Genomic DNA, 72,089 nt, shown 5'->3' on the forward strand with positions numbered 1-72,089 from the left:
AAGTCAAAAGGTTTTGACTCTAAGGCCCTTTTAGACTTGCCCCTGCCGACTCCTTCACTCTGGCCAGACAGAACCATTTGCAGTTTCTCTAAAGGTCTTGTGCTTTCATACCCTTTCAACATGTGCTTTCAACATTCTTGAATGTTCTGTTGCCTCTTCCTGGACTGTTCACTCTTTAATACTTAGCTCAAACATCCTCCCTGACTACCAACCCGAGTCTAAGCTACTGCTCCCCTTTCTCTGCTCTCAGAACACTTTTATCTGAGCTCTACTGAACAGCCTTAAATGGCCCATTTGCTTGTTTCCCCAATAGACTGTATGTTTCTGAGGACAAGGGCCAAGTCACCTTGCATGTTAGGGTCTCAGCACCTACCACAGCAATCCTGATGGGTACTCAATGAACATTTGCTGAACACATGAAAGGAAGAAAGAAAGTCCAATTCTAAGAGTGGAAAGGTGACTGCTTGCCTAGAGAATCAGAAAAACGTTATAGAAGTAAGAATATTAAAGGAAAATAGAAATTCATCAGATTAAAGACAAAATGCACTAAAAAAATAATTCTAACATGATTCCTGGAGATCAAATGCCAGCTCCACCACATAATAGCTGTGTGACGCTGGGCAAGCTTCTTTACCTTTCTTTGCTTCAGTTTCCAAATCTGTAAACTAAGACAACAGCTCCTACATAGGGAGTTGTTGGGAGAAGTTAATGAAATTGCTTATTAAAGCTTAGTATGATGCCTGGCACAGTAAGGGATCAATGTATTTTAGATCGTTGTTTTAAGTTTTTAAAGTTTCTGTCCCCCAAATGACAGTTTATGTGACAGATGTGGAGACAGAGATAATCTGGCGTGGAATTCTGCAAGGCAATCCAGCAGTCAGCATATTATAAATGGAGAAACAAAAGGTTGCTCTTTTTCATCATATACATTCCTCAAAATCATGTTATTCAAAATTGCACAATAAAAACCACAGGGTATATGGGGAAATAGAGTTAGGGGCACGACACTCAAAACTTTCATCAGTGACATAAAGGATCCTAATAAAAACAGTAACAACAGTTCTATACATGCTATTAATAAATGGTTAAGAAATGCATAAACACTACAATACAATAACACTTCACCTTGAAAGAGACTGGAAGTTTGCTTGTGGAAGTGGGTGTCGGAAGGGTTGCAGCTTGTGAGCTATGAAGTGGTGGAATGAGGGCTGTCTGAAATCCCAGGGGAAAGTTTAACGTCAGACAGGGAGGAGCGCTGTTTATGACACACAGTAAATGGAGGTAGCCGGTAGGTATTTGAGATGTGTGTGTGTGTTTTGTGTGTTCCCATTTAGCTTGGGGTATAGTTTTCTGCATTCAGCTAGTATTTCTCACAGACAGAATCACACACAAGCAACAGCAAATTTTGCATTATACCCAAATTGTTACCTAATAATACATCAGTTGCGTTGGGACAAATTTGTGTTTTCATTGTGTTTATAAAATGAATGTTATAGGAGAACTGTGCATTAGGATAAACCACGACACGATAACATTTTTTATAAACTATACCTGAGGCATGAATTAAAGGAAGTAGTTTTGGGGTGATTAGGGTTCAACAACCAAAACTCAAGTCTGAGTTCTGGTTATATGAAGAAGGCCTCCCACACCTTGCAGAGGGTGACCATTCATCCCAGTTTAACCGGTGGTGCAGGCCTAATCATGAGTAGCTCCTCCTTTCACTAGCAGAAGCTTCTCAGTTTGAGCAACAATTTATAGTCATCCAAGCTATAATTAGTGATCCCAGTTATGCAGTGCCTTGGGGTCTGCAAAACAAAGGGTTGCCAAGTAAGAGCAACAGATTCTTAAGTCGACAGGAATGTGCACCTCCAGATTTTGAGAAGCCACAAGCAGCTGTGTCTCTGATATACACCTGCTTCTGGCCCTCACTGCCTCTGGGACTTACCATAGTCTGTTTCTTAAGTTATTAAAGAATTTCAGTTAAAAGCATTTGTGTGTTGTTTCCTCAGATCTTGGCCCTTGATAAACATGAACAATAGTGCTTCAGAAGTAAAAGATCAAAGCTGAATTTTTAAATTCCTGTTAAAATTTCATGGTTTCTTTAAGATCAAAATAGTTTCTTTTAGAACATGTGCCAAGGCTTTGTGTGGCTAGTTGTTGGATTTCTATTTAATTTGGGGGCATTAACATAGAATCTGAAGAACTGTTTGGAAAAGTTTGAGTTCACTGAGATCAAATAATTTAGAGAGATTTTTCACTATCAGTTAATAGCTCTTTGATTAAAAGGAATAGAATTACAAAAAAATCAAATCTATCAATTAGTTACTTTTCAAGGTAAACGATACTATGAATAAAAGTGGTTAGAAATTAAGTTGATATTCTACAAAGTTTTATACCCCTGGGTAACTATTTGAAAATTGCGTTTGATCAAACTCTTTACAAATTAAAAATCAGAAATACAAATGTTTGTTTTGACATAGTTCTAGGTTGAGAATTATGGGAGAAAAAAATGTCAAGACAGGGTAAATAAATTTCAAGAGGTAATAACTATACTTAGAGGTCAATACACAGAAGACTAGTTGCAGTAGTCAGGGCTAAGAACTGGCAGTCTAAACCCAGGGAGCTTAGCTGTCTGACCCCATGTCAGGCTGGGATGAACAATCAACCACCTTAGATACCATATAGCATAGAGAATTGGATCCAAGGAGCCAGAATGGGGTTAAGTTCTAGGGTATCAGTCTTAGGATTCTAGAGAGTATGCAAAAACTTACTTTTCTGAAATCAGTAACTGGGCTGGGGAGCACTGTAACCAGGAATAAAATTGTCTTGACAGACCAGAAACAAGAAAATCAAATATTTAAATGCAGATACAACACGGAAATGAGAACATCTCCAGCTGCCCTATAAGCAGCTATTTTCCTTCCAAGTAAGGAAATATTCGTGTTATTTAATTCCACTGTTATTTTTCATGATGAAATGTCTGCAAAGTTTACTGGATCTTTGGACAAAACAGTGTCTCTGGTCACTGTGACTGTAGCCATGGCAGGACACGGCACACACGCTAACTGCCAAGAGTGCACAAAAATGCAGGGCAGAGAAAAACGGGCTACCTAGACATATCTTTGGATATGCAATGGTCTCTAGAGTATCATAAACTGCTACATTAGCTATTTCAATGAGATCCTTAATGCCTTTAATCTCAAAAAGGTAGGTAGAGGTCCAAACCTGAATGGATTTGTCATGGTAACCAGTCACAAAAAATTATGAGTCTTTTACATGGACCAAATTATCACTACTTTTAATGTCGAAGATTATAGGTGGCTGCTAATGGGTTAAAAATTGAACAATGTCACTTACAGTCCTGCCAGCAGGCACTGCAGCAATGTGGAATAAGTCAGAAATTTAGAGATCAGAAGATATGGGTTAAGGTCTGGCTGGTCTTATCAGTTACTAGTTATGTGACCTTGGGTTCATCATTTGAGTCTGTTGTTAACTCTCTAAAAATAGGAAGGTTAATATTCTCTTTCACAGGGTTATTGAAAGAAAAGAAAACGTGAGTGTTCTGTGTAGCTAAATGGGTAAAACTACCATTTCAAGATTTTGAAACTTATTATTAAAAAGTTAGAAAAGAGAAGCCTTACAATATATTCCTTTCAAAAATTAAGACTATCTGAAGCGTTAATAATCAGCAATAATCCCTTTTGGAGTAATATGTTTTACTCGGAAGACATACTGACTTTTTAAAAATTAAATGACTGTGTTCAACAAATCCTGTGTAACTTAAAAAGAAAAAAAAAAGGAAAAATTAAATGACTGTATAGATGAACTATTTAGCCTCAGTTATATTATGTAGCAGAGACTATCAATGCTCACCAAATATTTACATGTTCTATTTCTTCCAGTCTTATTTGCAGTTAGGCTGTAGGTGGAAGGCATCTTTTTCAGGTCTGGTCCTTAAAAATATCCTGTGCCACCCGCCAGTCTGTTCTTTCTCTGACTTGGCAGTGCTGGGGACCATGTGTTCCAGACAGCACAGCTAAAGATGGAAGATGACTGCCCAGTCCAAACTGGACATTATAAAAGCAAGAGTTAAACTTCTGTATTACACTGCATCTACTCATTGTTTGTTACTGGTAGCATGGCCTGTTCTATACTGATACTATACTCTGTATACTCTATACTCCGTGCAGGGAATCAAGTGAGATAGGGTTGGAAATACACAAAAAGAATCATAAAACAAGGCTCCTTACCTTCTTGAGAAATTTTAGCATTCTAACTCAAATTTATAGCCCATTCATTCCAAGAAATGTGCTATTTGTTTCATCAACATTTTATATTTATCATCAAAAAAGATCATGTACTTAAGTGTTAACCATTATACTAGGTACAAATATATCTGAGTCTTGAATATTGAGGTGAATCTTTACCAGGATCTTTATGCATCATTAGCATTACAGTACTTCCTGAGCCCGCTGAAATTCAGTATTTATAAATAAATTTTAAAAAATCAAGTGAAAAATTTTATATGAATCAAATCATTTTATCAATATCAATTCCACTCTAAGTTACATCCAACGTGCGGGGGAGAAAACCCACTGCATTTTTTAAAAAAAACACTACCGTGTTTCCCCAAAAATAAGACCTACCCATAAAATAAGCCCTAGCAGGATTTCTAAGCATTTGTGCAATATAAGCCCTACCCCAAAAATAAGACCTAGCAGCCTATTTGCACAACCCGTGCATTTTGTGGCAGAGCGGTAAAGAAGTGGAGCAGCCCTACTCATCTGCCCCATCGTGACAGCTACTACCCCAAAGGTGGGGAAAGATGCAGGCAGCCCCACCAACAAGGTTAGGCTCCCCTTGTCAGGTCCCGGCCATCCTGTACGTGCTGCAAGCTGAGGCTTTGAGGGGAAAATAACACATCCCCTGACAATAAGCCCTAGGGAGTCTTCGTGAGGAAAAATAAATATAAGACCTTGTCTTATTTTCGGGGAAACATGGTAGAATCACCCATTTCATTATCCTTACCTGCATGGCCTAAATCTTTGCAAATGCTTTTTCTATTGGATAACACATGTTCATGTGGGGGGAAAATCCTATCCTCCTTTGCAGGTCAACATTTTGATTATAGAAAAGAACAAAAACAAAAAAAACTGAGCAAACAATCTATTACACGGTTACTTCCAACAGAAATAATAACAGGACTCTTAACTGGAAGCCCAGCCAAGTTACTGCTATGAAACGGATGTGGCTTTTGAGAACCACCAGTCCACACGTATCATGAACAGACTGAATGTGTGAATGGCATCTCAACTCAGATTCTCAACAGCAGGGAGTACGCTTATTTGTCCTACTATCCCCAGGGATTGGAAAGTATTAATAGTAATAAGCCTTGACATACAGCAAATAGTTCATAAATGCTCATCAAAAGACTGGAAAAAAGGACAAACATACGAAAAGTATATTTACTAGACTTCCGTTATCTATACTTACTTTAAATACAATCTGGAAGTGAGAACATGATTTATTTACATTAGGGCAATATACTTTGAAGATTTTTACAACAGGACAATCACAGCAAGGTCTCGCTAACTCACAAGTGTTCCAGGCATACACACTGCAAAGCCACTCCTGGGGTCCCAGGAGCTTTCAAATGTTCCCCCAGGGGAGGTCAAGACTAGATTCTAGGGTGCTCTCCTCATCACGCACCACGAAATGTATTTTCCCATAACAACCATGTTATCACAAGCTAGGAACAATTTTGGTTACTAACACCAGAAACACAGAACTGCTCCTAAATAACAATAGTATTTCAATTATATCATTAGATAACAGTTTCTATAGACTGTCCTGTGAATCTAATCATTTAATACATTGCTTCTATACCAAATACGACTTAAGTTAAATAAATTTTAGTCATGATTTTCTGCTATCATTGATTCTTAAGTTCTTCATCATCATAAATTGCTGATGCAAACATTTAAGGGTAGTAAATAAAATTTTATTTCAAATTCTCTTTGCCACTTTTATGCTTTGAAAATTCAAAATGGGACATATGCCATGTGAAAACAAACTTGAGGTACAAATTATTTCAGATTTACATATTGATAAACAAAATGCTTAAGATTATCAGGAGGACTTTCAAACTGAAGTACACTACAGTACCATCATCTAATCATGGCTAAATGTGAGACTGTAACACAGCTGTATTATTAATACGTTGCAAATGCCTAGAAAAAGAAGGGAAACAAAATCCTGGGGGTTTTATATTTGGAGCCAGGAGTTTTCCAACACAGAAACCATTCCAACATTCTGGGAAGGCTAGGGCGACTTGGGAACATTTTGGAGTTGGAATATACCATAAAACAAAAGTGATGTAGTTATGGAAAACATACCACTTCCAGCAGATATCAAAAGTACAACGAACCTGGCTTTCATTTAATTGCTTCTTTCACATCTTAAAGTCTCAAGAAATTTTCTTTTTACTATGAGAGCTCAACCCACTTTAAAATGGAAACACACAACAACAAAAAAAGCTGCTGCTTTCTAGAAATCCACTGTCATGGAATATAGTATTCCCTAAAGTAAGAGATTTACTTTAAAAATTAGAATGCATATTTCTGGCAAAGTACATCATGGAAAATCCTGAGGGTAAAAAAATTCTTGACAAATGTATCATTCATTATATTTAAAATTTCTGATTGCCTTTTTCTTTGATTGCTTAATAGCAAAAGAATAATTATATCCCAGCTAGGTTTCTTCTTTTGGAATATGGTAGTATTTCTGATATTTTGTACCATTTGTAATATTTTAAGCAGTACAGAAGTGACCATGCGTCAAGCTGAAGGTAGTGACTATGTTCAAGAGCTAGCTCTTGGAGACTATAAATATGGTTACTGTGTTATGAGTATATTCATTAATTCTCATCAGATACTCTTAATGACATCCTATCAGTCCTGAAAAATGGCTGCTGCTATGCAACTCCAAAGAGTCACATATAGTGAATGGATGACACAAATAGGCTTTTTGTTTTCTGTAACAACAACAAATTTGAATGCAATAGCCATAAACAGGGGGAGTGTATGTAAGTGGCTGCTAGAAAAGGGGAAGGCAGATGGACCTTAATTACAATACCTACCTAGCCAGGACTGGATCTGTGTAGTTGTCTATGTACAGAGACAAGCAGGGCTAGGCACTTAAAGCTTTGTGATGAAAATCCTGGAAAGAGCCTGGGCCTATATCTAGTAGTAAGTATTATCAATAACAACAACATACTTTTCAGAAGAAACATGCAATCAGAAACATTCTTATAGAGACAAAAAAGAGCCTAAGATTGTTCTGAAAATGAAATGACACAAGTTTGTCCAGAGTATCATAATATCTGACTTATAAAATTCAATGCTTTTACATTGTCATATTTATCATTAGTGGTAAACACCTCATTAAAAAATTATTTAAAAATTATTGGCAATGATACAAAGCCCTGGCTGGTACAGATATTACTGTACTAGTACCCATCTGGTAAGGAAAATATCACCATCTAGATATCTTAAATATCTTCTATCATCCAAATATCTTAAACCAATATTCTTAAATTGTTTTATTTAAAGGTCTTTTGTTGTCCTGCCCTATTACTCTCTATCAATAGTCCTTTCAAAAATTATAATATCCTACATATATAAAATAAAAATCTAATGCTGTAAAAATCTCAAAAATGTATGTTAGTAATATTGACTATCTAAAGAACTAGGTTTCATGGAATAACTTTGAATATTTATTGCCCAGATGGATTTAAAAAATTCATAAATGTAATGTGGCAATGGTCCTAATACATCTGTAAACAGAATACCACCTAAAAAAATTTTATTGGCATGACATACTATACTTATGGTTGTGTGAAACTTTTAAATCTTAAAGCCTCAACATAATCATGTATATCTATATACAAAACATACATAAATTTCACTTTATTTAAAACATATGAAAGAGGTAATTTCAAATCACACTAAACATAATAAATATAGAACTTGCTTTGTTAAAAATCTACAGTATACATTCAAGTAAAGGCTAAACTTCCAATGCCAACTATATTTGAGACAAAAATTAAACATTTACAATAATCAGTTTCCTAAAAGTGCTATTTTAATACCTATAAGAGGAAACTCATTCTAGTGCTTTTGTTTCCATCCAGACATCTATACATTCCTTTATTCACAGAACCAGACGCTTCTGTTACTAAAAATACATATCCAAAGCTTTTATATCCTTTTAAATAGATTTAACATTTCAGCTCTTTGGGGGAAGACAGCTAAGTCCAACAAACAACTCAGACCATCTTAAATTATTAGGAATAATTGACTTTATGACACACCCTGTTTCAACTCAGATGTGAAATTTCATGAACATGTTGATGAAAAGAACTGTAGTCCGCATGTCTAAGGTAAGTCATCTTTTTCTACATGAGAATTTGTGTAGGTCAAAGAGCATCCACCATAGCAACCTTCCTGTGACCCTGGTCTTGATGCCATGCTCCATTTCTGATTTGTACATTCTCTTCCAGCCTGATTTGGTTTAGTTTCTTCAGCAGTAATATTCAGCACATTGATTGAACTGTCGGGAAAATAAGGATAGAACCTAGTAATTATCCCTTCCTTCTTTTGTATGTTAGATATGCCTGAATATCTGAAGTCTCACTGCCTCCATGTCCTGTGCTAAGTAAACTTTGAGGACACAATGATCAAACATTAAAGAAAAGTGTGCTTCAACATGGCCTAATTTATCACTTTATCTTATCTGTCCATCTATTTATCTTATTTATCCCTTTAGTCGACTTTGAAGCATACTGCCCAATTGAAGCTTATGGTAGACAGAGGAAAGTAGGTTTTGAAGGCTAATGCTCCCTCATGTCCTATCTTTCTGCTACTATTTTCTAATCTCTATGGTTTCTTTCTTTACTTGTCCATTTATTCATGTATGCTTTCATCCATCCATCCAGGTATCTAATGAGTACCTATAAAAGTGGTTAAGAGGTATGACGATAACTCTAATGTTATCATATGATAGCTATATGATATATCTATATAACTTTAAAGTCTACGAAGTTGAATAGATGAATAATTTTTTATCAATTGAATATCTTAATAATGTTTTCAGAAAAACTTTTCAAAATGTACATTTCTTATGATTTTTGTTAAATAACATGACCTCATAATGTAGCAATCTTAAAAACCATTAAGTTGCTTTTAACTCTAAAAATCTAAACCAAAAACCTAATTAAAAGCTTTTATACTTATTTACCAATACTTTAAAAAAAGGAAGGAACTTGCTTAAAATAATTTAGTCCTCAGATCCCTGTACCTCAGAGCCATATCAGATGAGATCAATGACTAAAACTAAGTTCTGTAAGTAACTTAGTACAAAAGTTTCTTTGCATGTAAAATTCCATTCTATAGTGAAGGAGCAAATGAGGATGTTGTAGAAATTAGGCTACAAATATTCCTAATTATTTTGCTATAATCTTATTATAAGTTATTCAGGAACAAGAGATCTAAATTTACCAACTAATTTAAAATTTCAAGAACCACATCAAGCTTCTTAATTAGTTACAAAACTCTCTCCTGTTTTATTCTCGGAGGCTAGTAATAATAGCTTAACAGTGATTATTTAAGCTCCAAAATTCTGTTTTCTATGCTACTGATGGTGTTTTAGTGGAGCCCTCAGAATATAAGAAACAGAAAAGCATTTTTATAATACATTTGTTTACATATCTTTCTTTTTTTTTTTTGAGTCAGGGTCTTGCTTTGTCACCCAGGCAAGAGTGCAGTGATTGATCATAGCTCACTGCAATCTCAAACTCCTGGGCTCAAGCAATCTTCCTGGCTCAGCTTCGCAAGTAGCTGGGACTACATGTAGGCACATGCCACTACGCTCAGCTAATTTTTAAAAATGTTCTTGTAGAGATGGGGTCTGGCTACGTTGCCCAGGCTGATCTCGGACTCCTGGTCCCAAGTGACCCTCCCACAGTGTTAGTGCTACAGGCGTGAGCCATTGCACCTGGCCATACATATATTTTTATAGCCTGTCACTAAATGTTTACAATGGACCAGGTACTGTTTTAAGTGCCTTGACATATATTTATGTAGGTACTAAATGTTGGACTTTATTGAACACAAAAATGCCTTCAAGAAATATTCACATGAAATATTTCATAACAAAAAACAATTATCTAAAAAGGTAAAAATTTAAATATATAAAAATAATTGAGACAATTATGTTATGCTGTCTCTTAGATGTATTAATAAAATATATTAAATGGTGAGAGAATTTGTGTCTGTGTCTACATAGATAGTTATGATTGGTCAAATTTGGAAGTTTTAGTAACGTTCTATATAAGAAAATACTCTGAGCTTATACATTATCTTTTGACTCTCAATTAAAAAACTTCACTTCCCATATTCAACCCATCAATCCATTGGCTCTACTTTCAGAATATATCCCAAATCCAAGCATTTCTGTCTTCACATATGACCTTAGTCCAATTACCAACATCTCTCACTTCAACTCCAATAACTTAATCTCCTGGTTTATGTGACTGACTGCTACAATCTGTTTTCCACATTATAAAACAGAGTACTCTTTTAAAACTTAAGATTTTTTTCACTTTCCTGCTTAAAACCCTGAAAGGCTTTTCCTTGCTTGCCCTTAGAACATTATTTGACCTAAGAGACTAAAATATTTTACAAATGAAATCCCAAATGTGTGCTGGGGTAGGAGGTAAGCAGAGTGGGGCTACATGCGAACAGTATTGATCATGATTTTGTAGCTGCTAAACCTGAGTGATGGGTACACAGGAGTTCACGATCTTACTCCCTTTACATGTACATATTTTAACTTCTATCTCTCTCCAACCTCATCTCACACCTCAAGGTCTTGCTCACTAACTACACTGGCCGCGGCAAACATACCATGTATGTCCCGCGCCTCAGTGTCCCAAAATGTCCCTGGAGTGCCCTTACCTAGTTCTTTTGCCCTTAATGCTTAATCGGAGTCCTAACACCCCCATCTTTTAAAAGTTAGCTATAAACTATAGTGTCATGTCCTCCTCCTTTTAAAAACTTCATTTCTGGTTTTAAAATCCATCGATTTAACAATTTTTGGCCCAAGGGCCACCTGGCTTCTTTAACACTTAGTTCCACACCAGTCTCTCATCGATGGCCAAGCTTGCTGCAGCTCTGACTCCTGCTAAGGCCACTGTCTGCTACTTAATTTAAAGCAAAGAGATTTCCACCCCACTTTCCAACTTACCCTTTGATCTTTTCTGCCTCTCTATCTCACTAGAAATGCTCTACCTACTTCCTCTACTTAATTCAAAATTAATCTTGGAAAAGGCTCTGAGCACTGATAATACCTTAGAAAAATGATTTAACAACATGAGACAAAGGAAAATACCAAAATGCAGCAATTAAGAGCAATATGCAGGTTTCCCAGAGGTGGGGAGCAACCTTTTTTCACATTGACATCTTTGGGCACAGATCATCTTTAACACTCAAGATAAACAGTCTTTTTTCAGTTTTTTGCCCTTCACTACCAATAAAATGGGCATACAGGGAGAAACTTTAAAATATGTACTCTCAAAAACTGTAAAAACAATATACTTCTATTTAAGACAATTAAAGTACTTAAAATATTAAGTAACACCTGTGAATAAGACATTTTAAATTGTATTTTAAATGTGAAATAAAAAGACTCACATATGATCTAGCTCCAAGAAGACAGTGGTAAGATCTAGCTCACTCACTACTGTAATCCCAGCACCTAGCACAATGCCTTATATATATACTAGACACCCAATAAGTATTTGTAGAATGAATAAATCAATCTACTAAATTCCTCTCCAAAGCCTCTACTGCTGCTAATACTACAGACATGCCAATTTTTCCTTAGCAGTGCAACTTGAGCAATTTTTACAAACATGTGAAAAGATAATCTATAGACAGATACCTATGTTCGGATACACAGGAACGCATCTGGCAAAAGTCTGAAGTAGAAGGTGAAGCAGGAAGAGATTTAGTAAGTTTAGATGTGCAAACTGGAGACCCATTAGACACACTATGAGGCTTCTTTTGCCGTTGCCTCGAGCGCATGCCAAGATTGTCCTGATCAGAACCTGTTTTAAAAAAAAGGAGAAGAAAAGACAATATGTATGGTGAGTCTAAAATAGTGAAGGTGGCCGGGCGCTGTGGCTCACGCCTGTAATCCTAGCTCTTGGGAGGCCGAGGCGGGCGGATTGCTCAAGGTCAGGAGTTCAAAACCAGCCTGAGCAAGAGCGAGACCCCGTCTCTACTATAAATAGAAAGAAATTAATTGGCCAACTGATATATATATAAAAAATTAGCCGGGCATGGTGGCGCATGCCTGTAGTCCCAGCTACTCGGGAGGCTGAGGCAGGAGGATCGCTTGAGCCCAGGAGTTTGAGGTTGCTGTGAGCTAGGCTGACGCCACGGCACTCACTCTAGCCTGGACAACAAAGTGAGACTCTGTCTCAAAAAAAAAAAAAAAAAAAAAAATAGTGAAGGTAATTAACCAGGATGATTCATTTGCAGCTGTGAGTGAAGTAAAAGAATAAATTAATTTGAATATTGTTATCTTATTTATTGCATATTCTACAAACACTTAAAAGGATCTACTTTTAATATTTTCAGATTGTGAATTTTCAAAAACTTGACATTACACACTTATAACAAAAGTTACTTTTGGTATACTGACTAAATAACATACTAAAATTGATTTTTAGTACCAATTAGAGAGCTCTTATTGGTGATATCCAAAGCTTTATATTAATAATTTGTAGTATTTTATTTACATGCATGTTCAGATTAAAGAGTTTATGAAGTACTCACTTCCTGAGAAGGCACTGAGAAGTTTCACATTTTCTGAGTTCTGGTGGTCAAAGGTAGTCATATTTAAAAACTGTTGCTTTAACCAACTGGCTCTTTCTTCTTCAAATGCCTTTCTCTACCATAACAAACAAACCAAAGAAATAATGATCAGTATTTCAATATCCACGTATTTGTCATTTCACCAGATTTCTCCAGCAATCTGTGTTCACTCTCTGGCTATCTATACATATTTCTTATGTTGAATGAATTAACCCTAAAAAATAAGAACAATTTCATTTAAGAAAATTGTTTTAAAAAATCAAAATCCATCTGTTTCCCATAATAAACCAACAATCACTATTTTCACAATTTTGAATAAATTCAAATGGACAATGCAAAAAAAAAAAAGGGAACAGAACATTAGCATAACTTTTGAACATACACAACATTATAAATATAAAACAACAGACAATAGAAAAAAACCCTACATTGCAAATTAATCACTTAAACAAAAGGACATATGACTTCGTCAAGTATTTCTCTCATCTAGCCATCTACCAGTATTTGTAGCCACCACCACTAAACCACAAGAGGGCATATGCAGGTTACGTCAAACCTCGCCCTGCTTCTGAACAGCTGAGGAATCCTAAACTAAATTCTCACTCACTGCTCAGGGCTCTCATCTTTCCTTCCCCATCCCTCACTGCTCCCACTGTTCCCTGCAACCACAGGCAGAGAGGTTCTCATGCAGGGAAAGGCACAGGCAACTGGCAGTGACATGTGAAGTAGCAAGAGTATCTCTTGGAGTAGTGTGGGGGATGTGGGCTCAGAAACAGAGGTGATTCCATAGATAGGAGACAATGCTGGAGCAAATTGTTCCCTGAGGAAGATAGCTATAGATGGAACAGACTTTCCCAACAGTGGAGGAAATCCATGCCAGCTACTTAAAATAGCCAACACATACTCTTCCATTCATAAATATTAATACAGACTCACACATCACCAGACATTGGAAGAAAACTAATAGTGTAAGAGAAAAAAGGCCAAGATAAATAGACCATGAATAACGGATAATTCAAGAGATGGAAAAAAGCTTTTAAAAAAATTGTAACATGTTATCAGACAGATTATGAAGCATCTGTAAAATAGTATAATGCTATATAAAGAAAATTTAAAAGATAAATTCTGAAATAAAAACTCAGTGGCTAAAGTGAATAATAAAACTGACCCTGAAGACCAGTGTGGTGATCCATAAAATAAAGGTAAGAGAATATCCCAGGATTCAGAACACAAAGTCAACTTAAAGATATATTCAGAAGGCCAAACATCTGTCTCATAGACCTTAAAGGAGGAAACAATAAAGAAGCAGATATCCTTAACACATTAACTGCCATGAGAGCTATATTTAACTCACTACAGTTTTGAGCCTGGGGACTTGTGAAGCAAAACCCTGCAGTTGGTTTGTGAAAATCTTATTTGTTAATGTTCTTATTGTTACGATTAGTACTGACAATTCAATTCTAAAAATGTGGATTGTGTTGCAAATAACTCATGCACAGAATGCAAAAAATAACAAATTAGAAAGGATCAGTTTTAATAAAACACTGTGGCCTCAGGGAAAATTTTTTTCTATGTGGCAGTCAATGTGCTAAACTGAAGAAATATAGAATCTTCAGGCTAAAAGGAATTATCTAGATATATCCTGGGTAAAATTTCAGAACTTTAAGAATAGAAAATACCAAAAGCTTCCAGAGAGGAGGACAAAAAACAAAACACTGGGTTATCTACAAAGTAATGTAGGTTATATTACAAGCAGGCTTCTCATTAGCAAAACCAAATACTAGAAGAAACAGAATAATTCAAAGATTGGAGGGGAAGAGTTAGAATCTAAATTCCATACCCAGCCAAACAAATCAAGCATGAATACATTTTTCAATGTTCCAGGATTCAGAATGTCTATCACTTATGCACTATTCACCAAAAAATTACTCAAGGAGATAACACAGAAAATTGAAAAGAAACCCAAGAAAGATAACACGAGACATAAGAAACATGCCAGCTGATTCTGATTCAGGAAATCACAAAGCAAGCTACAGAGAAAGTCAAAGAATTCACTAGACAGTGATACATCTCTTCTGGTGGCAAAGCCTTTAAAAGTAAAGACTATTTTCTACATGTAAAAACATATTGTTTGATTACTGACAGAATGAATAATATTTAAATAATTATAATGTTATCCAGATTCTTTCCTGGTTTTCAATTTTTAAGTCTCAACTTTAGACGAAGTACTTATACCTGGATTATATGATGGGATAAGTTAAATGTGATAACACTTAAGAAAAAACAATGGTATCAAAAACATAGCAAAGTAGAGAAGCAAGAGAGGTAGAACAGGGTTAACTACAAGAATTTCTTCATCTTTCATTACAGGAATTAACTGATATTGTCTGAAGTTGAACAAACATGAAATAGAAGCATTAAATATATTATTTATTTAAAGTAAAAAAAGGCAATCAGAAAAACAAATGTAACAATATTATGAAGAAATAGATGTAAATAAGGTGTAATAGATGTAAATAAGATGTAAATAAAGCTACATAGGTTATACTATAAAGACACTAAATTCCTTATCTTTCCTACCAGGGAATCGATAAACTGATACCAAGGAAAAAATGTTGGGATATATTAAAGTTAAAATAGTACTTTCCAGAAGAACTAACATAAACTTTTAACATTGGTTACCACTAAGGAATGAATGCAGACAAAAATAGGAGGATATTTTCTCACTTTGTAGCTTTTTGTATGGGTTTTTTTAAAAACCATATTCAGACATCCCTTCTGTAATATTTGAAAGGAAAATATGTAGACAATACACTGCTAAGTAAAATAAGAAAGGTGTAAGAGTGTATATACAACAATCCAAACTGTTAATGCATACATCCCTGGGTGAGGGGCTGGAGATGGAAGAACTTTATTTTTTACTGTATTTCCTTTTTTAAAAAACAGCAAGCATGCTCTTGGTTGCACTGTCTTGTGACATCACACCTACTGACAGTGGATAAATGACATGCCCAAATGAGATCTTGTGTGAAACACTTAACAGTAGAAAGGCAATTTGAAAGGAATAATAAATGTTTATAGATGTTTTTCTTTAAAAAAATTCAATTTCCAAATCTGGTAAGGGGAAAAATGATATAATTCTATATGCTCAGCTTCCATTTCAAGTTATTTATAAGCCCACCGCCAGTAAAATACGTTAGAAAAAAATTAAAGAGAAAGAATAATTAAAAGCAGAATTTAGAAGCATTTAACTGAGGCCTACCAAACCCCCAGCATTTTCAAAGCACTACAATTGTTAAAATACCTCCAATCCTAGGCGAATAGCAGCTTCTGTAAAGCTTCGTCTTTCTCTCTCAAAATTCTTTTTTTGCTCTTTAAAAAGGGACCATTCTTCTTTGAGGCGTTCCTTTTCTTCCAACAAATAACAATCTCGTAACAGTGACGTGGTATCATCATCACAGGCAGTAGCGAGCTGCTGCTATTAAATTTTAAAACATAGTAAGTTTCAGAGGATTCCCTGTAACACCTCAACAAGTTGAAATGAAAGCAAGGGAAGGCAGGTCAAACTTTAGGGCAAAACAGAAATTATGAAGAATCAGAAAGTCAAATGAGGATTCTCATTTCCCAAATGCTACTACCCCAACTAGCAAAGCATGGACTATTTAAGGAATGGCATGCAATGTATCTGTCAGCAGGGAACTTAGTTTAGCCTGGAAAAATGTCAAAGACTATGGACTTTATGAAATAAAAGAATATAAATCTAGTAAGATTCAGTAAAATTCTGGACTTTAACAGAGAACAGCTTTAAAAGGTAATTTGCCTTTACCTGTAAAAGTTGCTGCTGAGTTTTAATCATTTCTTTACATTGCTGAATTTCTAACTCAAGTTTTTCAGTTTCTTGTTCATGGTCTTGTCGTGAGATTACATCTTCATCATTAAATCCTTCTAATTGTACCTTTGAAACTAACAGAAATCCAGTAAGTTGACATAGGTTTTACAGGCATTATTTAGTTTATGGGATTTTGACACATAAATTTAAAAATCAAGGCCCTCAGAACTTCTCTCTTTCTGGAATCTCATAGGTTTTCAAAAAGGTAGTTATTTCCTTTGGCCTTTTAAAATTTCATAAGCTATAATAAAATGAAATGGTTATTATTTTAACACGATGAAAAATGTTTTAAAAGCAAAGCAACTGCAAGGATTCATGACAACTATAAACTTGTATGATTTTAGGGTTAAATGATATGCTTAAAAATAGAGCTCTATTGCCAACTTTTTTTGGTAATATATACTGATTCAAGACTATGCTCTAATTAAAAACAATGTGGCTATATCACATAATAGAAAAATAAATTTATAAACTATGTTCTTGTTGATACTGCTTCAAAGATGAAGTGCTACAAATCTTGCTCTCATATTAAATTCAACAGATATGAAGTCCAAATATACTTGCTGTTTACTAACAATGATGCCTCAAATAAAATCTCATCAACATTGATTTATACTATAATAGTATTGTATTTTACTATAATAATATTAATTTTGCTGGTTGGTCTTTACTATTTAAGACAATGGACTGAGTTGGTAATTTTGAAAATAAAAATAAATTTTCTTTAAACAGACTTCACTTACTAGCAGAAACTTTAATTTTCCTGATTAAAAGCATGAAAACTTTAACTAATATAAAGAATATATTCATTAATGTAGATCTATAAGGACAGAGAATAATGTCTAAAATAATACACTGTTAAGTGAAAAAGCACACTGAAGAAAAATACGTGATATTTAATTTTTGTGTTTTTTTTATTTTTAAATAAACATTTTGCAAATCCACAGAGAAAAATCTAGAAAGATATGTACCAAACTGTTACAGTGTTATGTACAGGGACTAGCGACCTGGATATTCTACTTTATGTACTTTCTAAAAGATATTTTGCATCGAGCAGCTACTATTTTGAAAATATTTTTAAATGAATTATTAGGAACCTAGTAATATATATATTGTGATGAATATTTCTTGACTTTCAAGATTTAGTAAAAGAGACACAGTTATCTTTATTTAATCACGTCCTGCGTTCAGAGCAGATAGATATTTGATGTCCTCTTTTCAAAGAACATACACTTTACTCTGAGAGCAAAGTATATTTTTCTTAGTGAGGTTCAAACCTCATGCTTAAACACAGGCAAAATCTTGTTTTCAAACCACCAAACTAAGCTACAGTACTTCAGGTCTGAGCCCACAATGCGGCTTTCCAAGGACCTGAAAATGAACAGCTTATTAAGTGTCACAACTCACTTCATATGCATTGAAGCAGTAGTTACCTTGGTTATCAAGTTTTTCAACGTGACTTTTCAAAATTCTCCACTGTTTTCTGATGCTATTTGTAAGCTGCTCTCTCACAGTTTCACAGGAAAGGTCCCACATACTCTCTCTGCTCAGTTCCCCGGCATCTTCTTCAACATCAGAGATAACCTACAAAAAATGGTGAGAGTTCAAAAGGAAAGACCAGTATCTTAAAACAGCTTTAGATACTCAGGCAGTACTCATCAGATTGTTTGCCAGACAGAGCCTTACCAAAAGCATTTCTGTGCTACATCTTACACATATATGGCCCAGGAATTAACATAAATAACTTAAGAAAAAGTAATTAATATTGAAGATAGAAACTCCCCAATTCAGGTTTCTCCAAACCTGAATTTGAATCCAATTATATTTAGCAATAACAGTCATGGAGCTGTTTGAAGAAGATATTCACTACCTAATGTTGTATTAGATGCTTTCACGTGTTATTTAATTCTCAAATCACGTTATAATGTGGGAAAACTGAGGCTTAGAGAAGTACAGTATCACACAGCCAAAAGGTAGAACTGAGATGTGAAGTTAGATCAACTTGTTTTAATACTAGGCTGCTTATAGAAATAAACCTGTGAAATAATCTCCAAAGTAAAAGCAACTGCTAATCCTATTTTCCTCATATAAATTTTTATACAACCAGAGATATTTTTGTTTGTATTCTACTGACATGAAGTCACAGAAAAATGCAGCAAACTTTATTGCTACATAATCATACAGAATCAAAGCAGGATAAGGAACATGGGGAAACAATACTAAAACATATATGTGTCCTAATAACCTGCATCAATATAAAATATTCCTAATTTGTTATTAACATCCAGGAAGGTAGAGAAAGATACTTTCCTAATTTGAACAATAAAAAATCTTGCTGGGGAAAAAAGGAAGAAAAGACAGAAGATGAAAAGAAAGGAGGGCTGATTAGACTGCTTTCACATGCAGATGCAGCATTGCTGGTAACTAGCATTTTCTATCAACGTTGTTATATTATTTTCAGATTGTAATCACTAATGTGAACTTGCTGAAACCCAGATTTTAAACTTACATGTAAAGCAATGAAGTAAAATGAACTTTTTATTATTATGTAACTTTTTTCAGACTTCTACATGTATCACTCTTGCTGCATCAAATGCTTCCCCATGTTTTCTACCTCAAAACAGCTATTTTTATAGAACTACCCCAAATGTCACTTTCTCTCTGATGCCTTCCTTGATTGCCATAACTGTTCAATTATATTTTACACATCATACCATCCTATTACAGCACCTAACATGTGTAACAATTACTTCTTCACATGTCTTGTCTCTCCAAAAAAGAGCTTCTTGAGGGAAAAAGTCAAAATCTTTTTAGCTTTTTCTTTCCAGGGACTAGAACATAATGAACATAATAAATTTATGGACTGAATGACTATTTGGTTCCCAAAGTTAACAAAGTTTCACTCTCTAAAAAGTAGAGCACACAATACCTTTGAAAGGAAGTCTGCCACAGTGGTTACAACCACGAGCTCTGGAGTGAACAGACAGTTCTGTCACGTGTGATACTGGGCTACTAACTCTTGTGCCTCAGTTTCCCCTGCTATAAAATGGGGTAATTATGATATCTAAATCATCAAATATTTGAAATAACTTCTCATATATTATAAAAATATTATGAAATGAGACAATGCTTACAAAGCATTTATTATAATACATGGCACAGAATAAGTTCCTGGAAAATCGTCTCCATCATTTCCCAGAGCATGTCTGAAAACACACGGGGACATATTTCTGGTTGTCACAGTGACTGGGGGTAGCAAAGGAGTGACCCTCCTGTTCACATACCAGTAGTGTCCCCATTGAGAATACCTATCTAGTGTTTTAGCTGTTCTAATTAGCAATCTGAAGACTACATTAAAGGGCAAAGAGCTACTTACAGTTCCTGCACTATCATCGGCTCTTTCTCTAGGTTTCTTCTTTTGGGGGGAAAGAAGAGAAATCATTTCCTTTTTCATTTGCTGAAGAACCTTCTTAAGTTCAGCATTTTCCATTAGGATTTGTTTCTGACGATATTCATAATCATTCAAGAGAATTTTATACATTTCATCTTCATTTCTAGAAAGAGACTGTCAGTATGAAAATGCAGAATAGAAAGAAAAGTCTGATCAAATTTGTCAATGTAAACAGGACTTTACCTGGCTTCAGTTTTACCAGTCCTCCAGGAGCCTCTTTTTCCATCAGCTCTTCCCACATAATTTAAAACGTCCATAGCTGCAAACACACAAATACACAAAACAAAACCAATTTTTACCATACATGTTTAAGTGCTTAAAATTCTAATACACTCTACACACATGAGGGACATTGGTGAGCCTGGTATACAGGTTAGGATTTCAAGCTCTAGTTGCACCACTTGTAAGCACTGAGATCTTGTCTTGGCAAGTTATCTAACTGCTAAGCCTATTTATTCACTGATACAACAGGAATAATGAAATGAAAGAGTCGTGAAGACTGAAGGAAATGTTAAAGCACTTAACATAGCAGAGATGAACCCTGTGTCTGGCACATAGTAAGTACTTAAATGTTACTTTATCATTATTAATTTCGTTATCAGTGGTTGGCAAACTATGGCATGCAGACCAGCTGCCTGATTTTGTAAATAAAGCTTAACTGGAACACAGCCACACTCATTTGTTTACATATTGTCTATAGCTACTTTTTCCATACTATGGCAGAGAGAAGTAGGTGCCACAAGACTTATAGATCCTACAAAGCCAAAATATTTAGCATATGCATGCACCTTTATGAAAAAAATTTGTCAAACCCTGTTAACATTAACATCATCATCATCATCTAAAGAGTCAAAACCCTTGACAATAGTAATGTCTCTTCTGACCCAGGTGGAGATGCAAGCATTTGGCATAAGAAGGAAATAAGATGAGAGGTAAGTTATTATAATTTTAGAGTTAATAAAATCATTATGAAACTGTCACTTCCAATTGGGTTTGGACCAGAAAATAGCAAAACCCCTATAATGTAAAGGCTCTGTTCCCAGAGTTAAATCCTTAATAAACTTCTCTAACTAAAGGCTACATCTATACTTCCAGCATTTCATCCTGTTTTTAAATTTTTCTCTCCTTCATGAATATGAGGCTAACCAACTTTAAAAACCAATGATTATCCAAATGAGTAAGATTTATTATCTTAGGAAACCAAGATTTCCAACCTTGTCTTAATTGCCTATTACTGCACATTTTCAATTTTCCAATAATTTTTTAAATATTCAAAAACCTGCAATAGCTCTGCTGTACAGAATGACAGTGATGTAGTCAACACTGAACTGCTTGCTGACAGAAGGCAGAGCCCACCATGTGACAGCGTGAAACATATGTTCACCAGCCATTTTTGAAGTCCAGGTTCAATTTGGGAGAGATAGTTCCGGAGTATCACTGTATGATATAGTTTAAAGGACTGCCTATAAACCACTTGGAAACCACTATTCAATAAACACAGACTTTTGTTCCCTGAATTAGACCAGGCCATCAAAACTATACCGTATAGCTCTACTTTTTTGTGTATGTAGCTTTACATTTTAATCTATACTATTTTCTTGAAAGTTTGCATATTTGTATGAAATAGCTATAAACTGAAGTTTTCAAAAGAATACTACTGGAAAAAAGTATACCTTAACACACACATATGCATAACTTCTATAGCCTATCCTTCTGACCAGCTGCTTCAAACACACACAGCTAAACTTCTTTAAAGGAACTCAAACTGACATGAATGATTTGGTCTGATGAACAATTTTATGATGTTGACTCTAAAATCATACTTCTTTTGATACTCAGAAACCAATCCTGATTTTTAATATTATCAGTTCTTTTCTGTGGAAGATTAGAGTGTCCTCTGGCTTAGTTTTTCTCTAGGAATTAATCCTACAACTGTCATGTTAAAAAATACATGCAACTAATGAAGCAAAGCAAAATGACGTATTTTTCACTACTCTAAATCTCAAAGTTTATATGAACATTCATACACCATCTAAAAATCAACTGTATAAAGAAGGAAAATAACCCTTCATCAGTTATTGTGCTCAAACCTTTTACATTTATTTCTTAGCATAATATTAGCTTATTTATTCCCTTGGCTGCATCTTAGCCAGCTGCTTACCTATTTTTTTATCCTTCTTATTCATAACAAGTTGATGTAGACGTTCCTTCAGTTTATTATATTCACGCTCTTTTCTCTTCATATCATGATTATACTGAGTAGCTCGACTTGCAATGATATTTTGTAGTTTTTGTACCTGGAAAAAAAACATTTTCTATGAGGATTATAAACCCAGTTAAAATTCATAAATTCAAGAGAAAAGAAGTCCTAGCATTCATCTCCCCATATAATAGTTTTAAAATTCTAGACTGATTTTCTTCTCTGTAACCACTGAATCGCATAAAGTTTTATTTTTTAATTCTGAAAATTCTAGAAGTGTTAATTTCTAAATTATCTTCTACATCTTTTAACTTACATATAGACTCTGATCATTTAAAACCCAGAACCTCTTATGTTAGTATTAAAATGATTAAAGCTTCATTTGAAATAAACAGAATTTATCTGTGATCATTTTTAGTGACCTCCTCATACTAACTTGCAATTACTTTACTTCTTATCCATCTGTGACAAGACAAAATTAGCCAGTAGCACAGAGCAGCAGGTTAACAGGCTAATTTTTCTGATCTAAAACAGTTCTCAAAAAAATCCAAAGTATAGACAGAATCCAGGTCAATCACTTGCTAAGTACCTCAGATGTGCCAGGTACTCCTGTTCAAACTTTATATCTGCTTTGGATTCTCAGGCAGTTCTTTTTTTTTTTTTTTTTTTTTTTTGTAGATTGTTACCAGCTGTGGTTATAATACACTAAGCCAGATGTAGGGGGGCAGAGGGGTGGAGGACTGTGGCGGGGAGGGTTCCTGACCTCGCAGTTAAATAGGACATAATACTGTACACAGAGGTCCACTGAGGCAATTTGAAGGCAAGATGAATAAATGGTTCTTTCTTTTTTAAAGTAAAGTAGCTCTTACAGTCACCTCATATTTCAAAAAATTCACTTAAATTTTGTCCGCAAGAACCGACAACTCACCTCATCTTTCTCATTTTTCAGTAGCTGATGCAAATTCCTGTTCTTGCATTGTAACTGTCTGTCTCTTTCCTGAAGCCCAATCATTTCCCTCCTGGAGGTTTCCAGTTGTTCCTAAAACATTTATATGCAATTCTGATTAAAATTAACATAGGATTCAGAATAACTGATTTCTTAAAAGATCAATAACAAGAGGTTATACATACTAGTATTTGTTAGCTAAAACTGAAGGTTCATGGCATGTGAAATATTTAAAGCAATTATTATAAAAGCTCAATACTATAAAATTTAAATTTACATGTCAAATGTTAATTTGAATACCAAATTTTGTATGTATATACAAAAGAGCTTTGGTTCCCCCTGAAAGACTCTTCAGGTATTCCATAATGCTGCCACTGAATAGTTTTAATATTTCTTTTTAATACTTTTTAACACTTCTACAGCACGCTTTTGAGTATCTCCTCAGGTACAGCAATCTCGTCCATTCTCTGAAAGTTAATTTGGCTTTGAGAAGAGCCAGATGGGATTCAGGGCAAAGTCTGAAGAAGATGGGTAACCAAGCAAAGTGGCAACACTTCAAGTCAGAGTATGGGACTACCACAGGACGCCATTTCTCCCTTTCGGGTGGCAAACTCTTTGAAGGTATCTCCCACAGAGCAACGAGAGCAAAGCCAGAACTGGCACAGTATAAGATGCTGACTTTCAACTTGTTCCACACATTTTCTGAGGAGCTCTGCCAAGTTCTGCATGAGGCCACTCATTTGGAATATTTTTTAAAATAGTTCTATCATTATAAAGTATAAAAGCCAATCAAGTCATGTCATAATTCACCATAAATAACAATGTGAACAATTTCTATAATAATAGGTCTCAAGAAAACACAGAAAAATTTAGTTTTATGTCAGAATTTTTAGCACCTTCTTTGGAATGTGTAAAACTTCTTACCATGCCTGACCAGCTGGCATGGCTTAACTTAAAGGCACTGGGCCAGTTGATACATGCCATATATGCCAAATCCGAGACTCAGTGATTATCAACACTTTGCCTGAACTCAGTGTCACCCCTGAAAATCTCACATTCCCCTCCTTCCTTTCTTATGTCAGTGAATCACACCACCATCTCAGTAGCTTAAGATAGAGATCTGGACACTATCTTAAATTCATGACTCTCATTCCCCAAATTCAATTTTTCATAAAATCCTATCTATTCTGCCTCCTAAATGTTCTTCATATCTCACTTACTATTCCCATTGGTACTACCTTATACCTTAGCTCAATTCAAAATCTCTGCAAAGGCCTGCTAATAGGCATCCTTGTCACCAGGCTTTCTGAGCCCCTCAACTCATCCCAAATACAAATCCGCACTCCCCCTATAATGTCTCCACCCTACTGCCAGAATGGCATTTGCGTATCTTCTGCGCTTCCTTGCTTCTGTACAGTGCCTTTCATGCCATCTTGGGCCTAGGCTCCAGCCTCACCCCATGCCATTCTTCATCATTCACCACTAACTCCAGCCCCTATTTGTGGTTCCCTGAAAGTGCAACACTCTCTCATACCTCCATGCATTTATACAAGTTTTATGCTCTGCCTAAAATGCCTTTGCCAAAACTAGCAAATTCCTATTTATTCTTCAAATCTCATATCAAGTGTTAGGTCTCTGTGAAGCCTTCCCTTACCTCCTACACCAAGAACAATTAATGAAGGAAATAATTTTAGTTCAATGTGTCACCTTCCACTGGACTGCCATCTCCTTATGAGCTGAGACTGGGGTTTCACTCATCTGTGAAACCCAGTGCCTAGCAACATAAACACATTTTGTTCAACAAATTGAACGAATCATATCTATATAATTCTAGCTATATCTAGAAACCTTTCAGGATAGATCAGCAACTTTCCCTACTGAATACACATTTCTATCCACAGTTGACCCCAAATACCAGATTCTCGCCCAGGTCAAATCCCAAATTACAAAACATTTTGGGACAATATTCTATGCTCTGGGTAGTCCTACTAAATGACCATTCCTTGAAGGAAAGGCCCAACAGTACCAGATTACCAACATCATTATACAAGTAGTCAGTAGTAACTTACAAGACATCTGGCCAAGGGTGCCCAGATATAAAAATACTGTCTTCTAGGTTTATAACTCTGGATTACCCCAATTCATAAAAAGACCTTCGATGGTTCTCTCTGATCTGGATTAAAGTAGTATCCACAACTTAACCTTTTTATAAGCCTGGAGGATACCAACTATCCCCTCCAGCGCAGCACAGTTCCCCGTCAGCCAAGACACACACTTGGATAATCTCTATCCCTTAGGCATATACACAAAAACCTAAAAACATAATTAAAGAGAAAACGTATTGTTACCACTGCTTATGAACTAAGAAGACAACATAAGATAGCATTAGGCAGTGACAGGCTGGTAGGGACAGATGCTATCAAAGAGCTAAGATGGTCTCTAAATCAACCCCCAAATGTTTCTAAGTGTTTGTACACTGGCCAATCCTGTGCGGCTTTTTTTCAGCACATTTCCTACTATTTTCAAATATTTTATAGAGAGTGAGCCTATTATTCTCTTATAATGCTCAGAGATTCAAGATTCTGAGGGAGTTTTCTTGTGTATTATCTGTTCTTGGACGGTGAGGGTTGGGGAGAGGATAGACACAAAAATAAGAGAAAGCGGAGGGGTATGGACCAATAGGTGAAAAACTAAAAGGAAGCTGATTTTCTGAGAATATGCAAATACACAATCTTTGACCTTCACAAATAAGGAAACCCAATACAGAATAGTATATTTAGGAAAATAAATTCGACTTGGATTGATTACATATATATTTTTTACTTCAATAGACTTAAAAGGCACAAGTTGAATTCCAAGTACATATTGTACAGTGGTGCAGTCTAGGCTTTTAGCATACCCATTAGTGTATGATACACATTATACCCAATAGATAATTTTTCATCCCTCACCCCTTCTCGTGCTCCCCCCTTTTTATGTCTCCAGTGTCAATTATTGTACTTGTGTGTCCTTATGTAGCCATAGCTTAGCTCCCACTTGTGAGAACATGCTGCATTTATTTTTCTGCTCCTGAGTTACTTCACTTAGGATAATGGCCTCCACAGTTCCTTTCATCCAAGTTGCTGTAAAAGACACTATACACTATTTCATTCTTTCTTATGGCTGAGTAGTGCTCCATGGTGTATATATATATATACACACTAGATTTTCTTTATCCAAACATTAGTTGATGGGCATTTAGACTGATTCACTATCTTTGTGATTGTGAACTGTTCTGCAATAAACATATGAGTGCAGGTAAATATGATATAATGATTTCACTTACTTTGGGTAGATACCCAGTAGTGGGATTACAAGATTGAATGGTAGATCTACTTTTAGCTGTGAAATCTCCATACTAATTTCTATAGAGGCTGTACTAATTTACATTCCCACCAATAGTATATAAGCTTTCCATTTTCACTGCATCTACCATCATCTATTGTTTTTTGATTTTTTAGTAATGGCCATACTAATCAGAATAAGATAGTATCTCACTGTAATTTTTAACTTGCATTTCTCTGATTAGTGACGTTGAACATTTTTTTCATGTTTGTTGGCCCTCTGTATATTGGATTTATATTACATCTTTAATAATATATAACCATAGTAAGTCCCTATCATGACTTTGAACACTTTGTTCCCTCTGCTCAAATATTTTTTTTAAAAAGGAAAACAAATAAGAAAGTAAAGAAAGAAAAAGCAAGCAGGCAAACTAGAAACCAGCAATATTCTATATTTTAAGGTAGCAAGTCAATGGTTTTGTGAAAAATATTTCCGTTTATCAGAGAAAAGCAAGTTTGCTAAACCATTTTTTCTCTGGTCTTTTCTAGAGTCGCAGGGACTTGTAAAAATTAGACATTATCTGGCCTGCTTTCATTATTGAGCTTTAGTTCCTCTGGCATGGATGCCCCAAGAATATCGTTCTTGGAATTAACTGGTGCAGCCTCTCACAATAAAACTTTTAAACGAAGTATCCATTTTATTAAGCAAGACTGGATGGGGTGAGGAAAGCCTTATTTTATTTTCCTCAGAATATATTTCCTAATGTAACCTTCTATAGATCCAGCAAGTCACTGAACAGTTCACAATACTGATGCCTTCAATATACCATAGATATTAGGAAACAGCATTACTGATTTGCTCAAATCACATTAAAAGTTCATTTTTACTTACCAGTTTTTTTAAATTCCTAAAGCTTTAAAAAAAGAAAACTCTAAAATTTGTTTAACAAAGCCAATGAAAATTTATAGTATTGAATTATATAATAATGGCACTGAAATATAGATAAGCAATTTCTACCTTAAGTTTTGTGTAGCAGTTCTGTAGATGATCCATATCACTTCCCAATTTCAGATTCTGTGTTTCCACATTTTCCTGAGCTAGAAGGTTCTTCCGCTGAAGTACAAGTAGCTCATTCATACAATTTAAAACAGCTACTATATTTAATTCTCTCTTTGTCTCTTTACCTTTGGATTCTTCATATAATGAAGGAAAACCAAAAGTAGTCAATTCCTGGTAGGCGAAAATGTGTTTTAAAAGTTGGTTACTGTTGGAAAGATGTTGGTCAAAGGATACAAAATTTAGGATAGGAGGAACACGTTCAATAGCTCTATTGTACAACACGGTGACTACAGCTAATAACAATGTATTGTGTTCTTAAAATTGATAAGAGTAGACTTTGTGTTCTTCCCATCAAAAATAAGTATGTGAGGAGCCGTGTTTCCCCAAAAATAAGACAGAGTCTTATATTTATTTTTCCTAAAGAAGACATCCTAGGGCTTATTTTCAAGGGATGTGTTATTTTCCCCTCAAAGCCTTAGCTTACAGCATGCACAGGATGGCCGGGACCTGACATGGGGAGCCAAACTTGTTGGTGGGGCTGCCCACACCTTTCCAGTCACCTCTGGCATAGTAGCTGTCATGCTGGGGCAGATGAAAAGGGCTGCTCCTCTTCTTTACTGCTCCGTTACGACGAAATGCATGGGTTGTGCTGATATGCTGCGTAGCCACGCCCATCACTAGGTCTTATTTTCGGGGTAGGGCTTATATTGTGCAAATGCTTAGAAATCCTGCTAGGGCTTATTTTATGGGTAGGTCTTATTTTTGGGGAAACATGGTAATACAATGTATACATATGTCAAAAACATCACATACATGATAAATTATATAACTTATTTATCAATTAAAAATTAAATATAAAATAAATAAGTTAATTTTTTTTTAAAAGTTGGTTACTGGACAACTTAATAGAGAAACACAAGATAGAGACCTTTGATGAGAAAAAGAGAAAACTATCCTGAGATAGTTAATAGTAAATATCCCAAAGGACAAAGAATTAAAAGAAGTGGGTTCTTTTAGTCTCGGCTCTGCCATCTCCTGTGACCTGGAGCAAGGCACTTGAGTTTCTGTCAATAAAATGAGGGTTGGACTACTGGTGAAGGAGCCCCTGGGACAATGGGGAGGCCAAGCTTCTCCAAACAAGAAAGGTAACCTGGTATCTACACCAGATGATCAGCAAGGTTCCCTGCAAATCCAATATAAATCTCAGGACAATACATAACAAAACACTTGTATTTGACAAATGTTTTTCTTGTAACTTTGACACATTCTACTCTATAACATGATTCATGATATTGCTTTTCACACATTACCTGATCAAGATATGAAATACTTTGTTCAATATTCTCTTCTGTGCAGAAGGCACTGAAAAAACTGTGCACGTTTTTTGATAAAGGTATTGAAGAACATAGCACTTGCTGTGAGTATAAACTTGATGGAGACATCTTTGTTTCTGAGGTATATTGAGAAAGAGTTTTGCTTTCTGAAACAATCAATAAAAGGCATTTATATAATTTATAAAAATGTATGTAAAATAACCTCCATTACCAAAGATTTTGAATTATATATATTTTTAAATATTTTCAAATTAGGACAAAGACATTTTTATATGAAAACTATATATTTTTTTTGCCAAAAAGATACAGCTAAAGTGTTTTCAGCAGGCATAAGTGACAATATACTACCTTAACTTACAGTACTTAATTTTTATTAAAAAATAACAGACAAAATCCACTTGTCAGTGCCACTCAAAATTGATACAATAAAGGCATAAATTAGAGAAACATACTGAAGTAGTAACTCAATATATTTCAAATGCATAAAAATTTTCCTCAAAAAAAAAAAAATCAATCAAGTAACCTACTATCCATCCAAAGCATATAACCTCACTAATTATGGTACATTCTCAACTATCCCTGAAAATTTTACTAAGGATGAAAATTAGGTATTTAATAACCATTTATGTCTCTAGTCACATCTTCAATATTTGCAGTAATTATTTTATATTTCCTTTGAAAAGTTCACCTTTATAATTACTGCTTTAGTCTACAATTATTTAGACTTAGTTACCTGAAGACAGACCTGGATCTGTAACAGTCATCCAATCTCCCATAGCAATCTCTGGAGCCCGGATACCTGAGGAACCAGTTCAGCAGTGAAACATTCAGTCCAGCTGCTGTTACTCTTCTATGTAGGCATCTCCTTAAAAAACAAATTATAGAATAAAAGCATCTAATTTAACATATGAAAGCCAATATAAAATCAATGTGTAAGAATCAGTTGCTGTGCTTTAAAACAGAATGATTTGCAATATGTATTCTCATGCACAGATACAGGACATGGCAGAGTTTAATAATTACATATAAAATAAAATATGTAAGGATCAAGGTTTAAGGCTTCCCAAGTTCTACTGAGGCATTTTGCATTACTTCATTACTAGATGCACGATATAAAGCATAGCACTGTACTAAGTAATATTTCTATATTATACCTTTAAAATAAAGTACAATTTTTATTTACATAGATGAGAACATGCAAACTTATTCTTGGCCAGCATATCCATTTTTTTTGTTAGTTTTTATCAACTATATTAGCAAATGTTTTCTTTTAAATTATAATTCCCAGTGTTGGCACAGATGTAGGGAAATGAATGCTCCAGAGTACACACTGATCTCCAGATTATATCAATTTATACTACAACCAGGCAATTTGGCAATATGCATCAAAAATCTTAAAAATAAAAATGTGTTTTGATCCAGAAATTCCACTTCTAAAGTTATCCTAAGAAAATCATGATGTATATAAAGATTAATCTATAAATTATTCTTTATAATATCAAAAAAACCAGAAATAACTTACATGTTCTACAGAAGACTGGGTAAATAAATGATACACACAACAGAACACTGTGCATACTTTAAACACAACTGTGTAGAATCAGAGTACCTAACACTCACCTAAAAGGCCCAAAATACAAATGAATGAAGTGGACTATGTATGAGACACCTTTTCTGTCTAGCATTCATGTTTTTACTTTTTTATAGAGATAACGGAAGAGAAATATTTCTCCATCATAAGAAAAACAATTCAGATGAAATCATGACAACTGGCAATTAATTTCAAGGTCAGGGACAGAAGGAGGAGAGGTAAAAACTGCAGGCAAACTGGGGAACACATGCCAACTGTTTGGACAGCTACCACAAACTGTGGCCAAAGAGAAAGCAGGTCCTGTGTTGACAGATCCCTGAAATTTTCAACATAAGAGATGTTGGAATTCTGGATTTTATGTGAACTCTCCCAAGTTTTAAATGCTAGAAGCTAATTTTAAAAAATTAACTCTAAGCAAGTTATCCTGTGGGAGGGAGAATGGCTGAAGAGAGAGAGATGAGAGCACCTTTCTGGGTACCAGAAATGTCCTACATGGTGATCTGGGAGATGGTTACCCTGATAGTCACATTAGTTCCATTCAAGTTGTATGCTTAAGATATGTGCCCTTGACTGTAAATTATATTTCAGACAACATTATGTAATAAGCCAAATAAAATGTATCTTTAGGCCAGATCTGGACTGTGAATCAAGAGTTCACACCCCTTGTTCTGAATATTTAAGATTGTGGGAAAATATTCACAATATAATGTTAAAGTTAGATGAAAAATTTCATTTATTCATTCATTTCAAAAATATTAATTGAGCTCCCATTAAGAATGAGGCACATTCTTCCAGGCACAGGGGAGGCCTTATTCTTAAGAAATTCACATTCTAATGGGGGGGTAGAAATAGATACCAAAGCAGCAAGCAAGCAATTAAATAAAAATACCACTCAAGAGCAAAAAGAGCTGTAAAGAAAATAACAATATGAGAAAGTCTTATGGTTGTGGATATCTTGATTAGTTAGGGAAGGCTACACTGAGATGGCGAGATTTGAACTGAGACCTAAATGATACAGAGTCAGACACAAGATAATCAATGACCGGAGCCCCTAAGGTAGACGACACAGCAGGTACAAAGACCTAAGATGGACACAAATTTGTTAAGTATAAAAAATATAAAGGCAGCCAGTGTGTCTGAAGCACAGTAAGCAAGGCTAGAGGGTAAGAACGTGGATATCCTCTGCAATGAAAAGCTATTGAAAGGTTTTAGGCAGGAAAGTAAGATGATTTCCTTCACGCTTTGAGAAAGCTTTGGCTACTTTGTGAGTAGACTGCAGGTGGACAATAGTAAAGGCTGGAAGAAATCAGGAGGCCACTGCAATGGTCCAGGCAAGACAATCAGTGTTACACCACAGTTCTAACAGGGGAAGCAGAAACAGGTGGGTGAATTAGGGATGTGTTCTGGATACAGAACCTTTGGGACTCCAAGATGGATTGAAATGTGGGCAAAAGAGAAATCAAGGATGATTCCTATGTCATAGAGTGGCATATAATATATGCTAATATAGATGATACGTGTTATGTGCGCTCGCTCGCTCTCTCTCTCTCTCGCTCTCTCTCTCTCTCTCTCTCTCTCTCTCTCTCTCTCACACACAGACACACACACACACACACACACACACACACACACACACACACACACACACACACGGTTATCCAGTCTGGCACTCATCTTTGGCCATTTTTCTACTCATGTGTTTTGGTAAGGAAGGGCATCCTAAGTATTCTGCGCTTCCCATTGTCCTTAAATGGGTGACTTCAGCAATAGGACAAGCAGGATAAAGGTTGAGTCTGCACAAGTAAGAAACTGACTTTCCTTTTGGCTTTCAGAGATAGTTGGTATTAGTAAAACAGGATGCAAGGACAATAAACCCACCTAAAGCAGCTCTGCTTTGGGTAAATTCCTTAACCTCTCTGAGCACTAGTTGCCTCGCTAATACATTACCATAATAACAATACTTCTATGTTTCCCCTGAGCATTAAGATAATGCATAAAGTACTTAGCACACTGCTTGGCATGGAGGACACACATAATTAATGTTAGCAGTCATCATCAGCATCTAGACACAGAGCTGTCTGGTATAAATGACAGGATTCTAAAATCTGTAACAAAATGCACCATTGCTCTTAAAATTTGAACACAGAACCTTAGAGGATCTAGAGACAGAACCTTATAAAAACACATTAGGCAGTAGGCCAATGTTTTGTAATCAATAGATTGTGGGGAGGAACAAGATCAGAAGAAAACAGTAATAAACATTATTCCAAGTTCTTTTAGTTCTTTTGTTAAAATATTTGTAAATAAGACACAATAGTGTACTAAGCTGTCTTTTCTCCTCATACATGGAAAGATCAAACACCAAAATATGTCCATTACATACCCATTCTTTAAAATTGTAATTTAAGTCAGTTATTCTTTCTCTGTGAATTTAGGACTTCAGTGTCTACTGGCTTAGACAGTGACTAGTTTCCTGTCCTAGTAATAAAAAAACAAACAAAACCTGTAAAATATTAAGGTCTAGCTGAATGTTCATAATGAAAACCAAAACTCCATTGTGAAGTGCTATGAAACAAACAACTTACCAACAGTATATGATTTCACACAATCTAAAAGTTTCCATGAATCCTCTCCTGTTCAATGATGCACCAAATTATACACTATGAGATATGTGATAAGAGTTACCCAACCAGTTTTTCCAAGAGAGGAGATTTAAGACTCACTATCAATACATTTCCTAAAACCAAGAGGCTAATTTAAGCAGAGTATTACATTCTAGCCGAATCACAGCTAGAATTCCGTTGTGGAAGGCTGCAAAGTATTTTTTTACGAAGATGTTAATAAATCAATGTTAATTTGAAAAGCAGAAGAAAAACATAACAGAAGCATCTCTGCTTTGCATATATCTATTAAAATCCTATCACAAGCTCATTTCAACTTGAAAGCTTCAAATGCAGCCAAGAAGGACTCTATTACAAACCTGGTTCTGGAGCATAGGTTCATATTAATCAAGGCATAGCACAGCATTATATAGCAGACATGATTATCCATGATAAATCATATAAGAACAAACTTAGTTATACTCACATTGTTCCTATAGTTTTATTAGGAGGAAAAAAGTTAACAGTGAATCACTCTTTGGTTCAAGTAATCTGTAACCTAAAATTTTCTATATATACCATTGGTTAGGGTAGCTGCCATATTCCAAGATAGATCAAATTTCCAAGTGAATTTTATGAGCAAAACTTGAAGATTAAAGAATTTAAATATTTTGTAAAAGCCATTTCGTTCATCTAGGATTGTTGGAAAACAGACTTGAAATACTTCAAAACAGGAAAAAAAAATCTATAAAGTAATTCACAAATAAGAATTCTTTCTTCCATTCTCAACAACACAGATAGTTTTGTTCACTGCAAGTAAACATGTATATACAGTCATCTGATAAACTTCCTTGCTCAAAGTATTTCTCAATACACATTCCAGTCAAAAAGTCTTCATGTTGTAATAGAAAATTTAATTGCACTAAAATTACAATAATTTCAGTAAAAATGTTATCTTACCACTTTTGAAGTAGTAAGTACTTTTGAACTGCTTTGTCTGCCCTGTATGTCACTATGGCTTCCAAAAGTACCAATGCCAATAAAGCAAGGGTACTCTGGTCTTTTCTAGGTAAAATGCTAATACAAAGCTCAAGAATTATCTAGTAGCATTTTCAAGGTTAGAATCCAGACAGAAAACTGGTAAGTAGTGAGACATTTGAACTTAATACAATTATATCTTTTCTGAAAGAAAATAAAGATATTACATTTCATAAATTTATCATTTTTCAAGTCAAGGTTTTTCTGTATTACAGACAGGAAACTAGGGCTCAGAGAGATCAACAGGATTACCCAAGGTCACATTTCTAATTGGCTGTGAAGCCAGAATACAAATCTCAGTTTTCAAAACTCTGTGTTCTTTTCATTCTATCACCAATCTTTCAACACTGTACATGTAAATCGATCAATCTCTCCATATATCTATCTATACATATATAGACAGAGATTGTAATTGAAAGTAGAATATAAGCAAAAAGATTTATATCAAGTTTCTTTAAAAGACTGAGTTCCTATAATTCATTTTAAATGATTCAATTCACAGCATATAATTCTTACTGGAACTTACCTACTACTTACATTGAAGCAAAACTATAAAATTTATCTCTGCTTGGCCACAAACAATACATTTGTTCTCATTTATAAATCATTTTCTATCATAGAGTAAATATTAATTCAATATTGAAACTAAGTGTAAGACCTTTACCAAAAATATTTTTGGTTCTGGTTAATTACACCTGTTTTTTCCCATCAGAAAAGTTCCTTGGCTTCTATCCCAAAGACTCAAGTACTCAGCGCACACCGGTAACTTGCAGAGCCCTGGCTCAGGCAACCTCTAAAATGGCTTCTAGCTATTCCTGCCTCCTGGTATACACACCCTTGGGTTATTCTGTTCCTTGAGCATGGGTTAGGTTTAGTGGCTAGCTTCTAACAGCCTGAGTAATGAGATTACATTTCCAAAGAGGTTATAAAAAGGCTGTGGCTTCCATTTAGGGTCATTTTTCACTTGCTCTTTCTCAGATCTCTCTTCTTGGAGGAAGGCAAACTATCATGCGGTAAGTAGTCCCAAGAGACGCCAATGTGGCAAGGATGTCTGTCTGTGACCAACAGGACCTGAGGCCTGCCAAGAGCAACTTAAGTGAGTTTGGAGGTAGATCTTATCTTAGTCAAACATTGAATCACTGCAGCCCTGGCCCATACCCTGATGGCAGCCTAATGACAGACCCTGAGCCAGAGGTACCCAGATAAGCTGTGCCCAGATTCCTGACTCACAGATAGTATAAGATAGTAAATGCTAGTTGTTTTAAGTTGCTAGATTTTGGAGTAATTTGTGTTTTGTTTTTTTTGAAACAGAGTCTCACTTTGTTGCCCAGGTTAGAGTGAGTGCCATGGCGTTAGCCTAGCTCACAGCAACCTCAAACTCCTGGGCTCAAGCAATCCTACTGCCTCAGCCTCCCAAGTAGCTGGGACTACAGGCATGCGCCACCATGCCCGGCTCATTTTTTCTATATATATATTAGTTGGCCAATTAATTTCTTTCTATTTTTAGTAGAGACAGGGTCTTGTTCTTGCTCAGGCTGGTTTCGAACTCCTGACCTTGAGCAATCCGCCTGCCTTGGCTTCCCAGAGTACTAGGATTAAAGGTGTGAGCCACCGTGCCCGGCCAGAGTAATTTGTTAAGCAGCAATAGATAATACAAGTTTAAAAATTATTACACATATATAAAAACTTGAGTCCTTTCTAAAACTTATTGACTTCATAATTTACTGAAACATAACTAAAAATGATACCATATATTAGAAATGCAATTGATCAGGTTTATGACAATGATATCCAGTATTACAATCATTCCATATTATTATGGTTAGATGCCTCCTCCAGTAGTTTATGCATTTCTAGAGGGGCAGGGAATGTATTCATCGCTATAGCCAACAATTCCTGAAATATAGCAGGTGCTCAGTAAATGTTTATAAAATGAACTGAGTCCCACATATGGCACACTCACTTCAGCCTCTGTGCCTCCACCTGTGCTTTCTTCCTGCCTATCCCACTAGCAGAGCTCAATCACCACCATCCTCTCCACGGAGCCTTCTCCAACTACTCCAATCCACGAAAACTCTATTCTCTAAGCCTTCCATACACTTAACTCGTCTGTTTCATCTGCCCCAGCTATACTCTTTAAGTACTGCACATTTTACATTTCTGTATTCCCTCCCACTAATCTTAACAGATGGAATAATCAATGAATATTCAAGTAAATAACTGATAACAAATTAGCATGTTCATTCTAGCAGGCAAAAGTGGATAAAGGAAAACAGTAATGGAAAAAAGGTGTAAAAGATGAGTCAATACTTCAGAGAAAAGTATTAATCTTGATTCCCATTTCTCTTGCCCTCCTCACCCTCAAATCTCTGATACATCCACAGACTGAAAGAGTGCTCAGCAGAAGCACAGTATTTTGTTTACAAGATTTCCTTCACGCAGTACATTATTTTAGTTGTTCTTTTCAAGTCCACTTGAAATCCCAACTTGAAAAGGTGCAACTGTCTACTAATCAGAATTCCAAAACAAATTTCAGTCAAGTGTTAGAAAATAATAACTTTCCATTATACAGGAACATAGTAACTTTATGCCATCTGGGCTTCTAAATGTGGCACAGAATTTTTCACAAATAGCTAACTAAATTCTCTGCTAAAATCTCACAAAGTTAGAGTTACCAAATTGTTGGGTTGAGAAAATTGTTATTAAATAAAAGTCTTTAAACAGTCTTATTTTACAAATTCAGTCATAAAAACCAGTCTACTTTAAACAGATGTTATAATCTTACTCTCAAAAACTAAATATATTATGACTTATTAAAACAGTAATATCACCTTCTACTATAATTTTGTTCCAAGGGAAACTACAGCTTTTAATTCCATTACAAACATCTCTGCTACCTTAAACAAAACCATTCAGATGTGCATATCAGCACAGAAATACACTAAATTCAACCTTTTAGAAGATCTACTTTTCACAAATTTAAAATCTAAATCATTTCATCTGAGTGGTGTAATTTAATAATATAGATATTTTCCACAGAAATAAACTCTTCCTCATAAATTAAATTTTAATATATATATGAATGGCTGAAACTCAAAGCTTGGTAGTAATAATGTGCCTTCTTGTGGAGTCTGTAGCCAGTAGAAGGATTTATAGCTGGGAAGCGGTACAAATAACACAGAGGCCTGGATCCACGGATGGGGGTCACAGCCTAAGTCACTTATTGCAAGACCATCTCTTACAGTTGGTTTCCTCACCTGTAAAATGGGATCTACTTCTTGAGGTTGTTGTGGGTATTTAAGGAGATATGAGAGGTGAAAGACTAAACACAGTAAAACTAGGACACAGGGAATCAATTTAATAAACACATGTGGTAGGCAATGTTCTAAATGCTTTACATATATTACAAAGTCAATCCTTATGACAACCCTGTGTGTTATCACATTTTTTTTTCTTTTACAGATACGGAAATTGAGGTAGAGAAGATAGGTAATTTGCCCAAGGTCAGAGAGCTAGCAAGTGGCAGAACCATGATTCCAATGCCCCACCACCACCCTGACCCAGATAGGACTAATGAACCATCATATACTGCTGCTTCAGTGGGGGAGGGGCTCAGGAAGCTGCACCTCCTCTTAATCTTCCTTTAAAGACAGGAAAAGCTGGGACTCTAAATCATGTCTCCCAATTGGGCAAAGATTGCATAAAATAGTGTGAACACACAAATTATGGTAAAATATTTCATATGTATCCCTTTGCTTTGAGGGATATAATCTCAGTGAAGCTCTTAGCCAAAACTTGCCATTAGAAAGCTACCTTCTTAGCTTAGGGAGCTATATGCTGTACTTTAAATTCGTTATATACCCTTGAACTTAGTATTGCTGCAGTATGAGAAACAGTACGGTATAATGGGTAAAAGCACAGGATCCAAAGTCAGACCATCTGGTTTCAAACCCTGGCTCCCCCATGTAAACAATAAGTGATCTGGAACATACAGCTTCTTTAGGCCTAGTTTTCCTCATCTCTAAAAGCAGAGTAAAAAGTCTTTACCTCAAAAAACTATTATGTAGTTAAATAGTAAACTTAGTTATTACATTTATTTAATAATTTTATTACATGAGCTTATGCATGTAAAGGGCTTAAAACAAGGTCTTGGGCACACAGTAAGTGCCTGATAAATGGTAGCTATTGTTAACCATTTTACTCTTAAAAAGGTTTCCATGATATTTTGCTAAATAAAAAAAGTTGCAAAACAATATCTAACATGGTCTTATTTGGTCTTTTTAAAAAACTAAAACTATATGTGAGGATATATGTACAGGTATAAATTCTGCTCTATAAAGATAAGTTTGTGTAAGAATAGAAAAAACTGGAAGGAAAGACCAACCTAGAAGTAGAAAGGGTTTGAAAAGCAAGGGCAGGACTTCCCTTCCCTTCTTTATGCACTTTCACACACAAAAAAGGTATTATGAGTAATTTTTACTTTTTTGTGTCTCCCAAATTTTCTATAAGTGAATGTGTTTTCATATACAGGGAAGAAATTCATGTTTTAAAAAGCAATCACAGTGGTAACAGGCAGAGACCAGGGAGAACAGTGCCCTCTTTTTTTCCACCAAAAACTAATGATAGAATGGCTAATGATAGAAAACTAATGATAAAAAATATTTAAACATTTATTTCTAGATTAATCAATTAATCTACAGCAAGGGTCCTCAAACTTTTTAAACAAGGAGCGTTGGAGGGCCTTTGGTGAGTGAGGCGCACATTCCACACATGTGCACTGTGGGCCCGGGATGAGTCAGCTGCTAAGCAGAACAGGCAGCGGTGGCAAAAACACCCAGAGGGCCAGATAAATGTGCTAGGTGGCCCGCATGTGGCTCGCAGGCCTAATTGGAGGACACCTGATCTACATTATCTTAACACAAAAGGCAAGCAGCCCTGTTAGGCAAAACCTGGTTAGAAAATTATACAAATGTCCTAGAGATACTGAGATAATCAATTATGTAAGGGGAACAAGAACTCTACCAGAGGATCAGTAGTCTGTAGTTCTAGAGGGCAATTCAAGCAGTCTACAAAACTTTGAAACGTGTAAATCTTTCCACTAATCAATTATACTTCCAGGCATACAAGAAAGCAAGCATAACATATAACATTGTTGACTGTAGCCATTATTTGTAAAGGCAAGAAATGAGAGACAATCTTAATATCCATCACAAACAGTTAAAAATCAATACATATGGTACTGCCAAAAGGGCTTTTCTGAGACTATTAAAGATTTCATGCACGTATAGCACGAAAAAAGAAGTTACAGGTTAATGAGAATAGTATGATCACCATTTTCTGTTAAATCAAATTATCTCTATACATTTAGGAGAAAGGTCTAGAAAAGCTATATGTTGTTACGAGTGACATTCCTGGGGATAGGATGACTGGGTGTAGGGAGGGGTGGAAGGCCAAGACCTTTACTACTTCCATAGCACACCTTTATATAACTTGAATGTTTTAGGAGCATGTGTTAATCTGCAAAAATTTTAGAGGCAAGGCATTTAAGCAGAGTTAAATGAGTTAATTTAATCCTAGAGAATAGCACCCCTGCCCTTGAGGAGAAATCGCAACTGTGACAAACGGCAAACTCCACACTTCACTCCACGTATGCATGCATACTTGCAAAAGAGGGAACGCCATCTTCACAGTGATGCCCTGCTACATCAGCGAATGCGTACGGGGACATGTGGGAGTCTGGCCCATCAGGGAGACAGGGAACAGAAACACAGAAGCCAGACTTTCCCCCAACTGTTGTGAACTGTGTTATTTCCAGTGCCTTCAATAAATATTATTACCACTTCATTATTTGAGGAGCCAAGCCGGTACTCCATGATTTCCAGTGCATGCGTAGGAATAGCAGCAATCATATTCTTAAAAAGAGTTATTAAATTAAAAAAAGAAAAAAAGAAGCACTATTTAAAAGTCTATCTTGCCTTTTAAGGTTAAAAGTCAGCTAAGAAGGCCAAATCAATTAAAAATTCCTATTTATTGATATTTCATTCCTCAAATAATAAAGTGGTAACAATATTTACTGAAGACACTGGAAATAACAAATCCAACATAATTCATGAATCTGCTGATAGTTTTTTCAATGATTTAGCCGAAATTCAATCATTGGGTATAGTTCTCAACATGTGGTCCCTGGATTGGCAGCATCAACATCACCTGGGAACTTGTTAAAAATGCAAATTCTTAAATTCTACTCTGGACCTACAGATTCAGAAACTCTGAGGATGGAAACGTCAGTGTTTTAACACAATCTCCATGTGATTCTGACACAAAGTTTGAGAATTACTACCGTATTCTATAGAATGTGGTTCAGTATAAATTAGTATTCTATTTATGCAGTTTAGATTACGAATATCAAAAAAGAATTCTTACCTAAGGGTTCCTACAAAATGAATTCCAAGGATAATGTAAAAGTGTTTAAAGTACTAAATGAAGGTTGAAAACATTATGCCTGGCTAAGCAAGCTTATTAAACCTTGGAGGGCTGGGGGAACCTTTGAAAAACAGTGTATCAGTTGAACATTCAAATACCCTGTTCATTTCCTGTACAACCCAGCAAGTCTACTCCTAGGTAAAACCCAAGAGAAATTCTTGCATATGTTATGTCAGGAGGAGTGTATATAAACTGCAGCATTCTTCACACTAGCAGAGTAGCACCACAGAGCACAACCCTGGAAACAACTCAAATGCTCACCAACAGGAAGAATGGATAAATTGTGGCATATTCATGAAATGAAATATTATGCAACAATCAGAAAACTTCAGTGACACGATATAGATGAATTTCAGTATTATAAAGAGAAAAAAGTTTCAGAAGATAGGGCACGTAACACAAATAGTTTTAAATTGTGCATGTCGAAACTTATAAATGCAATAAAGCCATAGTTCATTTATTTTTTTTCCTTTTTTAACTTCAGCATATTATAGGGGCACAAATGTTAAGGTTACGTATATTGTCCATACCCCCCTCCTTGAGTCAGAGCCTCAAGCTCAACCATCCCCCAAACGTTGCACATCTCACTGTTTGTATATTCCCATCCCCTCTTCCCACCTGCCCGACACCCGATAAATGTTATTCCTGTATGTCCACTTAGGTGTTGATCCGTTAATACCACTTTGCTGGTGAGTACATGTGGTGCTTGTTTTTCCATTCTTGAGATACTTCACTTAGTAGAATGGGTTCCAGCCTATCCAGGAATATACAAGAGGTGCTATATCACCATTGTTTCTTAAAGCTGAGTAGTACTCCATAGTATACATATACCACATTTTATTAATCCACTCATGTATTGATGGGCACTTGGGTTTCTCTCCACAACTTTGCAATTGTGAATTGTGCTGCTATAAACATTCGAGTGCAGGTGTCTTTTTTGTAGAATGTCATTTGATCTTTTGGGTAGGTGCCCCGTAGTGGAATTGCTTGGATCAAATGGTAGATCTACTTGTATTGCTTTAAGGTATCTCCATATTGCTTTCCACAGAGGTTGAACTAGTTTGCAGTCCCACCACCAGTATAGGAGTGTTCCCGTCTCTCCGTATCCATGCCAACATTTATTGTTTGGGGACTTTTTGATAAAAGCCATTCTTACTGGAGATAAGTGATATCTCATTGCAGTTTTGATTTGCATTTCTCTGATTAGAGAGATGTTGAGCATTTTTTTTCTTGATTTTCCTGAGTTCTGAATAGATTCTAGTTATCAGCCCTTTATTGGATGTGTAGCTTGCAGAAATTTTCTCCCATTCTGTGGGCTGTCTGTTTGCTCTCTTGACAGTTTCTTTGGCTGTGCAGAAGCTTTTTAATTTGATCAGGTCTCATTTATTTATTTTTGTTGCTGCTGTGATTGTCTTTGGGGTCTTCTTCATAAATTCTTTGCCTAGGCCAATGTCTAGAAGAGTATTTCCAATGTTTTCCTCTAGGATTCTAATAGTTTCACACCTAAGGGTCAAGTCTGTTACCCAGCATGAGTTGATTTTTGTGAGAGGTGAAAGGTGTGGGTCCTGTTTCAGTCTTCTACAAGTGGCTATCCAGTTTTCCCAGCACCATTTATTGAATAAGGATTCTTTTCCCCAGTGTATGTTTTTGTGTGCTTTGTCGAAGATTAGATGGCTATATGAGGATTGTTTTATATCTAGATTCTCTGCTCTGTTCCACTGGTCAGTGTCCCTGTTCTTGTGCCAATCACAAGCTGTTTTAATTACTATAGCATTGTAGTATAGTTTGAAGTCTGGTAAATTGATACCTCCTATTTTGTTTTTATTGCCTAGGATTGATTTTGCTATACGGGGTCTTCTCTGGTTCCATACAAAGCATAAAATTATTTTTTCTATATCTGTGAAAAATGATGATGGTATTTTAATAGGAATTGCATTGACTCTGTAGGTCACTTTGGGTAGCATAGACATTTTAACAATGTTGATTCTGCTGACCCATGAGCATGGCATTCTTCCACCTGTTTATATCCTCTGCTATTTTCTTCTTCAGTGTTTCATGGTTCTCCCTGTAGAGGTCTTTTACCTCCTTAAATATACTCCTAGGTACTTTATTTTCTTTGTTGCTATTTTGAAGGGAATTGTGTCTTTGATTTGGTCCTCACTTTAAAACCATAGTTTAAAATACACCAAGGGAATGATGAATGTAGGATTCAGCAAATAGTTGCCTCAGGGATGAAAGTAGGAAAAGGGGATGGAGGAGCCCATATGGTTCCACAGAGGTTGACAAGGTCCTAGCTTTATATTAGATGGTACATATTATATTATTAAAACTAAATAAATAAAAGGACCAATTAAAAGTGTTATGAGTCAAGAAATATAAATTAATTTAATTCTTTGCACTTTAAGTCCTTTAGAAAAAATTTTAAAAATATATACTCTTCTCCAAATATTTTGAACAAGTCTAAATTCTACCTGGTTTGGCTGTTGAGGCACCAGGAGCCCTGAGCCCTCCTCAGCCTTACTATCATCTCAGGGGTTAAAATGTTTTGGGTCACAAAACCAAAGCCAATTACCCTCTCCCCTTAGAAGTACAAAAACAGGCAGTTTGGGCTATAGTTTCAGAGGATCTATGAAGCCATCCATTTGCAAAGGATTCATGGACCCGGAGTTAAGAATTCCTACACTAGCTAATTATGTGAAACTGTAGGAGAGAAGATAATGAACTCTGAGCACCTGCTGCATGCCACATGTGGCTCATCAGCTATGTCATTTAATCCTTACACTGGGCCTAGGAAGGAGCAGATACAACACTATTTCACTGATGGAAGAAACTCAAGGTGAGAGATTAGGTAACTTACCCACAGTTACAAACCTGGAAGATAGGAATAAAAACGCAGCTATTTAACTTGGAAGGCAAGACTAAAAACTAGCTATTTATGATTCCAACACCTCACAGACCCCGGCTTCCTCCTAAAGAAATATCATGAACAAATGATATAAATTCTCCAAGCTTGTCTCATTATAAAATAGCATGGCTGATGATGGGCTGTAGTTACAGATGATTTCTAAGATACTGCCTTGCTTTTATACTTCAGATCATATGTAGAGAGAGGGATATAGAAAGAATATTGAAAGTGCCATCTTTTAGACAGGAAAGCATAACCAGATTACAATTAACTGGCAAAAGACAAACTCAAGACAGATAAAAAGTATATGCAATGGCTGGTATCTATCCTGAATTATAAGTATCTACTGGTCATTCATTAGACTCTCTATATGATTTTAAAATCATATTTAGTTCTACAATTCTTTTAGAATAATTTAGAACAATCTTTTAGAACAAGTTCTACAATTCTTTTTTTTACCAAACTCCTTCAAACTTGATGTTTCTAAAATAAGTTCCATTTGCAGCACCCTGGAACAAAAATATTTTTTCAGTGCTCACTGTATGCTAGGAACTATACGATAAGTAATTTTTAAAAATACCTTTTTGCTTTTCATCCCTAATTTTTTTTACTAAAAGCATTCATTACTTTTATAACACAAAAAAATATTTAAAGAGGTATTACTGCAAACTGGGCAATTACTGGTCAGGGGTTGGCTGGCTGACTCAGCATGACAAGGAGGATGGTGAAGAAGAGATATATAATTCAGAAGCTGGACTCACAGAACAGGGTGACAAGTATACAAAAGGGGCATTTATTCTCTCATGTAAAAACCTGGCTTTGGTACTAGACAGGTAAGTGCCATTTAGACAAACAGAACAGAGGAGTAAGGTTAACAAAACTGGGTTTAAGTAAACGTGTGGAGGTGATGAGTTCGGTGTAAAACTTACTGGGTTTAGAGGCGCCTTCATGAGACACTCAAACCTGGTGTGGAGATGAAAAGGCACCAGAGCAGATTTAGGAGTCATCAGCATCTATGTGGTAGTTGAATCCATAAAGAAAAAAAGGGCAGCAGAAAGAACCCCGAAGATCAATGTCAGTGAGTAGAAGAGACTGAGAGAGAGGGGATAAAAACAGAAGTGGGGAATGGGGTTCAGGAAAGCCAAAGGAAAAGAGAGTTTTAAATAAGAGAGGGTGACAAACAGCAGCAAATGCCATAGGATGGACAGGTTTTGAAGGCAAAAATGTATTGAAATGTGACTTTAGGACAAAGCTGAGGGGTAAAAATGGAAATCAGATTTCAGAAAGGTGATCAGCAAATAAGAAAAGGAAATAAAGATTATTTGTTCAAGAAGCTTTGTTTAACAGAATGTGTTCGCTTCTCTGAATATAGAAGCTTTATTAGATGCTCAGGGATAGATCCACCACCGACTCAAAAAAAAATTCCTGTCTTTAAGTCTGTTTGTACTCAATTATAGCATTTTTATATCAAATAGAAATATTAAGTGCTCAGTAAGTACAAGCTATTTGTCCAGCATTGTCCTCGATGCTAAAATATTAATATTTATCTAATCATCACACTGCTGTGAAGTAGGTGTTATTACCATCCCTCACAAATGAGACAACTAAGGTACAAGTTCACATAATTAGTAGTGTGGTAGGTCAAAGTGAAAACTGGACTCAAGAAAATATGAGGGGTATATACAAACACAATGAATGAGATGTGCAACGTCTGGGGGATGGTCACGCTTGAGGCTCTAACTGGGGGAGGGGGCAATGGCAATATACATAACCCTAACATTTATACCCCCATAATATGCTAAAAGAAAAAAAAAGAGAAAAATCTAAAAAAAAAAAAAAACAAAAAGGGAAATATGAGGGAAGGAAGGAAATGTGACAAAGGTTAAAGATGAGAACTGTGGACAGTTAAGATTGTTCTGACTGATTGTTTAACCGGTTGCAGTTTAATTTTTATCTAAGAACTTATTTTTGTTCATTTGAAAGACAATTTGTCCTCTCTCATCTCAGAATCCTACACTGCTAGAGCCTGACATTTTTATATCTATTATGACACTCAGATTCTACACTGCATTATAATTGTGTCATTTCTCCTACTGAATTGCAGGTTGCTTGAAAATGGGGCTGTATCTTATTTATCTTTGTATCTCTAATACTCTAGTCTTTAAAGTCGAAGATATTCAACAAGGGTTTGTTGTATGAATAATTATTTTGGCTTTTCTAAAGTTTCTGGGGCTTCAGTCAAATATTTTTCAAGTCTAACTGCTGTATAGGACTACTATGTTTCAAATGTTTATTTTCAGGACACTTTTGAATCAAATTACTGATTTTGGTGAATATCCTTCTAAAGTAAAAGTTAAATATAATTCTCCTAAATAAAACCTTTTAAAAGTTCCTATCATCCGCTGGTCATTTTCCATAGCACAGTTCTCCACTCTTATCATTAACGTAACCCACCCAGGTCCAACTCTACCAAACCACCTGTAATTCCTAATTCTTCTCAACTGTATGTTCTGCAGAATGCACCAGCTGCCTGGTGAACTGCTCCTCTGTCAAGACACAGCTGAAATCCTCTTTTCTAAAGCCTTCCTTTATTTGCCTTTTTTTTTTTCTGGCTCTCTCCCTTACTACACTGTAAATTTCCTAAATACAAATTTCTCAAGGCAATACTCATCTTTTATCCTCAGGACTGGCAAGTGCAGCTTACTAAGTGTTTAATAAATGTTTATTAGAAGAATAAATTATTAAAGTATAATTCAGTAAATCTGTTGGTACTATATAAAATAATATTGGCCCACCATCAAAAGCACAATTCTAGGTTGTTTCCCATTACCAATAATGAATGGTGCACTTCTCTAGCTCATCCCATGAACTCAGGAATTCAAGATAACTTGTACCTTCATTACCAGCTAATCATATCATTACCAAAGACATAAAACAAACCCACATAGTATCAAAACCTCTTTGTCAAGAGCAAATCATCAAATCAATCAGGCATGCTCACAGTTACTGTGAAAGACATGAAAAAACTTCAAAAGCTTTGAAATTGTTCCAATTTAAACATGTGAAATGAATTAAAAACACAATTCTGGGGCAGTGTCTTTTCATCTTCTTATTATCTCTAGGTGCATACTACATGCAAGGCACTCAAATGTCTACTTTTATAAAACATGTGCCATCGCCAGCTTTGGCAAAAGAACAAACTATGTCAGGTTTTAGGAGATAGATCCCAAGTATAGAACTTGATGTTGTGATGTACTTAAAGCCTCTGGCAAACAATGTGAAATAGCAACATTTCAGTTGTCTCATATATTTGCCTCAGCATGCTTAGAACATAATGTGCTTTAACAAGTCTTGTCACAAGGCACAACGTGTTATGAGGAGATCTTCACATTTCATCCTAGAATAACTAAGTCTTTGCAGTTATCTTCAAGCTACTTCACCCATGTTACTTAATCTAAGGGCTTTATTATCTTCACTGTACAGATGGGGAAAGAGAAGGAAAGAAAGGGCATAAAATGACTTGGCTGAAAAGGCCCTGCCAGGCACTAAAAGAGCCTTCATTTTAACTATCAGTTCCTAATCCTCTTCTCAAGGAACCATTTTATTTGAGAAACTTTCATTGACAGCAGGCAGAACAGAATGTCAAATTAGCTATTAGCTTTTCTTTCTTGTTTACTTTGCATGAATAGCCTAAATTTCCTACACTTACAGGATGATAGCGCTAAGATAAAAGATTTACTAGAGTAAGTTGTGCCCACTGGATCCAAGTTCATAACTCTGCCTCTAACTTCTAAATTTCAAGATAGCTTGAGCTAAACTTTAAAGGTATTTCTTTTCTTTCCAGATCTCTAATTCTCTGCAGGTTTTATTCAGTCTCCTAAATCTGTCAGGTCATACAGACTTTTCCAGTTCCTGATCAAATTATAAGGCTGCCAGAATTTTCTTCTACCCCACAGTAAGCCAATCCCTCCTGAGCCATCAAGGGGTCCAGGGCATCCATCATTCACAGCCAACTCTAGACCTAGGCTCTACTTTGAATCGCTAGGTGAGTCCAGCAATTTCAAAGTTCAAGAAGTCCCCACCCTTACACTCTGAACCATGCTCTCAGGAGTGCCTCTTCTTAATCCTTAACTTATTACAGGGTCCAGATAAGGGAAATCTCAATTCTCTCAGATTCAACAAGAACTTTATCAGCGTTACTGGTGATGACGGTTTGGCATTTGCAACTATGGACCTGAAATGGCCCGTAACCTAAAGATCCCCGTATTGTACGTGCCAAAAGCAAATTATTTAGCAGATTTCTTTAGGCCCAAGTGATTTGCCTCATTGGTCGAGTAGCACAGGCTCAAGAGGGGTGCAGGGAGCTCACAATCTGGTTTACTGTAGTTGACTACACAATTCCAATCCAAAGTATTTTCACACATGCCTGCTTCTTGGATGATGTAAATTCTTCCCCTAGACTTTTAATGAGACCACTATCGGGGTTCTCTTCCCCTGCAGCGGTCACGGGCCACCCAATAACTCATTTTAACGACTGCCTCTCGCCACTGGCACTAACAAATCGCCCAACACCGCACGCCCCAACAGCCTCTGCTAAAGAGACACTGCAGACCCACGCTGGCCATGCCCGCCGCCCCCGCGTCTCCGCGTCGCTCGTCATCCCACGCCAGGCGCCTCCCTCGCTGCAGCCCGGAGAGGGTTTGGGGCTCCCTGGGCCGGAGCCCTCCCGTGGGCGCCGCGCCGCGAACACCGGCGGGAGCCCTCCACGAGCTGGCACCTACCTCCCACCTCCTCCTGCAGGCGCCGCCCGGGTCAACGCACGCCCGCAGCGCCAACGGCCCCAACGGCGTGCGGAGCCTCCCGCCGAGCAGCGGGGCGCCGAGCCAGGTGCCGGCGCTCACCTCCGCGCCCGCCCCCGCCCCCCGCCCGCCGGCCCTGCTCGCCCTCCTCGCCCCTGCTCTCCCCCTCCCGGCCGGGCGCGTCACAATCCCCGTCGCGGGGCGAAGCTGCTCACCGTCACGGCCCCCGGGAGCGGCGGGGAGTCACCGCTCGGCGTCCTAGCCCGGCTCCCGCAGCCCCGAGGGCCCGCACAGGCGCGGCGGGACGCAGCGCCTCGCGCCGGCGGCCCCTCCTCCGCCGCGGGCTCCCGCCTTCCCCGCCCCCGGCCGGGCTCCGCCCCGCCCCTCGCGGCCGCCTCCCGGCCTCGCAGGTTCCCACCCCGCCCCCGCGCGCCGGCGCCGCGGGCCCGGCCGCCTCCCATTGGCTCCGCCAGTTGCTAGGCGATGAACAACCGCGGCCTGCATTGGTCGGGTGGGGGCCTGCGGAGTCTCCTCCTCACCTCCAAAAACACCCGGAGAAAAGGAAAAGCTTATCCCCGGAGTCCGAGTGCGCTGCGGGCGCAGCTGCGGCTGCGGCACCTGTTACGCCCTGTGATTCACCCGGCCGGGCCTGCTCCCCGCCCCCTCCTGACGCCTGCAGCGTTCGGGGCCCAGGGCTCTGCGGGGGCGGGGTGGGTTGGCGCTGCTTTACAGTACGTGCGCTGAGCCCCACTGAACCCCAACACCCGTCCTGGGAGCAAAGCTGAAGCTCCCGGAGGAGCCACGTGCGTTTGCCAAAGTGGAGAACTAAACCAAACAGCAAGCACCCAGAATTAGGTCAGGCCCAACGGAAGGGAGGTTCTAGCGTCGGGAATCGGGGATGCAGAGGACCCACGCGGGAGAAAGTTACATGTAGAATTAGGGCAAAGAAATGGACTTGGCAGACGACAGCAGGCAAAGGAAAAACGGTTAGAAATGGCACTCGTGAACTAGAAGTTTATGCAAAAATGTCCCACACCCACTCAGCAAAATATGTGCAAAGAAAATGTATGCCTGCTGCACCGTGGCCAGGGTCAGGCCGGCTCCTCCCCCGTTCTCTGTCAGCCTAAAATTCTCCAGGGAAGGAAAGAGGCCAGAGAAAGGAAAGAGATCAGATGGAGAAATCACAGGCATATGAGTTGGGTTATAAACACAAAGGTGTACTTTGAAGCTTCCTCCCCAAGGGATTTTCTAAAGGAGAAAAACAGATCTGGCATTTTTAGGAGGTTCCTGGGAGCACTTTGAAACTAAAACTGTGTGGGAGGAGAACGAGAAAAGAGAGGGAGGAATGCACTTCTCTTGATTTACATGCAGGTATCTCCAATCCTGGAAAATGGGCACGCCATGGTGACAACTTCCGGGACCAAGGAAATCTTCTTCTTTGGCCTGAGTGATCAGAAGGCCCCACTGGCTGCTGCTGACCATGGGTGACTGACAGCCAAACAACCCAGTTAGGGCCCCACATTGTAAGGACACTTTTAGCTTTCAGCGCTGGGCCGGTGGCTAGGGAGAAAACGTTACTGCCAATGCTTACCTTGCTCCCTAACTCAGACTACTGTTGGAGAATCAGGGATTATCCCTGCTCCCAAGAGGAGTTTTGAAATTTCAATTGTCCACCCGCCAAAATACCACACCTCTTCCTGTCTCTAAAACAAACAATATGACAGTTTTTCTTTGAAATACCACTTAAGGCTTCATTTTGACCATTTCACCTCCAAGAGTCAAAAAGGGAGAGCTCATTCTTTGGTTAGCTAGAAGAGTTAAGATCAATCAATTCAATAGCAACATCTGGCCCACCCTGTTGCGATCTTACCACTATCATATTTTTAAAAGGTTTGGGTCAAGCTGAGGAGAGCTCTGGAAAGTTTAATCCCATCCCCAGCAGCCTTAGGGATGAATCAGATCTGTCTGAATAAACCAGTGGTTCTCAATCTTTTGGTCTCAGGATCCTTTTCTGCTCATAAAATTATTGAGGGCCCTAAAGAGCTTTTGTTTATATGGGTTATATCTGTTGATATTTATTAGACTAGAAATTAATACTGAGAAATTTAAAAATATTATTTAAAAAACATAATCATAAATAACAAAAATGACTTATCACAAATGGCACATTTTTATATTTCCAATAAAGTAGAAAGAATGGTATTACTTTAAAATTTTGTACATATCTTTAATGCTCAGCTTCATAGAAGGAATTCAGACTTTCATATCTGCTTCTACATTCACACTGTTGCACTATTTCAGTAGCCTCTGGAAAACTCCACTATACACTCATGAGAGACAGAGTGAAAAAGGCAAGTGACATCCTGGTAGTATAATAAAAAATAGTTTTGACCTTGCAGAGTCCCTGAAAGGGTCTTGGGGACACCACCCCCCAGCCCCTGAGTTTTGCAGATTATATTTTGAGAACCACTGGTCTAAATCTGTCTTGGTATTCTGTCCCTCTTTGTCAGTGACTGGCCTGAGAGGCTGAGCATGTGACCTAATTCTGGTCAGTACATGATGTGAAGTGGGGAGTGGGGAGCTTGAGAGAAAGGGTTTTATCCTGACAGTCCATAGGGAGAAGTCTTTTCCTGCTTGCCTTGGCCATCTTCCATATGTTTGGAGCTACAGTGGCATATCCTAAAACCATGAGAGAAAAGCAAGAAAAATACAGGCATACCCATTTTATTATAGTTTGCTTTATTGCACTTCACTGATACTGGATTTTTTTACAAATTGAAGGTTTGTGGCAACCTTAGATCAAGTAAGACTGTCCAAACCATTTTTCCAACAGCATGTGCTCACTTTTTGTCTCTGTGTGACATTTTGGTAATTCTTGCAATATTTTTAAAACATTTTTCATTTTTATTATATATGTTATAGTGTTCTGTGATCAGTGATCTTTGATATTCCTATTGTAATTGTTTGGGGATGCCACAAACCATACCCTGATAAGACAGAGAACTGTTGTGTGTGTCCTGACCGCTCCACTGACTGACCAGTCCTCCGTCTCTCTCTTCTCAGGCCTCCCTATTCTCTGAGACAATGATATTGAAATCAGGTCAATCAATAACTCTACAGTGGCCATTAATAGTTTAAGGGAAGGAAAGAGTCACATGTCTCTCACTCTAAATCAAAAGCTATAAATGGTGAAGCTTAGTGAGGAAGGCACGTCCAAAGTCAAGACAGGTCAAAAGGTAGGCTTCGAGGGGAGAGGGAGGCAAGGGCAATATACGTAACCTAAACATTTGTACCCCCATAATATGCTGAAATAAAAAAAGATAGGCTTCTCATGCCAAATAGCCAAGTTGTGAATGCAAAGGAAAAGTTCCTGAAGAAAATTAAAAGTGATACCCCCTTGAACAGATGCATGACAAAAAAGCAGAACAATCTTATTGCTCATATGGAGAAAGTTTCAGTGGTCTGGATAGATGATCAAACAAGCCAAAACATTCCCTTAAGCCAAAGCCTACCCAGAGCAAGGCCCTAACTATGCAATTCTGTGAAGGCTAAGAGAGGTGAGAAAGCTGCAGAAGAAAAGCTTCAAGCTGGCGGAGTTTGGTTCAAGAGGTTTGAGGAGAGAAGTCATCTGCATAACATAAAAGTGTAAGGTGAAGCCCCAAGTGCCAATGTAGAAGCTGCAGCAAGTTATCCAGAAGATCTAGCTAAGATAATTAATGAAGCTGGCTACACAAAACAACAGATTCAACGTAGACAAAACAGCTTTCTACTGGAAGAAGATGCCATCTAGGACTTTCGTAGCTAGAGAGAAGTCAATGCCTGGCTTCAAAGCTTCAAAGGACAGGCTGACTCTCTTGTTAGGGGATAATGATGCTGGTGACTTTAAGTTAGAGACAATGCTCATTTACCATTCAAAAAAAACTAGGGCTCCTAAAAATTATGCCAAATTGACTCTGCCTTTGCTCTGTAAATGGAAAAACAAAGCCTAGATGACAGCATATCTGTTTTCATCATGGTTTACTGAATATTTTAAGCCTACTGTTGAGACCTGCTGCTCAGTAAAAGAGATTCCTTTAAAAATATTACTGCCCATTGACAATGTACCTGGTCACCCAAGAGTTCTTACTGATGGAGATGTGCAAGGAGATTAATGTTGTTTCCATCACTGCTACCACAACATCCTTTCTGCAGCCAATGGATCAAGGAGTAATTTTGAGTTTCAAGCCTTAATATTTGAAAAATATTTTCTTTTTTTGAAACAGGTTCAGAAGGTAGAGAAATGCATTTCATAAGGCTGTATCTTCCATAGATAGTGATTCCTCTGATGGATCTGAGCAAAGTAAATTGAAAACCTTCTGGAAATAATTCACTATTCTAAATGCCATTAAGAACATTCATGATTTGGGGGAGGAGGTTAAAATACCAACATTAACAGGAGTTTAGAAGAGATTGATTCCATACCTCATGGATGACTTTGAGGAGTTCAAGACTTCTATGGAGGAATTCACTGCAGAGGTGGTGAAAATAGCAAGAGAACTAGAATTAGAGGTAAAGTCTGAAGCTGTGAGTGACTTACAGTGATCTCATGATAAACCTTGAACAGATGAGGAGTTGATTCTTATGGATGAGCAAAGAAAGTGGTGTGTTAAGATGGAATCTACTCCTGGTGAAGATGCTGCAAACATCGTTCAAATGACAACAAAGGATTTAGGACATTCCATAAACTTAGTTGATAAAGCAGTGGCAGGTGTTTGAGAGGATTGCTTCCAATTTTGAAAAAAGTTCTGTGGATAAAAGGCTATCAAACTATCACATACAGCAGAGATATCTTTTGTGAAAGGAAGAGTCAGTTGATGTGGCAAACTTTATTGTTTTAAGAAATTGCCACAGTCACCCCAACTTTCAGCAGCTACCACCCTGATCAGTCAGCAGCCATCAACATCAGGACAAGACTCTCTACCAGGAGAGAGTCCAATGATCATTAGCATATTTTAGCAAAAAAAGTATTTTTAAATTAATGTTTGTACATTTTTTAGACATGTTATTGCACACTAACAAACTACAGTATAGTATAAACATAACTTTGACACACATAGGGAAACCAAAATATTGTGTGACTCACTTTATTGCACTATTTGCTTTATTGTAGTGATCTGAAACCAAACCTGCAATATCTCCAAGGTATGGCTATAGAAAAAAGGCCACCCAGAACCCAGATGTCACTGAGTGGCTAAGTTAACCTACCCTGGCTCTGCATCTCTCTAGACTACTCATCATATGAGAGAGTAAATGGCCTATTGCTTAAGCCATTTTGGGTCAGGTATTCAGTCACTTGCAACCAAGAAGATCCTGTCTGATATAGAGGACAAAATAAACAATTTAGCTTCAGCCTGAAATAGTCTCAGGACGTTTTTAGCCCAGAATTAAAAGAAATTGGATTTAATAGAACTTTGCATGGTAACAAAAGATAAAGAGGAAAGATGTGATTTGGAATGTTTTTTTAAAAAAATGCTTTACTCTTTGGCTGCTTTTCCTTCTTGTTCAAAATTAAGGGGAGGTGACTACAAAGTGCTTTGCTGCTGCTGCTGTTGTAGTTGCCTAAAACACATCAAAACTTCCACCTCTGCTCCTCTATAGTCTATTTATATCATAGTGGTCAGAGAAATTCTTTTAAAACAAGTCAGACCATGTCACTTCTCTGCTTTGCCTCACCTCATTCAGTGTTCAAGCCAAAATTCTTACCATGGCTACAATGTTCTTATGGCCTGCCCTCCACCTCCTTTCCTCTCTGACCTCATGTCCTACAATCCTGTAAACTAACCACTCAACTAACCACTAGCCACCTCCCTGGTCCTCTACCTTGCCAGGCACTTTCTTGCCTCATGACCTTTGCACTGGCTGGCTGTTCCCTGTGTTTAAATGTTCTTCCCCTTAGTATCTATATGACTTACCCTTCCCCTTTCAAGTCTGCTCAAATGTCACCATCTTTGTGAGGCCCGCCCAGTATGACAACACTACTTAAAATTGGAATCTCCTTCCAGCTTTCCAAATCTCTCTTACCTTGCTCTTACACAGTCTTCAACCATAATATATAATTTACTTATTTTGATTGCTTGTTTGGTCTGTCTACTTCCACTAGAATGTAAGCTCAACAGGAAAAGAGATTTTGTCTGCTTTGTTCATCAATATATCGCCACTGCCTGATACTTTGTGGTTGGTGATTAATAATTATTTGGTGACTAAATAAATTTATAAATTCCAGTAAGTGTTTTCCATTTCAAAGTAAGCATTTTAGCAGGCTTTATACATATTCTAATGATGTTACTCAAAAGGTATCACATCAGTTGGCACTGAATTTGTTGAAAATAATTTTTTTGAGAATAAATATGATTTTTGGGCAAATCCAAAAGTCATTCAGAGCCAAATCTGATGAACACATTCTAAAGAAATATGTTAGCCAGGCATGGTGGCTCTCACCTGTAATCGTAGCACTCTGAGAGGCTGAGGCAGGCGGATTGTTTGAGCTCAGGAGTTCAAGACCAGCCTGAGCAAGAGTGAAGACCACCCCCCAACCTGTATCTACTAAAAATAGAAAGAAATTATCTGGAAAACTAAGAATATATAGAAAAAATTAGCTGGGCATGATGGCGCATGCCTGTAATCCCAGCTACTTGGGAGGCTGAGGCAGTAAGATTGCTTGAGCCCAGGAATTTAAGGTTGCTGTGAGCTAGGCTGATGCCCCGGCACTCTAGCCAGAGCAACAGAGTGAGACGAAAAGAAAAGAAAAGGAAGGAAAGGAAAGGAAAGGAAAGGAAAGGAAAGGAAAGGAAAGGAAAGGAAAGGAAAAGAAAAGAAAAGAAAAGAAAAGAAAAGAAAAGAAAAGAAAAGAAAAGAAAAGAAAAGAAAAAAATGTTCAATGCCAGACCTGTATTTTCCTACTAAGTTAACTGCATTTGGATGGGTAGGGAAACATCAGAAAAATGTGTTTGATTTTCTAAGATAGACAACAGACTTGACTGTGAACATAATTTCAAAGAGAAGTTCTAAAAATGTACACCACTAAGTTACAGAATAAGCACTATATATCACTATTTTGTGTTAAAAAATAAAAAAATAATATTTATTTGTTTCTATATCTGTGTGTACATGTGAATGAATTTCTTCCAACCTAAAGACTTCTATTACACAGAATCGTCTTTCAAAAATGAAAATCAGATTCTAACACCCTACTCACCCCCAACTTTAAGAACCTTCAGTGGTCTCGCCTTATATTTAATATGAAATTGAACTTTCCACTCAGTCCTGCCTGGTGTGATCTGGCCCCTCCCAGAACTCTCGCTATGGCACACAAAGTGCCAGCCATAGAGGCCCCCTTTCTGGTCCCTTGGCCCTTTGTACTTGCCAGTCGGTCTGCCTGGAAGGCTCTTCCCATACAGGCACAAGACTCTGATTCTTTTCATCATTCAGATCCCACCTCCATACATAAAGTGACCTTCCCAGGATTGGTTTTATTTCTTTTGTTTGTTCCCTTGTTTGGTGGCTTTCTCCTCCCATTCAAACATAAGCCCCGTGAAGGCAGGGACCCTGTTGGTTACATTCACTTCTGCAGCCCCAGCCCCTCTGTGCCTGCACTGGTAGATTGATAACCAAACTGATTAGTGAGACTGCGAGGGAGGTGGACAGGAGGAAAGGAACACTTGCTTTACATTTTATTAACTTCTGTTATATATGAATTTTTACGAATATGTATTATTGTGACTTTAAAATATTTTAATTCTGCTGAAATAAATAGGTTCTGATTTGAGTATGTATTCAGTTAATAACCGACCCCTTATTCTACTCATATGTGTTCCTCAGAAACAAGTGTTTCAAAAACCCCAACAAGCATTCAGGCCATGCAGCTATACTAACGTGCAAATTCAAATGTGGATAATAAAGGACCCATTTATAAAGGCTTTCTTCTGTAATGCATACCATCTGGGTTATTTCAACAACACCAACAATTTCTGGATCTGGGAGAGAACATTTCTTGTTAGGGCCTGTATGCTATAACAGATGAGAATATGGGCTGAGTCATCCCAGCTTTCATTAATCCCGTGTTCTGGCCAGGACTACCTTTCCGGAGATGACAGGATGGATAAATGAAGTCTTGCTGGATACTGTGTGAGGCACTGCATATCTGTGGCCTCATTTTATTCACAAGATCAATTTAAGGCTGTTTGTAATTAACTGCAAAATAGTATGGGACAGAGTCCAAGGACCAGGAGTCTTCCCAGTGGGCTAGAATTATCAGGGAGAACTCCATGGAAGAAAAGAAAGTGGACAAGGGCCTTGGGGCAGTATTTACTCTGCAAGCCTGGGAATAGTCCTACAAGTTAAAAAGCACAGAGACCAGACCACCAGCTCTACTTTCTGACTTCTAAAACATGGCCTTAAACTGAGTTGGGCTTGGCTCCTCTGGCCATCTGAGTGAATCTGTGCATCATGATGTATTTCCAAAGATGATTTTTTTCTGGCCAATCCCTTTGGATTTAGGCCAGTAGTAGTAGTTGAAATGATAGTGCATGTCACTTACAAGGTGCTGGCTGAGTTTGCAGGAAAAACAGACCACTGCTGTTCACTGTTCCTCCCACCTCCACCCAGGTGAAAACCCCCAGAAAAGCAAACTGTCTCTCCTCCCTCCTGCCATTTCCCCACACCCTACCCCACCTCACCCTGTCACTCACAAACACACAGATCAGTGGACAAACGACTGGGTGTTCTGTTCTCCTGGTGTTCCATTCTTAGTGCTTTAGATTTCTGTCTGATTTGCTGAGTGTTTTGCCCTACCAGTTCTTTTGAAAGGACTCTGAGTAAGAACACCTGATGAATTTATCACGCGCTAACACTTTGGTTCCCAGCTCTTCGTTTGTACTAAACATGATTTATTAATTTAAAACTATGCCATGCAAAACTTGATTATTCATAAATCACTCAAGCAGTTGATAAGGTACTATCATAGAAACATGGTCAGGCACCAACCAGAGTAGTTTTCAAACTGTTTTCAAGAGAGAGGCATACCAACCTTAGTAAATGCAGTGTGCACACGTGGAAAATGTGGGGGTTTGTGTATGCATACATGCACACACACACACTAGATAATCATCTTGAACATTCAGGAAGACTATCCTAAATTCTGATATAACACTTCAACCATGTTAACTCAAGTTCTTGACACAAACTCATCTTCTCCAGTATCCAGCCATACTGAGTATAATATGACTATTACAATTGTATTAAAAATTTGCGGGATGTCTCATCAAACATCCTATAACATTTCAGTTTTTAAAAAGTCACCACCAAACATATTTCCTCTCGGGTCTCTCCTCCAGCCACCTTGTTTCTGCTCAATCCTCTCTTTCCTTCCAGTAAACACCACACACACACACACACACACACACACACACACACACACACACACACAAAGCTAACCTTGCTGACTTTAGTCAGCCTCTAAAGCTTTCTCATACAGAGCTATTTAGCTCAGTCTACTCTTCTAAACTTGCAAATTAAACCCAGAGTCTTGCTCAGCCAACAAAGGATGCTCAAATGAAGTGGGGGACTATAATTGACCCAAAGTGTTTTCTAATCGTACTAAAATCTGTTTAAGAATTAGAGAGCACAAAGATCCAGTGTTAACTTGAATAGTTTTAACTGATTTAATTTTGTACCTAAGTACCCTTCTATTTCATTTAGTCCCAGTTTCCCTCCTCCTGTTTGAAATTAACCTCAATGATTTGATGAATATTTATTGAATGATGACTGTGTCCCAAACATTGAAGAATACAAGGTAAAAGAAGCTCTCTTCCCACAACAGGAACTCATAGTCTCCTAGGGAGACAGAATAGTGACAGTATAAATACTATAGGAGAGAAGTAGAGTGTATCAGAGGTATTTGAGTTAGATTACCTGGCCTGAAATCTTGGCTCAGCCACCTGGGTCCATGTTGACATCTCTGAGCTCCCAAACCAACCTGAGACCACCTTCCTCTGGGTATTCTGTTTGGTAAACAATAAATGCTTTGTGGTCTAAGCCAGTATTAGTTAGGTTACTTGCAGCCTAAAGCATCCTGTCTAACAGTATACTAAGAAAAGGACTCTCTTGAAGTGACCTGAGGGTGTGATATTTCATTTTGTTGGTACAAATATGCTTAAGTATATCACAAGTGAAAACAATCAAGTGAGAAAAAATAGTCATCGAGAAATGAAGTCTACAATGTATTTACAGAGCACTGATTGAATGGAATAATTAAATAAGAAATAGGAAAAATGTGGGATTGTTCATACTTTGTATTATAAATATATATATATATAAGATGTGAACATTTTTATAAATATCTTCTTTCTTTACTAATTTAATTAGGCCAGGAAAAACTTAAAGCATATTGGTAAAAATAATTCTTCACAAAACAATTTATTGCTGTTGTGAAATTTTCAGGCCACAACCCTATGTTTTCTTGCTAGTGCTTGCTTTATGTAATAGATATATTCCAGAAAATATCATGTGTAAATAATGTATTTATGAATCAAATCATATTCTAAAGGTCCTAGTGAAACTAGATGTTTAAAAGGAAATTATGATAATTCTTTTTGTATGATGAGTGATGCCCTTGTAGAACAAATAGCCTCTTTGTCATTTATTCTATAAGATCATATTTTAATATGCTGGATTTCCTTAAAAGAGTTTTACCTATCATCATTTAAAACCAGACTTTTGTGCAACAATTTTTTTTATTATTTTTTTAATTTCAGAGTATTACAGGGCTACAAATGCTTTGGTTGCATAAATTTCCTTTGCACCCCCAACAAGCATGGCCATCCCCCAGATAGCATGCACTGCATGATTTTAATGAAGAGCTTTCTGTAGAGGGAATCGCACTACAGAAGGCTAAGATGTCGCAATCAATCAAACAGTTTCTATCTTTTTTTTTTTTTTTTTTTTTGAGACAGAGTCTCGCTTTGTTGCCTAGGCTAGAATGAGTGCCGTGGTGTCAGCCTAGCTCACAGCAACCTCAAACTCCTGGGCTCAAGCAATCCTTCTGCCTCAGCCTCCCAAGTGGCTGGGACTACAGGCATGGGCCACCATGCCCGGCTAATTTTTTCTATATATATTAGTTGGCCAATTAATTTCTTTCTATTTATAGTAGAGACAGGGTCTCGCTCTTGCTCAGGCTGGTTTTGAACTCCTGACCTCGAGCAATCCGACCGCCTCAGCCTCCCAGAGAGCTAGGATTACAGGCGTAAGCCACCGCGCCCGGCTAGTTTCTATCTTTTTATACTGCAATTGACAAGTCAATTTTATCTTGTTTATAAATTTCCATTTGATTTTATTATTTATATTGCACTAGTCAAAGTGCATTCTCGGTGAAGAAGAAATCTGGAGGCTTGGTTCCTGGTGGATTTTATTTTCTACTTTGTAAATCTCTATCAGTGATGTCACCAAATAATACCCCGAATTGAAGTATAGTGGAATAGAATTCTCTAAAACTCTCACATAAAATTTCAGGTTTGAAAAATCTTAATGTCAATTAAAATATAATACTGATTTAAAGTAACAGCTTAAAACAAAATCATATGTGAATCTGCCTGCATGTCCCTTTAAGAAGAAAAGCAATTGCCTTCTGGTTGCGGGCTCTCTTGGATTTATTTTATCTTAGCAGCTGTTCCTGAAGTCGATGATATTCCGATGAGGGTTTTCAAGCTCTTTGTTGTGTTTTTCAGCTTATTGTATATGCTATCAAAGATAAGGCTCAAATTTAGAATGAGGTGGGGGTGGGGACCATTAGAAATGCTGGAGAAATAAAATAATAGTGGGGAAGAAAACTCTGATTCTCATTTAACAAAGATAAAGCTGTTGAACATGATCTGCCTGAAGCCCCAGTAACTGTAACAAGGCAAAGCCCCTGAACCTCTAGCACCAAATTTGGATGATATATTTAGTAATAAGTGTGTGTGTGTGTGGGGGGGGGAAGTATCCTAAATGGAAACAACAGGAATTGCTGTGGTTATAGAAGGTGAGGAAAGAACACACTGAGCACTTCTTGCCACTCTGGAAATAAGCATATTATAAACTTTGCTTAACATATGCTGCTTTGATCTAGAAAGAATAATTTTACAGCTCCTATACCTCCTATTTCATTTATTTTTGTTTCATATGTTTTTCAAGAGGCAGTATAGCATGGTTGTTGACAGTAAAAATCTGGCTAAGAATCTTAGCTCTGCCACATGCTTGGTGTGGAAACTTACACTTTCTTCATCTAGTTTATAAATTAAACTAGTTAGCTGAGGTACTAGCAAAGTAAAGACCATATGTTAAATTATTTGGGGAGTTATTTTCCTAATTTTTATGTTATATACAATCATTTCCTAGTAGTAATATTAGTGTTTTAGTGAGTAATTACCACTTGTTAAGCACTGTTCTAAGTGCTTTACATATTAACAACCCTATGGAAGTAGGAGGTATCATTATTACCTTTATTTCCAGATGAGGAATTAAACAGAAAGAGGTTAAATAATTTGCACAAGATTATATACACGGCAAGTCAATGTGAGAGATGGGGCTCACAGAGCTCTCCTCTTAGCCACCATTTTGATACCAATCTGGGTAGGACTGCCTTAATCTCTGTTGCTCTCCAGGCATTTCTGTTCAAACCACTGATGATTAAGAAATGGGAATCTTCAAACTGGGTAAACTGCTCCTCCCACTGTCCACTCCTCCAACCCTTCCTTAGGCCCCCTACTCTTCCCTAACCTCCCTAACTCTTCCCTAACCTCCCTAACTCTTCCCTAACCTCCCCCACCCCGCCACAAGGTACACGAAGGCTCTCCTCTGAGTGGTGCAGAGCATGGATAGTTTCAAGAGAGTCAATTCCACATCCTCTACCTTCCTTTCCTTTGTACACTTTCCTAAAATCCATCTGCCTGAGAACGTGCTTGCGGCCTCTTTTCCATCTCCCTTTCACAACTGCCATTTCCTCACTTGACAAAAAGTCATCCTTCCCCCAGACCCCACATCTTACTGGGGTGCATTGTCCCAGGTGCACAAAACACAGGGAAAGTAGAAGCCCGTGCTGGTGCTGAGAAAGGGAATGGCTGTAATGACTGGGGAACAAAATTGTCACCTGACAGAGCATTAAAAAGAATTTAAATCATAGATCATTGCATGGTATTTGGTGTATATTTGAAAGGAGTTCACGGAATTGAAAAACACTGGGGCAACAAATTCTTCCCGCTCCCATCTACTCATTTCTGTGAATGAAGTACTTTAGCATTTATATCTATAAAGACAACATCAAACACATGAGGAGAATTGGGGAGAACTCTGTCTCCTTCTAGCTATAAATAATATTCATCCACCAATACACTGGAAAAGAAAAAGGCCCTTCCATATAATCAACAGATACATTTTCAATAACATTTTATTTTTATGTTTAAAAACATTCATCAATTTGTAATATGGCTACTGTCTGATCAATTGTGTGCTACTAATAATTATAGTGATACCCCCACCCAGAGACATTTTTAACATCTCAAACTTTAAAGTCACAGGAAAGTAAAATTATATAAATATGTTAATTACAGTATCTGTTGTAATGAGTGATATGATGATCAATAAAGGTTTTTCAAGCATGAACATATGCAACATGATATCATTCTACATGGAAATGCAGTGAAAATATGCATTTTTGGGAAGAAAAGGGAGCAGTGTAAATTTCCTGACTGTTAAAGAAGAGCTGGTTCATGTGTATTTAAAATGAATAATGTTAGGTAACAAATCACTGTGGGATTTAGATTCTTTGGGATAAATTTAAAAGAGTGAGTTAACAGCTTTATTTTAAAATACCATGAATTGCAATTCACTGGAAATTACACCCTTTGCAAACTTGTGATGAAAAATTATACTGTAGGTGGCAACATAAAAATGTGGAAGGGATACAAGTTTTTCTAAGTTTTTCCAGAGGGGTATGTAGGTAAAAATGTTTGAAGACCATTGGTCTTGAAGACTACAGAAGATCTCCTCAGGGTGCTTAAAATCTGATCTGGGTAATCATTAACACAAATACTTTACATAGAAAAACACAGTTCTTCTGTAAAATACAATGCCATTGGTCCCTATGTTGAATACCTCGGGCATTCAGCAAATGCTTACAAATGAGAACTGAGCTTGGAGTTGTGGCAAGCACTTTTTCCTCTGCTATCCTTTTATCTCTAAAGGCACCATGTGTAGCTATGTCTGCCACATTTATTTGTTTCAGGAAAACAATAACACAAACACAGCTTTTTTAAGATGAAGAAAACTGCCACAAGATTTCCCTCTGAGTTCTCTGTTAGTATGAGCCTGGCCTACAAGCTACTTAGCATATATGTTTTCCAAACCCAAATTGAGAACCATGATATGTGAAAGTGTTCTTTGGAGGTTAAACTAGCAGTTTACTGGAATCAGAAACTTCCTGAAAAATTCAGGACCTCAGGTCAAAATAAGCAGATATAATCCACTTATGGATAGAATGTCTGCTATCTTACAGTGAATGTCTTATAACTTATTCTAATGCCAAAAATGGACTCAAAAAGTTTAGGTTCTCAATGGACACTGCTACAAGTCATGAAAGGCTTAATACGTAACTTCCCTGGGCCTCATTTTCTTCAACTGTGACATAAAAGGGAATGCTGACATATCCTTTGCTTCCCTTCTGTGCAGAAATTATAGTCATTTGTGAATCCAACAAACATTTATGAGCACTTCCTGTGTACCAGGGTGTGCAAGGTGCAGGAGATTCACAAGTGAATGAGATAAAGCCCCTTCCCTCAAGGAGCTTCTAGGCTGTGAGGATGCTGAGACTGTTTGCTCATTTATAGATAATTACAATGTAAGGTGATAAAACTGGCAGAGGAATGTGGGAGGCACAGTGATGGCTCAGGGGAGGTGAGTGTCGACTTAGGAAGACTCCACAGAGAAGGAAACGTTTGCCTCTATCTTTTTTGGTCCATCTGATGCTCTAAAAATTTTTTAAATTCCATTATTTTTGGAAATGAGGTAATACATTCATATAATATAAACTTCCAAATGTATGAAAGGGCATGCTGTGAGAAATTTCCCTTCTACCCCCACCGAGCTGCCCAGTTTCCCTTCTCAGGGACCATCAGGACCACCGGTTTCTTGTATACTCTTTCAGAGATTTGAATTATATCTTAAAAGAATAAACGCAAGATAATTAAGTGAGAAAGAGGGAGCTGAACCTTGCAGACAAAGAGAACAGCATGACCTTGTGGGGGAAGATGGGCCCATGAGGCCACAAGCAGGACAACGGTCTTCTCCCAGAGGGCCCTTTCCAAGCTACGGAGTTTGGGTCTCATCTTGAAGCATTAGGAAAGCCATCAGTGGAGGGAGAAGAGAGGTGCACTGCATTTAATTAATAATTGACAAAGAACACTCCAGCAGAAACATGGAGGATGGATTGGAGAGGGGTGAGGTCAGCAAGAGAGCAGTTAGGAGGCAGCCGTAATAGTCCCAGGAAGAACTAGGGAGGACCTCAATCAAGACAGAATCATCGTGGATTGGAAGAGGGGATTTGAGTTGGTAAAGAAGAAGGATGAATAGCATTATTGGATTAACTGGATTCCAATGAATTTAATTCCTGTTCTCTCCTTACCTAAGAATTGCCTAACAATTAAGTTCCAAGGATAATCAGAATTAATTACCGCCTCCCATAAGCAGCCACCAGGGCACCCCATCTTGTCTTAAATATTTATCCCACTGACCTTAAGATATCCAAAGCCTCCCAAGTCAAATTTTCTGACTCAAATTCTCATGTCCCTCTGTCATTAGACAGATCCCCTCCAACTCCTCTCTGAACAGTCCTTTGTCCTTTCACCCTCCAGCCCTAGGGGCAACCTGGCTTTCCCCTGTGTACACTGAATTCCCTTCGGCTCTCGTGAGTGGTAGCCAGTTTTCTCTCACCTACCATGTCCCACTGGACCAGAAGTGATGCAGATGTCCTCCTTGCCCCTTGCCGTCACTTCCAAACCACTGTCCCTTCCTCGATCTCCCCATCAGTTGCTTGGAAGCTCATGCCATCAGACTGTACATCCTCCTCAAGGCCTCCTTGCTGTGGTCCTCTCTTGTCCTCCTGGTCACTACCACACATTTCTTGGAGATGTCAACACAAGGTTTACTGTCTTTCTCTCCTGTGTTCCTTTGGCATTATTCCTAGTGATTTCAATATCTCTATGTATTTCAATATCAATCCCACCTCTCCATTTCACAGCCTCTTTGTTCCCAGAGATCTGGTTTCCTACTAGTCCCCTTCAGCCACTATCCTCCATGGTTAGCTGAAGACCTTGTCATTTACAACAACTGCATCCCCTCAGTTATTTTTAGTTCAAGCATCCCACTCCCCCTGGTACTCAAAAAATCATTCTACTCCACTGGTTCTTTGTTCATTTAAAGCTACTGGCTTTTCACCGTTTATCTCCATCCTTCAGGTTCCATTCCCTCCTTGCCTGGCTTAGATTCCATGGTCCTTCATTATAATTACTCCTTCACATAAGCTCTTACCTTTCCTAGCCTCTCAGACTTCCATTATGTAATCCTGAAAAAAAGTCCCAACTCTGGTAACAGTCCCCTGTTCACCTTGTCTGCTCCTTGCTTGAGAATCTAAATGTGTCTCAGGAAAAACATGCTTATGCTGCCCTCCAACATTAAGCGAGCCTCAGTGCTGCTCCGCAATCCTGCATTTTCCTACTCAATTTGTTCTTTGACTTTCCCAGCCTATTTTGCTCCTCCTCAGAACTCCATCCTCCTCCCACAGCTTCATCAACCGTGATTCCTATTTCTCTCAGAAAAATATAAGCAGCAGAGGAGATTCTCACCATCAGATCTGCCCCCTCCTACGTCTCTTCCTGTTCAGATACTTGGCTTTTCCTTACTTGTGCCCTGGACTCCACCTGCATCTCCCGTTCCTGCAGTTACCCATTCCTTTTTTGTATGTTCAATTTTTCTCTCTCCATTGAATCTTTCCTACTAGCAAACAAACATCATTTTTTTAAAAAATCCTCCCTTGACTCCAAATCTCCTCCAACTACCACCTAATCTTTCTGCTTCCCTTTACAGAAAAATTCCTTAAAAGAATTGCCTATACTCAGTGTCTCTGCTTCTTTACTTACTGGGCTTACGTTCCACCATGGAAGCCTCTTTTGTCAAGGTCATATTCCCAAAACCAATAGTTTGTTGGTCCCCATCTTCTCATCTTAACTTCTGGATGGCATACGACACAGTTGGAACAATTTCTTCACTTGATTTCCATACTCCACCAATCTTTTGTTTCCCACCTTTTCTCACTGGCCATTTTTCTCAGTTTCCCTTGCTTATCCTTCTTATTTTGACCTCTAAGTTTTCGAATATAAGGTAGATGCACTGTAAGGTGACCCTCAAGAAGTCACACCCTGTATAATGCACTCTTCTTGAGTATGGGAGAAACCTATGTCTTGTTTCTAGCCAATAAAATATGGCAACAGTGAAGGCACTTTGCAGATATAATTAAGGTCCCCAAATCAGTTGAGTCTGAGTCTACTAAAAGGGAGATTATCCTCACTGGGGCCTGACTTCATCAGATGAAAACCATTAGTAGAGGGCCTAGGGCCCTCCCCGAGGTCAGAGACTCTTTTTCTTGCTGACCTTAAACAAGCAAGCCACCATGCATTTCACAGAAAAATTATACCAACAAGCCAAAGAAGCTTGGAAGCAGATCTTTCCCCAGGTGAGCCCCTGCTGAGAATGCAGCCTGCTGACACCCAGATTGCAGCCTGGTGACTCAACTAAGCCACACCTGGACTCCTGTCCCATGGAAAGTGTGAGATAATGAAGTGTGTTGTTTGAAGCCTCTTAGTTTGTGGTAATTTATTATCGCAGCTATAGAAAACAAATACAGTGTTTAGTCCCCACGAGCTCTTCTTTTGAACATGAGATTGTCAAATGACTCCCATCTTTTATTTCTACCTTATTCTAGGGAGATTGCTTATACTGCAGAGGCTAGAGAGCTTAAGAAACCTCCCTTGCAGATAAAACCTGGATGCAAACTAAGACCCATCAATTAGATACACTATGTGAGATCTGGAAGGGAAAAAATAGCACAGGTAATGCTCTTGCTGCTGTCACTGTTTTCTACAAGCAAACATGGTTTGAGGATCACAGTGCTGACTCTCTGGTTGGTGGATAGTGTGAAGTACTTGCTGTGGTGGAATTGACCGAATTCAGCTTTCCAATGTCTGAGCACCAGTTTTCAGTTGTCAAGAGGAAGTTATGGTGGCTGCAGAGCCTGGAATTCATGTCCCACTGTCCTGCCATGGTGTGGTAGTGGCAGTAACTTCTGATCCCAGTTTCCTGGTCTTTGGACTGCAGCTAGGTACTGCAGTGTATTTATCACTCATTCAACAATTCTATTTGAGTCCATGCCAGGTACTTCCCAGATGCTAAGAATACAGGTAAACAGACCAAGTTGCTCCCCTGTTGGTGCTTACATTCTAGTGACTTCAGTAGGTCCAGTGGAATCTTCTTGATTCTCAACTTCCTTAATTGTGGTAAGAGGTTAATAGCTTCTGTAGTTGACCAGTTCTGCAGCCTTCTGGGAGCTGTTCTTAGAGGCGCGGCTTAGAGCTCATTCTTGCAGCCCTTCCAATGATTCTTAAGGACATAATTCCCTAGATTAAATTCTTCTCTGCTTAAAATAACTGTAATGATTTCTATTTCCTACTTTGAGCCCTGACCAACTAATCTTCATTTCTGTGGTTGAAGAGGGGCCTATGTAGCACATAAGATTCCAATATTTGAACAAAATTGGGGATCTGTTTAAGAAGAAAGATGGCTATAGATGAGCAACCTGCATGTTTGTCTTCCCCTCCCCACCCCCAGGCTGGGTTAGGTGTTCCTGTGTGCTGTCCAAGCCCCTTCCTTCCTGGGGTATGTGTGTGAGGTGCTCTCAGGTCCATGAGATGGGGCACTTCCTAAGTGCAGGGCTCCTGTGAGGCTTGGCAAGATTGCTCTTGCTTTGAACACTTTTCCTCTGATTATTTATCCATCCTTTCCCTTTTCTGTTGCTCCTTGGGTGTGGTTTTCAATGTGTGGCACCTAAAACACCAGAAGTAATGAATTCAGTGTCCCTTTCCTACACTGGGACAATATTAAATTTGTTTGGGGCTCCTTTCTGGATCATTAAGGGCACTGGTACTGGGTTAAATAGTGTCCCCCCACAAAATTCACATCCATCTGGAATTGCAGAATGTGCCCTTATTTGGAGACAGGGTCTTTGCACATGTAATTAGTTAAGATGAGTTCATATTGGAGTAGGGTGGGTCCTAAACCCCAATGACTGGTGTCCTTATAAGAAGTCCATGCGAAAATACAGAGGAGATACACAGTGGACAAAAAGAGTGGAATGATGGAGCTACAAGCCAAGGATTGCCAGCGATCACCAGAAGCTGGGAAGAGTTGAGGACGGATTCCTCCCCAGAACCTTCAGAGAGAGCATGGCTCTGCTGACACCTTAATTTCAGACTTCTGCTGACACTAGAATAGTGAGAGAATAAATTTCTGTTGTTTTAAGCTATCCCATCTTATGGTAGCCATAATTCTTTTCTAAGAATGGTAGCCTAAACTCTATTTAGGCTCCAGGGTTATTGTTATGGTGGGACTGGTGATGGGTAAGGGTAAGCTGAGATAGAAAGTTGGAAGAGCATGATAAAGGTTTAGAATACCTGTTGCAGAGAGTACGTTCCATGAATGCCTATTCTTATGGCAGTGGGCTACGTGGAATATGGAATATCCAGGACCCTATGACTAGTTAAAATTTCTTAGGTGTTAACTTAATAAAGGATATATAGCAAGATAAATAATAAATGATGGCTTAATTAAAGACACATTATCAAATTCCTCACCTAGAATAATTTTAAAGGTTGTAGCTAGGTCCATTAACTCCACAAATAACAAGCTAAGCCCTTATATATAGCTCATTTTTATAATATAAACCCTTATATTGTAGTTTATTTTTTTTCCCCATTAGCCTTCTATCCCTGATGGTATCCACAGTGTCTGTCCTTCAGGCTGGGCCTTACAGGTGAGCAAGGCTCGGGTGCCGAAGGAGGAGGGAAAAGGAACTTGAAGCAGTGAGCAGAGTGTGTAGCAACGGTTCCACTTGTGTTAGTCAGAATTTCCTCTGTTGTGTCAGGAGTTCAACTTAAATCAACTTGAACAAAAAGTAGAATTTATTGGATTGCAAAAATGGGAATAATAGAGTTGGATCTGGCCTCAGGCACGATTGAATCTAGAATTTCAAACAATGTCATTAAGACCTTCTGCCTTGGTACCGCTCTTACACTCTAGTATGTGAGGCCCCTGCTATAGGTCCCACGTCTCAGGCAGTCCTGCCATTTGCCAGACCCTTCATGAAAACTGATTGGATAATAAACAACTATGAAAATGCCTCTTCTCTATCCAATATTCTAAATATTCAGCAATAAATTACTATACTTTACATGGGCCGAAGAATTTTGTAATACATTTTTGGATCCAGTTGTTTATATAGATAGGAGCCCTGCAGAAATTATTTGCCTACACTCTCTGTCTCCATCTCATACCTCTGCCTCCTTTGGTACATTTGGCCTCCTTCTGTCCTACTACAGATGAGATTTCTCCATGAGGTAGGAAACATGGATGCAGGTAGCTCTTGGGTTACATCTTATTGCTTGTCACCAAAGACAGACGAAAATTATATCTATTCCAGAAAATGCTGGGAAGACACTCTGATTGTTTCAGTATGAGTGATGTGCCCACTCCTTGAATCAATCACTATGTCATCAATGACTACCCTAGCGTGGATTACCTACTAAAATCCTTTGCCAGAGGCAGTGCTAACATGATTGGCAGTCCCACCAGAACGGCCTGGAGTCAAGGAGAAGCAGCTGAGAGACCTGTGCTGTTGCCAAAGAAATAAAGAGGCAAGATAAATGAAGACCACAGATGCACCTGCCAAAGTTCCTAAGGTGGAATAGAAATCTGGAAAATAGGTGACAGATTCCAGAAGACATGATTATAGTACATGTAGCTTATAATTTATTTCTTAACCAAGGTGGAGTTGGTGAAATAAATTTAAATGCCTTGTCCAGTCATCTATAGAGTTCAAAGATAATACTAAACAAATGCCCTATAAAGTAAAACTTAGGAAAAGGTAAAAGGAGTCTAATTTTTATGTTCCAAATTGGCCACATGAGACATATACTCATATCAGAACAATATGAGTAATATCCTTCGCTTTTCATTTTCATTAGAAATAAACCTTTAAATTCACTTTCATGCTTTCCTGCAAACCAAGTATTGGAAATCAAACACACAAATACATTAAAAATTATTCAAACAAACATGGCCTTAAGAAACAAAAATAAGTATTTGAAGTTTTTATCTGTACAGAAAGTTTTGCTGTATCATTTATTTAGCATAAAACTAATTGTTGATAATACGATGTCTTCTTTTTAAACTACATACACACAAAAACAAAGAAAAACAAACAAAATGAATAAACAGAAAACCCCACAAATCATCCTGGAGGTTTTAAGAGGCTAAGGTTTTCAGAATTGCTGTTTGCATTTCTAAAATATGATGAACTATTTATAATTCCAACATTTTCCAAATTCAGCATATTTAAATGCTGCTACCTGACTTTATAAGCCAAGAGATTTAAGCTAGAACTGCAAGCAACATAGATAGAATAGTCAAACCCAAACCAGATGGCTCTTTAATGCAAGGGAAGTAGGCTGGTGATAACATGATGTTATCTAAGGATGCAAAAAAAAAAAAAAAAAAACTTTAAAAATATCTCTCTTATTCAAGAGTCTTGGTGCCTGAAACTCCACCTTAAGCAACCAGAGAAGGCAGAAGACATATGGTGCTTTTGCCTGTCCAGCATCTATTCCTCTTAGTAGTAATAAGCCCTGATTTTCCTTAAGAAAGACCTGTTCCCAGCACTTCTTGAAGCAACTAAGTGTAGTTGATTCTGATCCTAAATTTTAAAGTGGGCATGAGACCCAGTCTTGACCAATCAGAGTCTTGTATCCTCCTGGCCTCTGCAATTGGTTAATGGACAGACATACAACCCAATGTAATCCAGCTGTGGAATTATCAATGGACGGACTAAGAGACAACACCTTCCCTGGAAAGCTAGCAGTGAGACTGATATAAGCCTAGTTTGCCTGAGGCCATTCCCTGTTTCCCCTACCCCCTTACTTAGACCAAAAACTATGGTGCTGGGACTGGCGAACACCTGTGTAGGCTCCTGCCTTTGCCCTGGGAGCCAACCAACACAGCTCCCCGTTGACATTTTCTAGCTCTCTAAGACACTCTAGGATGATTTAATTAACTCTACAACGTACTCAATTCCATGTTTTCCAGACAAATCCCAGAAGACATGTCACAGGAAAACCATACTACTTTATGTAAACTCACTGCATTAATATTACTGCTAATACTCATACAAGGAGGAAAAAAGAGACACTCATTTGTAAGGAATCGCTTGAATTTTCTTTATACTCTTGAAAAGGAGCTAAATGGACATTCAAGTTTTCCCATTATAAAAATAGAATATAAATATTGATTACACTGTATACAGTATACAGTAAAGAATTCCTACATATTGTCTAAGAGTGTTATAGTCAACAACTACCAACTTTGGACCTTTGAAATGAATCCATTTTCCTCTGCTCCTGGAAGTCTTCCATGATGACTGATGACGCCAAAAGTGAGGAGAAAAGCATGGTGATGCCTCTGAAGGTATTTCACTTCTCCCTCATTTCCAAATCTGGCACGGTTCCAGAAGAAACCATCCACATCTGAGGGGAAGTGGCTTAGTGATAGGCCCATCTTATAAATGCTTAGGAGTAGACTAACATGAGTTCATGTATGTGTTTTGCTACTTCCATTCTTTTTTTTTTTTTTTTTTTTTTTGAGACAGAGTCTCGCTTTGTTGCCCAGGCTAGTGTGAGTGCCATTGCATCAGCCTAGCTCACAGCAACCTCAATCTCCTGGGCTCAAGCAATCCTGCTGCCTCAGCCTCCCAAGTAGCTGGGACTAGAGGCATGCACCACCATGCCCGGCTAATTTTTTCTATATATATTAGTTGGCCAATTAATTTCTTTCTATTTATAGTAGAGACGAGGTCTCGCTCTTACTCAGGCTGGTTTTGAACTCCTGACCTTGAGCAATCCGCCCGCCTCAGCCTCCCAGAGTGCTAGGATTACAGGCGTGAGCCACCATGCCCGTCCGCTACTTCCATTCTTACCTTCCTCCCAAATCACCTACTATTCACCTACATTGAGATGGAGGACACTGTGTGACACATAGTGCCCTAGACATTGGGGATATAGCAACAACAACAACAACAAAAACCATATAAAATCCTTCTCTCATGAAGTTTATACTTCCTATTGGGTGAGACAAAGAGAAAATAAGTCA

General features: G+C 37.7%; 1 protein-coding gene and 1 long non-coding RNA gene across 5 annotated transcripts; one reads left to right on the forward strand and one right to left on the reverse strand.

The window, feature by feature from the left end:
• Positions 1 to 5,451: 5,451 nt before the first annotated feature.
• SSX2IP (SSX family member 2 interacting protein) lies at positions 5,452 to 48,930 on the reverse strand. 4 transcript variants are annotated; one of them, XM_075999693.1, is made up of 14 exons: positions 48,773 to 48,930; positions 29,887 to 30,006; positions 29,118 to 29,287; positions 27,766 to 27,978; positions 23,407 to 23,517; positions 22,440 to 22,575; positions 20,462 to 20,537; positions 20,204 to 20,381; positions 18,261 to 18,411; positions 16,765 to 16,901; positions 16,243 to 16,416; positions 12,900 to 13,014; positions 12,001 to 12,166; positions 5,452 to 8,610 (listed from the first exon to the last, which is right to left on the reverse strand). In XM_075999693.1, the coding sequence occupies exons 2-14, from the start codon at positions 29,915 to 29,917 to the stop codon at positions 8,436 to 8,438; spliced, it is 1,833 nt and encodes a 610-aa protein (XP_075855808.1). In that variant the 5' UTR covers positions 29,918 to 30,006; positions 48,773 to 48,930; the 3' UTR covers positions 5,452 to 8,435. The 4 variants fall into 4 exon arrangements, with proteins under 4 accessions (XP_075855808.1, XP_075855805.1, XP_012603028.1 ...); XM_075999690.1 differs by having other exon boundaries at positions 16,243 to 16,413; positions 29,875 to 30,006; XM_012747574.3 differs by having other exon boundaries at positions 29,875 to 30,006.
• A 101-nt stretch (positions 48,931 to 49,031) lies between these two features.
• LOC105861791 (uncharacterized) lies at positions 49,032 to 50,543 on the forward strand. The gene is made up of 2 exons (XR_001149720.2): positions 49,032 to 49,412; positions 49,929 to 50,543. It is a non-coding gene; the product is annotated as an uncharacterized LOC105861791 (long non-coding RNA).
• The last annotated feature ends 21,546 nt before the right edge of the window (positions 50,544 to 72,089 follow it).

This window comes from Microcebus murinus, chromosome 2 (genome assembly GCF_040939455.1).
Source record: "Microcebus murinus isolate Inina chromosome 2, M.murinus_Inina_mat1.0, whole genome shotgun sequence".
NCBI classification, from domain to species: Eukaryota; Metazoa; Chordata; class Mammalia; order Primates; family Cheirogaleidae; genus Microcebus; species Microcebus murinus.

What these genes read in the sequence shown, in the direction of transcription:
- SSX2IP (XM_012747574.3), bottom strand. Translation starts at nt 29,917, where the DNA reads ATGGGAGATTGGATGACTGTTACAGATCCAGGTCTGTCTTCAG. An exon ending in TAAGAAGGATAAAAAAATAG is followed by an intron (nt 20,538 to 22,439) that starts GTAAGCAGCTGG and finishes GTGTGTTTGCAG; the next exon opens with CTATGGACGTTTTAAATTAT. An exon ending in TGAAAAACTTGATAACCAAG is followed by an intron (nt 16,902 to 18,260) that starts GTAACTACTGCT and finishes GATTTCTGTTAG; the next exon opens with TTTCAAAGGTACAATTAGAA.